This window comes from Stegostoma tigrinum, chromosome 24 (genome assembly GCF_030684315.1).
Source record: "Stegostoma tigrinum isolate sSteTig4 chromosome 24, sSteTig4.hap1, whole genome shotgun sequence".
Classification (NCBI taxonomy): domain Eukaryota; kingdom Metazoa; phylum Chordata; class Chondrichthyes; order Orectolobiformes; family Stegostomatidae; genus Stegostoma; species Stegostoma tigrinum.
Window position 1 is genome coordinate 34,152,856 of NC_081377.1, and position 72,089 is coordinate 34,224,944.

Below are 72,089 nucleotides of genomic sequence, written 5' to 3' on the forward strand. Positions count from 1 at the left end.
TCAGGGGTTGGACTACAGAAAGAAGCAACAAGGTTACTGTTTGATGGACGAAGGCAGACTTTTTTTTCTCAAACAGCAAGGAGGTTTTTTTCTCAAACAGCAAGGAGGACTAGATGAAATAAAGGTGAAAGAGATTTGTGGTGAATGTTGAATCTGTGTTATCTCGGAAAGCAGGTGGTGTGAAGTGAGCTGTTCGTTGTAAACTGGCTTGTTTCTTTTTTAAACTCCATGAAGGAATGTGTTTAGTTTGTTGAGGTCTCCCAGACGTAAGCCTTCTGACATTATGGTGTACCCAGCTTAGGCTGCAGGTTTTACACGGTACCTGTTGCTTCTCTCACAGTTCTCACCCACAGTGGTGCAGGCACCTGTCTACAAATGCAGTTTGTGAAATCTCCAACCACCTCCTCCCCCTGAATAGTGATGGAGCGAGGGCCAGAGGGTCCCAACGCAGGCATGTCCCACCCTTGGGGAACAAGGAGCAGGACCAGGCAATTCAACTCCTGCTCCACCTTTCAATATGACCAATGGCTCATCTCATCTCGACCTCAACTCCATTTCCCTGCATGCTCTCCAAAGCCCTTTAATCTACTAATAATTAAAAATCTATCTATATTCTCCTTAAATTTACTCAATATTCCAGCATTCTGAGGTAGTGAATTCCACAGATTCAAGATCCTTTGAGAGAAGGAATTTCTCCTCAGCTCAGATTTTAAGTTGACCACCCCTTAGCCTAAAACTATGATGTAGATTGCCCCATGGAGAAAACATCCTCTCAATGTCTGCTTTGTCAATTTCCTCTAGCTTCTTGTATACTTCAATTAGATCTTCTCCCATCCTGCTGAACTCTCTCAAATAGAGGCCAAAACTGCTCAATCTCTCCTCATGAGACAAGCCTTTCATCTCTAGAATTAATTTAGTCAACCTTTTCTGAACTTCCCCTAATGCAATACATTTTTCCTCAAATATAGGGACCAAAACAGTACACAGTGCTAGGGGTGTCTCACCAATGCCTTGCAACAATATATCTTTACTTTCATGTCTATTCCAATAACTACCAACCTTCCATTTGCCCTTCTTATTACCTTTGGTCCCTGGATACTAGTTTTCTGTGATTCATGCACAAGGACACCCAGATCCCTCTGCACTGAATCAGTTTCTATTCATTTAGATAAGTTGCCTTTTTATGTACTTCTTACCAAATTTATGCAAAGAGTAAGGATTCAACTGTCAATTGTCTGGCCATTTTATGGCAAGTTTAGGGCCAAGTACTGGAAAACACTGGGAAATCTGGTTGTTGGAAAATTGGGATGCCGCTGCTGTTAAGCTATTTCATAGAACATGGAAACATAGAAAGCCAGAGCAGGTTGAGGCCATTCGGCCCTTTGAGTCTGCTCCACCATTCAATACAATCATGGCTGATCATCCAACTCAGTCCCCTGTTCCAACACTCTCCCCTCCTCTCCCTACCATTTGATCCCTTTAGCCCTAAGAACTGTATTTAGCTCTTCTCGAAAACATTAAATGTTTTGGCTGCAACTGCCTAATGGTTGCAGAGCATTTCACAGACTCCCCATTCTCTGACTGAAGACTTTTCTCTTCATCTCAGTCCTCAATGGCCTACCATGCATCCTTAGACTCTGACCCTTGGTTCTAGACTCCCTGGTCATCAGAAACAATCCATCCTGCATTTACCCTGTCTAGTCCTGTTAGAATTTTTATAGGTCTGTATGAGATTACCCATTCCCACCCCTCATGCTTCTGTAAATACAGTCGTAACTGATCAAGTGCCTCTTCATAGATCAATCCTGCCATCCCAAGAATCAGACTGGTTAAACCTTCATTGCAATCCATCCATGGCCCGAGCATCCTTCCCCAGCTGAAGAGAACAATATATCACACAATGCTCTAGGTGTGATCTCACCAAGGCCATATGCAGTTACTTGCTGTCATACTTAATCCTCTCATTATGAAGCCAACATACCATTTGCCTCTTTCACTGCCTGCTGCACCCGCATGCTTACTTTCAGCAACTGGAACATAGAACATAGAATGCTACATCGCAGTACAGGCCCTTCAGCCCTCAATGTTGCGCCGACCTGTGAAACCAAACTGAAGCCCATCTAACCTACACTATTCCATTATCCTCCATATGTTTATCCAATGACCATTTAAATGCCCTTAAAGTTGGTGAGTCTACTACAGTTGCAGGCAGGGCATTCCACGTCCTTACTACTCTCTGAGTAAAGAACCTACCTCTGACATCTGTCCGATATCTATCACCCATCAATTGAAAGCTATGTCCCCTCGTGCTAGCCATCACCATCCGGGGAATACAACGTCACCCAAGTCTAATTGCACCTCCCCAATTCTGAATCTGTTGGAATTCAGGTAATAATCTGCCTTTCCAGTTTTTGCTACCAATGTGGATAGTCTTGCATTTATCCATATTATACTATATCTGCCATGCATTTTCCCCACTCAATCAGCTTGTCCTACTCACACTGAGGCATCTGTGCTACTCCTCATAACTCAACCTACCATTTGGAAAATGACCCACTTTTTCCTACCTTTTGTTTCTTGCCCACTGACCAATTCTCTATCCATGTCAGTACACTACCTCTGAGGAGCTGACAGACATATTATTGGGTAATGAACAAGTTCCTCCCAACCAGTTTTAAAATTAGAAATTGTTTCAGAGATGTTGAGATGTTGAGGCGATTTTTAAATACATTTATAATCTCCTTAATGGCAATAGTTCTTTTTTTAAGGGTGTCACTTGATTTTTGTTTTAAATCAATTTCAAATTTGGCATTCCATGACAGAATTTGAACCTGCAGTCTCCAGGTTATTAGCCCATACTTACCTAATCCCTGTTATCGAGTTATTGAAGGAAGAAACCAAACCCAATTAATACCTGGAATAGATTTAATCATAGAGTAAATTATTACAGGCATATATCTCCTGACTCCTAAATAAGTGGGTCTCCATATTTGTACAAGATGTTTTCCAATCAGCCTATTATTATACACTTCTGGAGAAGGCAGGACTTGAACCTGGGTCTTTGGGTCCAGAGGTAGGGACAGTACACTGCACCATAAGAACCCAACTCTATAATTGCTCAAGTAACGATGCAATGGCAGTCAATCAAGTAGGATCAAAGTTTAATTATTCAAAGTAAAAAGTGACTAGTTCAGTTTAGGGAACCTGGTCAGCACAGATGAGTTGGGCTGAAGGGCCTGTTTCCATACGGTATACCCCTATGACTCTGTGATTCAATGAATTCTTTGACTTGTGTACTTAATCTCAATTGATACAAGAGAACAGATATGTTCGAGCCTGGCTGAAACAGTGGGTGTACCTTGGAATTGTTTGTCTTATTGAAGTTTTCCATGTTACTGGAAAGGTTCGTAACCTCTAGAGTACAGCATTCAAAGATTTATCAATGACCTTGTATGAGTCCGCTGAACTTTTCATGAAATGGCGTCCAAGTCCTCGAAACTTGGCTCATGCCTTTGGCTGTCACAGCTAGCTACTCCCATTGTCTATTGAACATGTCTTAGGTGGGAGCAGGGGGTGGTGGTGGTGGGCTTCCTGATCTCTGTGGATACAGGAAGCATCTCCTACTTCCTAAGTGTAACACCAGAAAATCCTGAAGGTTTCTCTGATGTTGTGCTACTTCTTCATTGCTTCAGATTGAAGGTCAGTTTCCAGTTTGCCTGTTCAGTCACACTCTCCTCCCTTGGGTTACCAGTTAATACTTGCTTTAATAATGCTGACCTGTTATAAGTTCACCGAAACTTTTTGCTTTGATGTTGCGAACAGCTGTTATGTGATGTTTTACAAAACATCTTTTGAAAGTCCCTACAGGCAACATCAACTGCATTACTGTCCTTAATCCTCTCTTTTATTTTTCTTCAAAGAACTCAGTTGATTTGTAACTCACTCAGAGGTAGTAAGAACTGCTGATGCTGGAGTCAGAGATAACTCAGGGTGGAGCTGGATGCACACAGCAGGCCAGGCAGCATCAGAGGAGCAGGAAAGTTGACGTTTCGGGTCGGGACCCTTCTTCAATGGATCTTTTTTAAAGTTTCTGTCCTTTTTCTGAAATTCACTCCAGGAACCTTAAAAAAAAGACCGATTTCTGAAGAAGGGTCCCGAACTGAAACATCAACTTTTCTGCTCCTCTGATGCTGCCTGGCCTGGCGTGTTCACGCAGCTCTATGCTGAGTTATCTCAGTTGTTTTGAGGGCTGGCTTCTGCATCGCTGCGTGTGAAAAACCTGTGCTCTGCCAACACAGCAGCTGTTGGAAGGCAGCAGAAGCAGGCTGAATCTTAACGCCCACAGCCTAGGTCAGCAAAATCCTATCTAAGGCACACTGAAACCAGGAAGTTTATTGTCTAGGGTGTCTGAGAGTCACTCCCATTGTTGTCATTTCACTTCAATGGAAATAAACAAAACTGACCCGTATAAAATGAGCAGCCAATTCCCCACCACTGCTTAAAATTAACAGCGGCCCCCATCTCTCTTCCTTCTTATTTTTAACCACACAAGCGTGTTTTCTTGCTCACTATCTGGAGTTTGCACATTCTCCCTGTGTCTGCGTGGGTTTCCTCCTGGTGCTCCAGTTTCCTCCCACAGCCCAAAGATGTGCAGGCTAGGTGGAACGGCCAGGCTAAATTGCCCCATAGTGTTCACAAGTGTTTGGGTTATAGGGGGATGGGTCCGGGTGGGATGCTTCAAGGGGCTGTGTGGACTTGTTGGGCCAAAGGGCCTGTTTCAACACTGTAGGGAATCTAATCTAATCTAAACAATTACTTTGAGGGCAGCGTTTCATTTGCTGGCCATCATTTGCAAGTGCTTTCTTAGCTGGGCCTCCCCAATCTCTGTATTCACCTCCAAACCCACAACCTCCGAGATACTTGCACTCCTCTAATTCTGACCTCTGGTGCACTCACAATTAGAATCTCTCCATCATTGCTGGCAGTGTATTCAGTTGCCCAACCCCTAAACACTAGAATTCTCTAGCTAAACCACTCAGTTCTCAACCTCACTTGACACTCTCTGAAGCCTATGCCTTTGAACAATGCTTTGGTCATTTGACCTAAATCTCCTTCAGTCTGTTTTTCAGGTGAGCTTTGAACCCAGGCCTTCGGGCCTAGAGTAGGGACACTACCATCAGACATCACAAGATCCGCATACACTTTGTGTTATAAATGCAGCTGTAAAATGTCTTGGGATGTTTCATTACATCAAATGTGCTGCAGAAATGTAAGTTGTTGTTGTCTGTGGGATACCAAAACATTCCTCTTGAGGGCACTGCAGATTGCAAAGCCTATTGGGGCTGCTGTACTGTAAAAAGGAGACAGAAACATTGAGACCGAAGACTTGAGCTGCAAAAGTAAAAGCAAAACATTGTGGATGCTGGAAACGGGAAATAAAATCATAGAAAGATATTATTAAGCTAGAGAGGGTTCAGAAGAGATTTACCAGGATGCTGCTGGGTACAGACAGTTTAAGTTATAAAGAAAGGCTGGATAGGCAGGGACGTTTTACACTGGAGCGTTAAGAGGTTGAGGGGTGACCTTACAGAGGTTTATAAAATCATGGAGGGGCATTTTTAGGATAAATGGTGGGTGTCTTTTCCCTAGAATGGGTCTTTCAAGGCAAGGGGGCATATTTTTAAGGTGAGAGGAGAAAAAAAAGACACAACAAGCAAATTTTTTTTACAGTTCGTGGTTCGTGTGTAGAATGAATTTCCGTGGAGCTGGTGGATATGGGTACAATTTCAAAGTTTAAAAGGCATTTGGGTAAGTACATGAATAGGAAAGGTTTGAAGGGATATGCAGGTGGGACTAATTTAGTTTGGGATTCAGTTTGGCATGGACTGGTTAGGCCTGCTTCTGTGCTGCATGACTCTATGATTCTGTTAATGCTGGAAATAATCAATCTGCAACACCTGTGAATACAGAAACAGAATTAATATTGAGATTTATATATCCCCTTATTTTATGAACTTCCTCCCTCTCTCTCTGCAAACGAAACCAGGCGGGGTTGAGTTTCTCCAGCACTTTCTGAGCTGCAGCAGGTCCTGTTGAAACATCACCCAGGACGTACTCTAGGGGGCACCATACACAAGGGAAAGAAAGGATGGAAAATTCAAACTGCAGTGTAATTTGATTTTTGGAATTCTTTCAGAAGATCAAAGATTGCTACCTTCACAATGAAGTAGAATTTCTTTTACATCATCTGCCAGTTTCCCAAAATAAGACAAAAAACTGTGAATGCTGGAAATCTGAAGCAAAAACACAAAGTGACTGGAGCAACTCAGCAGCTGAATCTGTGGGGAGAATAAAGTGCCACTGATCTTTAAATGTTAGTTGTTTCTACAGAAGAAGCTGAACTCCAGAGGTGAGGTGAGAATGACAGCCCTTGACATCAACGCCTTGGAATTAGAGGGATTTAGAACGGAAGTGAGGAGACATTTCTTCAGCCAGAGTGTGGTGGGCTTGTGGAATTCATTGCCACGGTGTGCAGTGGAGGCCGGGATGTTAAATGTCTTCAAGGCAGAGATTGATAAATTCTTGATCTCGCAAGGAATTAAGGGCTACGGGGAGAGTGCAGGGAAGTGGAGTTGAAATGCCCATCAGCCATGATTAAATGGCAGAGTGGACTCGATGGGCCGAATGGCCTGACTTCCACTTCTATGTCTTATAGTCTTATGGTCTGAACACTGCATTTGACTGAGTGTGGCATCAAAGAGCCCTAGGAAAACTGGAATCGATGAGTACTGGGGGCAAAATCTCTGCTGGTTGGATTCGTACCTGATACACAGGAAGACGGTCATCGTTGAGTCATCTCAGCTCCAGGATTACAACCCTATCCTATATCTGGATCTTGTTGTGTTCAAACATGGACTACCCTGTGATACCTGTAACTAGAGGGCATATTTTTAAGGTGAGAGGAGAAAGATTTAAAAGGGACTTGAGGGGCAACTTTTTCATGCAGTTAGTTCATTTGTATGTGGAATGAACTGCCAGAGGAGGTAGTTATAACATTTAAAAGACATTTGGACAGGTATGTGAATAAGAAAGACTTAAAGGGATATGGGCCAAATGCAGGCAGATGGGACCAGTTTAGTTTGAGAAACTTGGTCAGCACGGACAAGTTAAAATGAAGGGTCGATTTCCATGCTGTATAACTCTGAGATCAGTAGGCACTACAAGGGTTGGTGTGCATCATCAGACAGATTTACTAAGTTGCTTTTCACCTTATATAAGTTTCCGTTAACTGTTACTTTGTGGTTTTGTTACAGTGCTTTGTTTAATTTTCAATATGTTTTAGAAGACCAGGAAGGAGGCATAGCTTTAGAGACTGGTAGGCACTGCAAGGGCTGGAATATGAAATGGTTGTAATCACTTGGAGGTTGCAGCATTGAAAGCCATACAAGAATTTCCAAATTGTTCACCAAATCTGAGACATTGCATACTCCATGATTCAACAAATTCACGAGCTCCAACTCACATATTGTTATGGATCCACTGGGTGAAAGAAATGGGCTATCTTTTCCTCTCACTGTGAAACAATGAAGTCAGACAATTTCACAGATAACATGGTCATGTAGTTGGGCTGTTAAGCTGGGGGTTGGGGAAGTGGGAAGAGAATTGATTTTTCAAGCAAAATACCCAATAAATCAGATAAATTAAAATGTCTGAGGTGGATGTGAGATCCCTCTTTGCTGATGCTAGCATCAAATCAATCGAAATTCATTACAAGATTGATTGCTATTGATTTTTAAATAGCTTTCTGACTTTATTATTTACTTTTAAATTTAATTCGACCAGATTCTTATTTCTCCCAATGGTGTCACCTTGTTGCTTTATCTTTAAAGAATCAGGGAATCCCTCTGGTACCACTGACTGCTTGCATATCTATAGCAGATGCTCAGCCAAGTAGTGCAGCATCAATAACAGCAGCTTATATTTCATTCAGTCCTGCAACATCCACAGAATTGGGAAAGAAACATGTAATTAAAGCTCATATATTAAGTTCAGCTTCTGGAAGTAGATGGGATTGATCGGATAGTGAAAAATCTTTGCATGTGGTGGTCAAATTGAATTTCTTTGAAATGTGACAATGACTGCTCCCTTCTGAACTCCCTTTATCGTTACCAGTTCACAATATCTCAATCATGAACAGTGGTGAAGAGTATTTCATTACGGCAAGAAATTTGAATCATTCTGACTAAACTATTGGTAATCAGAATTTGCCATGAGCCACTTCCTCAGGTTTTAAAAAGTTTTTTGTGTCTAAGAATAGAAAACATAATAATATCTAACCCCAATGAGCTAGTCATATGTAAGATATGCACAATTCACATTGCCGTGATGTAGTTAAATTGGATGAAATGTCACAAAAGAAAGATTCCAATTAACATTTTAAATAAGCAATACGATGTCATTTCATGAGAGGAACAAAAAAGTAATTCTGTTGGAGATCAAGTATTATTTGGGTCCAATTCTTTTTCTCACTGTGTATGCATAACACAAACACCTATGTATGTCATAAAACCAAACAGCACAGATTTCATAACAAGTACACTGTACAACAAAATAGCTAAAGTACCCATTACTACATATTCTTTCAGTCAGTTCTATGAATAAGGAAATTGACGTCAATAAGTACTGTGCAGAGCCCTTGGCAGTGATGTTCTATAATTGGCCTCTAATATCTTTTAATCTCAGGGTTTACATCATCTTCCAGTTATTGATTCAGTAAAACATCTTGTCCAAATTTTTATAAAGTGAATCCAAATTCAGTGCTGTTAGCCTTGTCCATTAGCTTCTTAGCATTAAGTTCAGGATTTTAAAAGTTCATGCCAGTTTATTTACCAAGAAAATGCTAAACCACATTTATTTTCAATGATGGTTACTGCACTAAGGTTATACTTATTTTGATGGTTTCACAAGATGATACATGTATAGTGGATGGTGCTGTGCTGGGACAGAGCACTAAGGGTGGATCAATTGAGTGATTCTGATAAACTCCAGCAAAATTCTACAATTGAATGCAGCATTATGTCCGGTATTGGTAGTAACACTCCATATGGGTCAGCTGGCAATTAGGAATGAGAGAGGTACTGAGATAGATGGCAACGGTCTCAGGGGACCTCTTGTGGTATAGTGCTAGTGTCCTTACCCTTGCACCAGGAGGCCTGGTTTCAAGTCTCACCTGCTCTAGAGGTGTGTAATATCATCTCTGAACAGGTTGATTGGAAGGCTAAATATAAGAAGTAAAAAAAATGTGGTGGTAATGTCTATACCTGTGAGGCAGGGATCCAGATACAAGTCCCACCTGCTCCAGAAGTGTACCATTACACATCTGAACAGTTGATAGTAAGAATTCTAAAAACAAAATAAAGGGCTCTTGTGTCTGTCCCTCTGAGCGAGGAGACCGGAGTTGAAGCCCTGCCTGTTCCAGAGGTGGATAATAGCTTCCCTTAAATCATTAGAAAATAGTTTTGGCTCCCTCTTGTGGTGCCGTGGTAGTATCCCTATGCCTAGACCGAGAGACCCCCACGTTCTAGTCCACCTGTTGCTGAGGTGTGTAATTACATCTCTGAACAGGATGATTAGTAAAAACAAAAGGTCTCAGCTAGTACTGTTGATTAATGTTATCTCAGTAAAAGCATGTAATTTATGTAAAGTTCATGGATCTTTAATGCTGCAACAAGGGCATAATAATTAACCCCGGAACCTGTTCCACTATCAGATAACAGCACGGTAAATCTAGCTAGTTCCAGGAAACACATTCTATCTTTCAGTCCTGGGTAGTTAACATTGAATTGTTTTACAAGTGGAAAAGTCTTGACCTACTGTTGTTTCTGTCTGCACTCAATATGTGTAATGAATATAATGTCAAGAGGACCATTGGAGTTGTTGGCCCACTTCATTATCTAAATAGTTCCTTTCCCAGGTGTCAGTCTTTGCTCCGTTGAAATGGTCACTTCTGAGGTAATTGGGTTCCTGTCCTACTCAGTGACTTGAGCACATAATAAACAGACTTGCATTCGCATAACAAACTCAATGTCCCATAGTAGTTTAGAACCTATTAAATATTTTTTAATATGTACTCAATACTATAATATTGGAACCACAGCATTCAATCAGGGTGACACTTCAGTGCAGTGGCAAGGATTTGAGACAGAGTGGGAGAGTATACCATCATGAAGTCCTGCTTAAAATTTCAGGTTGAAATATTCTATGGCATCTTTTTCCAAAGAACAGAAGGTAGATGTCCTGCTGTACTATTTAGCCTTCAATCATCAATAAGACAGATTATCTAATTATTACGTCACAGCTGTATGACCTTTCAGTGTGTTTTTTCTTACAATAGTAAATGCACTTCAAAACATACTTCATCCTAAAGATTTTAAAGCATGCCTGTTTAACAGTTGCAGATCATACAAGATAACACCTCAAATTTAAACAGAGGGCTGGTGAATATATCAAATAGAGAGTTTTGAGAAGATTTGTAGCTCAGGTTGAGGTTCTGGATGTGAGTTTGCTCACTGAGCTAGAAGGTTCGTTTTCAGACGTTTCGTCACCATTCTAGGTAACATCAACAGCGAGCCTCCGACAAAACACCAGCGCTTTGTCCCGCTTTCTATTTATCTGGTTAGATTTCCTTGGGTTGGTGATGTCATTTCCTGTTCTTTTTCTCAGGGGATGGTAGTTTGGCTCCAAGTCAATGTGTTTGTTGATGGAGTTCCGGTTGGAATGCCATGCTTCTAGGAATTCTCGTGCATGTCTCTGTTTGGCTTGTCCTAGGATGGATGTGTTGTCCCAATCAAAGTGGTGTCCTTCCTTATCTGTATGTACACTTTGATTGGGACAACACATCCATCCTAGGACAAGCCAAACAGAGACATGCACGAGAATTCCTAGAAGCATGGCATTCCAACCGGAACTCCATCAACAAACACATTGACTTGGAGCCAATCTACCATCCCCTGAGAAAAAGAACAGGAAATGACATCACCAACCCAAGGAAACCTAACCAGATAAATAGAAAGCCGGACATAACACCAGCGCTTTGTCAGAGGCTCACTGATGATGTTACCTAGAATGGTGACAAAATGTCTGAAAACTAACCTTCCAGCTCAGCGAGCAAACTCACATCCAGAATATCAAATAGAACATGTCATCAGGATTTGTTTATACATGTTTTCTTTTCAACATAGCCTGAGCTTTTACACAACACTTTTCCCCCCCCACCCCGCCAGAATTTATTGGAAGGGATCAATGGCATTGACCAATTCCCATTTTCTTCTAATATAGCACAATGCAGGCCAAATAGCATTCCACTTAAAGATTGTGGAAATGTTGTGTATAATGACTACAAGTAGAATTAAATCTCCTTTAAGCCTACTTCTCTGAGGAAAGCAGTCCCAACTTCTTCAATCCATCTTCATAACTGAAGTTTCTCACAGCGAGTTTTGAGAAGGTTTCTCATTCCTGGAACACCATTCTTGTAAATCGATTTTGCAACCTGCAATGCATTCACACCTGTTCTTTAATGTGGTGCTCACACTAGCTAAGGTCTAGCAGGTGCTTTTCTCAAGTTCATCATCTTCCTGTTCTTGTACTCTATCCATCTATTAGTAAAGGGAGGGGTGTCACTTAGCTGGTTTGCAATGCAGTGTGTTACCAACAGTATGACTTCAATTTCTAAGATCTGATCAAGGTGGTGTTCCTGCCTGTAGAAGGAATGAGAACAAGTAGGCCTAGAGATAAAGTGATATGAAAATGAAGCAAGGGTGATATGTGAAATAAAAATTCATGCAAGAAGTTTAGATGTGGAATGCACTACCTGGCAGCGTGGTGGATGCAAGTTCCACTGAGACATTCAAAGTTACCATGAAGGATTCTCCTTCTCAATCTCTTCTCTTGTTGAGACATTGTGATCCTTATGTTAACCTAGCAGCAGTCATCTCTCTCTGATGAGAGCATGACCCAATGGTCCTCTGGGATCATGGTGACATACCTTGTTTTATTACATGCTCTCTCCACTTGCTTTGACACCTTCGATGATCTGTGTACCACCTGATACATCTCTGCATTGAACGCCACTCTGCCATCCACCTGCTCATTCCACCAACTTGTCAATGTCCTTTTGGAGTTGTACACTGTCCTCAGTTTACAATCCTTCCAACTTTCCTATCATCTGCAAACTTTGAAACTATCCTCTTCACACCAAGATCCAGATTAAATCACAATAGGAAAAGCAAGTGTCCCACTAAGGAACTCCACAACAACCTTCCTCCAGCCTGAAAAATATTCATTGGCCATTACTTTGACTCTTACCATTCAGTGAATTTAAGACCATACAACGTTCCTCAAGTTCACAGAGTGGCACCGTATCAGACACCTGAAAATCTATGTGTACCATATTAACAGCATTACCCTGATCGAGCCTGTTACCTCTTCAAAATAAAACTCCAGGAGATTAGTAAAATCATGAGTTCCCCTTTAGAAATCCACACCAACCCTTTCTATCAACCCAACTTTTCCCGTCTGACTACAAACTCTAACCTGGACACTGAAGACCAGGCCTAAATCATTTCTCTCTGAAATAAATGTGCATGCTTTACTAAGCACATCATCAGCCTGGAAAATCATGAAAATGTCATGCCAAATATGAACTTGTCACATCAAAAGTAATTTTATACACAAGCACCTACGTCAGCTTGGAGATTCCATAATAACAGAATCGATCAAACCATGGCATATTTGTAATAAAGTGCACTGGTAAAGTTGATAATATCATTTCCACAAGTGGATGCAACAACATACATTTATCATAAGCTGATCTTCTGTGCATTTCAATATGATTGGAGGACAATTATATTGCTTAACGTGGTCATGATCCAAGTCATAGAATACGACATAGCACACAAGTGCACAGAATTTTTCAACAAATACCATTAAACCTGAACAGATGGTTATGTTAAGCTTGAACCAAAATCACCATGGTCATAAATGTGATCAGCTTATACCGTCTGAAGATGCGCAAAGTTGCAACACTTATTAGTTACTGTTCAGAATACTCCATAAGAACTCAAAAATGGCCTGCTCAAGGATAACTAGGGACGGGCAACAAGTGATTGCTCAGTAAATGACATCCACATCTGTGAATGGTCAGCACAATTGTTCAGTTGTACAGGATTTTTAATGTTTACTTCAACCAAAACATCAATGGGCATTCAAAGTAACTACTCCTTACTACAGGACACGAGCATTTTTTTTGTGGAATTTTGTTGTACCCAAAACTGCTCTCCTCCTTAACTACCCAACAAGAGTGTTCCTCACTAATTCTCCAGATTCCTGAAGTTCTTCATAAAAGGAAAGTCCTCTGACAGCTATTAACAGGAAAAGACGAGGCAGGTAAGTTATTTAAACATATATTGCTGGAGAAATTCAAAAGATCTGGCAATTTCTATGGAGAGAAAGCAGAGTTAACATTTTGAGTCCAGTGACCCTATTTCACAGCAGCTTCTGAAGGTGGGTCACCACAATTGAAACATTAACTTCATTTATCGCCACAGTGGGCCAAAGACGAGTACAATAGGTCACAGATCAGCCATGATCACTGACTGTAGGAACAGGCTTGATAGTGTGAATGGTCTGCTCCTGTTCATATGCTTCTAGCTACATGCAACCAGGTTTGATTTGCAAATTGATTGCTGCACAAAAGTATCTTGCATTCTACTCTTCTATTTGGTTTATTTGAAAAGATCCTTAGTTTCCTTTAACATCCATAAAATCAACACACAGGGGACCCTGCACAACATTACCGAAAGCAATCGGCAACTCACAACATTGTTGCATCTTTTCTAGCAAAGGGTTGCGGGTAATGTCAAGTATAACGTAAGCAGCACTGTTGACATGAAAGAGGTGGTAGCAACTCAAAAATGCCAGTAGTCTTGAATAGCAACTTATCAGCTAGCTCCTATGTCAGATGACTTTTGATAATCGACAAAAGTGTTTGCAAGAATGAATATAGCTATCGTAGCTTGGATACCCCAGAATTCTGCAAAACTCTTGCAAAAGACTGGGAAACTAACCAAGACTTGGATGTGTCAAGTCCCAACATGTACTACCAGTAGCAGCTGGGCTCACGTGAAAGGCTTCCAGCATACCGCAAAGGACCTGGCTGAGAACTTCACAACGGGCACTCCTGTGATTCTAACCTCTCTCGCCTTGACCGGGCAGTCAGAGTGCTCAAGAATAGACAGTACCCTGGCTGACGTGGTGCCCTACTAGATATCAAGTTGCCGGTACTGCAGAAGATTCCCAAAAAAAAGCCAAACCCACTATCAGTCTAAGTGGAATAATCAATTTTTTTCCTTTTCTTGTACAATGTAGGGTTGACCACTCAGGCCCTCAAGACTGTTCCAGTATTTAATGAGATCTTGGCTGAACCATGACCTAACGCCACATTCTTTTCCTTGGCCCATATTCCTTAACACTTTTGCTTAACAAAAACAAAAAAGTTACCTGGAATTTATGGCTATTGTAGCTATCAGTATGCATGTCTTGATGCCTTGGGGGAGAAAAACACTCCCAATGGAGGTCAATTTAAACAAGTAAAGTAGTATGTGGGTAATCACCATGTATCTACTTCTGATACAAAATGTGGCTTGTCTTAAACTACCACACATTTTTGTAACAGCGCCTGTATCATTGGCTTGATCCTTAGCATCTGGTTAGAAGGTATCCATTAGGTAAAACAGTCATTTGTAGGGAGAAAATCTGAAACTATTACTGAACATTTAGCATATTATGACTAAGAAAGGGATCAACTTCTGTAAGGGCTGAGAATGGGGTCACCAGCATATTCAAGGTATATTCAAGTTAGTTGTATCAAACTAGCAATTAGTTAAAGATCCAAAAATGTAAAAACTGGAGTGTCATAACACCATATTAATCTAATTGTTTACTACTCAGAGGACTGAAGACAAAACAGGAATTACAGGTTGAACGATTACAAAGCTGTGGAGGTGTTTCAAACATACTCCTGTCACATCCATATCTAGGAACAGTTGTAGCAAAAGTGGTGTGAATTTATTTCTTTTGACTATTACAAAACAGATTATAGTTTAAAAAAAAACCTGTCTGTCCAGCCACGATACAAAATTGAGTGCAGGCCAGTTTTTATAGCTGCAGACTGCCTAGATTCAGATTCTGCATTCAAATCAGTCTCCACAGGAAGTGTACAAACTGGGGAAATAGCCCGGTTCATTTGCCAAGCAGTGAAACAGGGTGGTTCACCTGTCAAGAATCTATATATTTTTCTTTCCACCAGCATGACATTTTTGTCTGGAATTTGGACATTTTCTGTGTAATTGTTAGTTGATGGCCGACGAGTCCTTCTACGCAAACTCTTCCTTTTCACTGTATCTCTCCAATGTACAGTCTTTTGTCACTGGATGCGGAAAGAACTGTTGGAAATAAAAAATGTAGATTTCAGTTAATTTAAAAAATTTACCTCATGTTACAAGCAGTTAATGGTTAAATTAGAAACCTACACCTACCCATCCTTATTCTGAAATACCCAACGCATTTGGCTCACTAATGCCTATTACAGCAGTAGACAATAATAAGGCCGCAAGACTAATACGCCAAGTTCACTAATCAATAACCCATAGTCACTAGTGAAGTTCATGATTCCAGCAGAAAAGCTGGTTAAGAAATGTCACTGATAAAATACAACAAACACCAAGCTGAAACAACTCTACTTTTTCAACAAATTTGCTAACATGTTCATGTTCACGAGCTGGTACAGAGGAAAGAGAGAGGGAGACAGTGTGAGAGCAAACAAAAGAGAATCAGAAAAATCTGTGTAGTGTAAACCATGATGCCAATTTATGCAATGCTTGTAAGCTCTTGCAAAAGGTCAGACTGAAGATTTGGTCAAATGTGACTCATGGGCATAGCCAGGAATTCAGAGGCTTTCAGCCTCTCTATTCTGAAAGCACAAATGTGTCATGAATTAGCTATCTCAACTACGTTTATTAGTAACTTGAGCAGCATCTGGGAATTTTAACTGACGTTTTGTCAACAAATTCCAATCTTGATTTACAAACATGGAAAGAGAAAACCCCTAAGAGAAAGCAGGCACTTATATAGCATTTCTCATGCTGAACTTTACCAAAACAGTTCATAGCTAATAAATGCTGCAAGTTCCCAAGGGTAAAAACTATCTAGATAGTTGATAATGGAAGCCATGACACCAGAGGAATTCTGTTCTTGTTTGAATACTGCCATGCAATATGCATAAGCATGATTTAATGTGTCTGAAAGATGGCACCTGCCACAAAGCAGTATTCTCTCAAAACTGCACTAACGTGCCAGCCTAGATAATGTACTCAAGTTGGTAATGGTGATTGTCGATATTTTTAATCAACTTGTTCAGACGTGTTAGCAACACACCACCAAAGCAGGTAGGACTTGAACCCTGGTCTTCTGGCTCAGAGGACATTTCAACCTCCTCCTGTGGAGGCGCAGACAATCAATTACGTCAAGCGAATAGAAACTAGATAAATATGTGGTGTTGGGGGGTGGGGGGAGTGGAGATGGTACAGGGGAAAGAGAGAGAGGGAGACAATGTGAGAGCAAACAAAAGGGAATCAGAAAAATCTGTGTAGTGTAAACCATGATGCCAATTTATGCAATGCTTGTAAGCTCTTGCAAAAGGTCAGACTGAAGATTTGGTCAAACGTGACTCATGGGCATAGCCAGGAATTCAGAGGTTTTCAGCCTCTCTGGAATTGAGCTGGTAGCCAGTATCCTCGAGGGGAGATATTCCTGTTGTTATTCCGGCTGAAGCAAAATGCCAGCCAGTCTGGAGAACACATACTAGTAACAAATAAATTGGTTAAATTGTAATCACAATATAATTAATTTTGTAACTTGACATTAGAAAAAGACAACTGCAATTTAAAATTTATTCTTTGAACAGCCACTAGTATTAAGTTTTTAAAAATATTAGGAAAACAGGAGACAGTGTCAGTATACAAGAAGGTTGAGAGTTTGAACCTCATATCTGATTTTATAGGACAACGTAGATTTGAGATCCAGAGCTTTTACTTCAGTTCATTTCAACAACCTGCGCTCCTACCTCCATACGTGTTGCTCTATAAGCAGATACTACTCAGCAATTACATCTCCTGGAGTATTTTTCTGTAACCTTCCTGCATTTCTAACACCATCTTTATTGTTATAGGTTTGGTTTTTCAACTATACACTTTTCTCCATCTATTAATACATTTCCTATTTTTTGCTCTGCTGGTGATTTACTTGCCCCTTCTGTATCCCAAAGGACATGGGTAGTTCTATCTGCGTACAAAGAATATTACTGAAATGTACAAAAATCAAAAGTGTTCTGGAAATTCATTATCAAATAAATCCATTTCTTTTAAGTGAAAATTAGAGTTTAATATTTTGGATATTCTTTATATGCTAAACCATGTGAACGTCGAACATCAAAAGGTCTTAGTTAGCTTTCCCTTCATTAATTTCAAGTTATGTAATTCCAACCATTTTTTTCCCCTAACACATTAAAATTACATACCTATGCTGGGTTTTACACTGTTAGCCACAATGAGACACTTACTAATTGGTTCTTCTGGATGAAATGATACCTCATTCACTGAGCCTGCATGCCCTGGTAATTTATATAGTATTCTTCGTGATGTTGTATCCCAGACATAAACGAATCTGAAAGAAATTATGCAATCGCTTAGCGCTGATTTCTGTTATGTTTTTTCAAATAACCTTCAACAATTTCAATACCTGAAGTCCCTTTAACATAGTAATACCTCCAAGGCACTTTTGCAACATAATACAATCCACTGATATGCATATAGCTGACAAAACTTATTCATTTTGGCTACATTATGTAGAGTGCATTCTCCACCGCCTGCCATGTTCCTACCTTCTTTTAAAGTGACCAGTTTTAGAATGTTAAGATTGTTGGCACAACACATACTGTCAGTTTATTAACAGTTCTGACAGCAGGTTAAGTTGTTATGGCTTAAGTTCACACCATCTTGCAATGATTAAATTTAAACGTTCCATAGAATTGGAGTTTAAACAATAACCTGATATTTAATAAAGGTGGTGGATTCAAATACAATTAAACTACACTCACTCCTGGTCATCTCCAGAATTGTTACCCGTGAATTTGAGAGATTAACGCCAGACCCCATTTTTCTCCCCCCTCAGTCTGATTACACAGTCCTTTGTAGCAGATTAGGAGAGTTATGCAATAGTGGTATCTGAATTTTCTGTTATTCACAGGATATCTGTGCCCCTAACCCCTGAAGAAAACAAGGATTTGATGTATTAAATTGGAAGGTGTCCTAGAGGGTCTGTGTTCAAAGATACACAGCATGCAGAGATAACAAGGTGTAGAGCTGGACGAACACAGCAGGCCCAGCAGCAGCCTTCCTGCTCATGGGATGCTGCCTGGCCTGCTGTTTTCATCCAGCTCTCCACCTTGCTACCTCAGATTCTCCAGCATCTACAAGTTCCTACTATCTCTGAAACAGCATGCAGATCCTAGTTTGTCCCAAAATTCACTCAGCCCAGCAAAGTACACAACAATAACACTTACCTGTCAGCAGATCCAGCAGCTATCTTGCTTCCATCAGTCGACCATGAACATCTCAAGAGGTTCTGCAAGAAGTTGTATAATGTCAAGGGAACAGTACTTTAATATTGAGGTGATGTGACACTGGTTCCCAACATCTCACCAAAGGCTCACAAGCTGTAGAACCAACACAACACTGCTCACATCAAATTATTCAAGTGAATCTATAAACTCAGACAAATAACGTTAAGTGATTTGAAAGATTCCACTACGGGCTTTCTGCATTTATCAGTGGCATAGAAATTTCTCGTTGTTAAACTTTTAAAAACTATTTTAACCATTTGATAAAATAAACTGTAATAAACCCTTTTGCCACCATTTAGCGCAACTTAATGTTATGCATTCGAGACATTTCATTCCTGCCTCATAATGAATCAGTATTTACAAAAATCCAAGAGCCCACAGACTTTAATATAAAAAGATGTCCCAGCGTTATTTTTTGTTTTACTAATACCTACCTTTTCAAAATTATGCACATTACCCTGGAATATTTTTACACATCTCTCTTTTGGAGCAAATGGACGGATGTCCCAGACTCGTACTGTAAATCCAAACCAAAAAACATTAAATTTCAGCAAATAAACTTTTTTTCTGATTTAGAAATATGCTATTATGTTTCTAAAAAGACGAAACTAACACTAATCAGAAAACATCAGCCTTCTATACTATGGTATGTGGCTTGCATGGACCTTCACTCCAGCAACAATAATCAACTCAAGCCATTTAATGCACATTAATCTCAACAATTTAAAAATAAAACCAGAAGTGCTAAAATCAACAGTTCAGCTCATTAGAGGCAAACCAGACAGACTTCAAACTTAAGAGGTGCAATCTCTGACCCGTGGTGGGTTAGCCAGTCTCAGCTAGGACACTGTGTGTGGAGCTATCGTCCACCTTAAAGGACATACCTTCGGAAGGAGAAGTCCAACAACGTTCCCATTCCTCCTCACCACTTATAAAGCCTAAGTGAGTCAGTAGGTTGACCCAGACAGGAACAACCTAGAGTGCTTCCACTAAAATCTGTAGCAGTCAAATCGCAATGTGTATGTCACAAATGAGCTATTACACAAGACACTGCAGAGGAACTAACATCAGTGACACATACTCGAAAGACAAGACACTGACTTCCATGAGGAAGATAAAGTAAATTGGTGGGGTAAGTTATACGAGAAACAAACGCTAAACACTAAAAGAAGAATGTATGAAGTGTGAAAAATATAGTATAGTGTACAACTTGTTTGATGTTGCGAGTAGCTAAGACACACTGTTTAATAAGGTCAGAGGTTTAACTTTCAAACTGCTGAGTCCACTTTCAGCTGATGCAGCAATTGGCCACACAAAGTAACCCCAGAAAACGCGGTGAATATGAGAGAGCCTTTGTGCGTTTGTTCTTTCACTCAAACATCTAAACAAAATGCTTCTTAGTCCTGCCAACTGGCAAAATTGTCATCTGAAAATCAGAAGGCTTTTGATTGAAGCTTTGCCCTAGGATCAAAGCATGTAATGTCGATTGAAATGCCAGTGCTGTACTTGCTGTAACCAGCATCAAATCTGTCAGTCTTCATAGGTGATTCAAGCAGCAGTAGGGGACTGTAAAAGTCTGACTAGCTATGATCAGAAATACATTGTTTCAAAGGGTAGTAAAAGCAGTTTCAACTGTAAAAAAAACAAGGGAATTACAAGGACTCAAATACATTAAAAATCTTCAAAAAGCATCCACCATCTCTGGAGAAAACGAATGCTCCTTTTTGGTGCTGTAATTTACTCTTTTAGGAGCCTGTCTGCCAATCAGTTGAAAAGAGTCTCACTTTAAAAACAGTGACTGCATCTTAAAGGTAATCCAATAGAAATTAAGTGAATTTGGGACATCCAAACGACATAGGCTTCAGATAGATATAAGCTTTCACAATGTCACTCTTTCAGAAGAATACATGCATGTTCCCAACTGTCTTGCTTTATTATTTCATTGTTAGGTTCTTCAATAAAACAGCAGTCAGCCACCTCTGCCCTGCTTTAGAGAAAGTAGTTACACTTTTATTACCTGTATTGTCCATTGAATTAGAAAGGAGGTAAGAGCCATCTCCACTCAGAGCCAAGCCAGTCACAGAATCTGTATGACCACGCATAGTATAAATTAACTTGTTTTGTCGGAGGTCCCAAACCTAACAGGAAAAAAAAAACAAGGTAACTTTAATCCAAAACAGTTACTTTCCACAAATAATATTTTTAAGCACAAACATTGTTTTTCCAAATCTAAAATTAGACAGCACACAGTCAAAGTTCACTTATTCTTTTTGCAGTCTGCAAAGTGAATTCAGTACATTATACTTTATAAGATGTGCTTCTCTGTGCAATTGGCAGCTTGTGCCAGAATGTATAAGTGCCCCTAAATTTTACAAACCTACACAGGCGTTTGATAGCCAAGGAGTAATCCTATCTCAAATATCCAGAATACTAATTCCCTTATCCAGTTTAAAGTTACTCTACCAATACCTGGAAAAACACGGGCAGGTGCCACAGCCAAATCCCAACAATGTGCTATTGGATAATGAATGGCAGCCAACTTCACTGTAAAGTATAGACAAATGAGTTCAATTCTTCTCACAAAGAATACACACACACTCACTCACTCTACTGGATTGTTGTTTAATGACCGAGGGAAGACCAAGTTTAACTTTTGCCCCCACTTCTGAAAGCTAGTGAAGCACAAAACTGCAGAGTAAAATTAAATAATTCAGCACATTTTAAAGGACAGAAGTAGAGAATTTCATGATCTGTTTGGCTAAACAGGTTATGCCATCAAGAATGCCAATAGGAAATTATTACATTATTCCCAAAAATACAGGTGAGAGTTCAAATGTTAGCTCTCAGTGACCATTAAAGACTGATATACCGGAGAAACAGATCATTGTTTGTGAATATCTCCTGAACAGTATCAGTTCAAGATTGAGAATCTTTTGACAATATTACAAATCAGGTCAATTGCAGCCCTTAAATGCCTGCCAAGTGACACCATATGACTGGATTAAAGCCAATCTGCTACAAAGCAATCCATGTCCCAAGACTATTCAGCAATGGACTGGACTAGTGTTTCTACTATTTGAACAAAGAAAAAACCCTAATGAAAGAAACTTTGCTTATTTGAACAAAGAACTAAAGTGGACAGTGTTCCATTTTTAAGGCTTGTAACCATACATATTTTTCTTAGGTTCAGCATTAATTGTCATTCTTATCAATGTTCTTCATGCTGCCAATGAAACAAAGATGCGGTCACTTGCCTAATATCTAGGTTAATGCAGCATAAACTAGAGATCCTAAAAAATAAAAACAAAAAGACGTTGTTCATGCGCTTCCTGGATATATATCCTGCCATCATAGTGCTCTCAAAGGTGGCAAAGGCTTAGTGATATTATTGCTAGACTATTAATCCAGAAACTCAGTTATTGTTCTGGGGGTGCGGGTTCAAATTCTGCCAGATGGTGCAGTTTGACTTTTTAACATACAACCTGGAATTAAGGGTCTAATGATGACCACAAAACCATTATCAATTATCAGAAAAACTCAAATGGTTCACTAATGTCCATTAGGAAAAGAAATCTGTCATCCTTACCTGGTCTGGCTGACATGTGACTCCAGACCCACAGCAATGTGGATGAATCTTAAATGAACTCTGGGCAAACGGGATGGACAATAAATGTTCACCTAGCCAAAGATGCCCACATCTCGTGAGTGAATAATAAAAAGAGGCACAGACTGTAAACCCCACTAGGCACATCAACTAAACTAAAAAAACCATGCATTACTAATTATGTTTTTCTTGTCTTTTTGAATGCCAAAGACATTTTTCCCGTATTAAGATTCAAAATATAATTGTCTACTTCTTACATGGTTGCTACAGAATCTTCTGACTAGACCTTCGTGATCAACAGCTTCAGACTGGCTAGTTAGCTTATTATCGAACCAAATGTAAACCCACAACTCGACTTTACAGTGTGCAAGGGGACAAAGGCGAATAGTAGTTATGCTCCAAAAACAGAACTCACCTTCATTTCAGAAGTAGTTGCCAATAAAACATCCCTTTAAAAATCTCCTAGGATATCATACAGTGTGTTTCAATTAAACGGATTGATTGGAGAAATGCAATATTCAGTTCCAACCACTGAGATCAATTTGTGACTGCGGAAAATACTGCTCCAGCAACTGTCAGAGAAGCAGCTTTAGACAGGATATGCTTAATGCTCTGCACTTAACAGTTATTGACATATTTAATCACTCTATCACCAAACTATCTTTCATACAGCAGGCCCTATGGTATATATTCTACACTTTACAGCAATATCTCACACTATCCAATGTTAACTTTGTATGTTTTGCTGGACACAAAGAAAGGATACAATAAATAAGAATCATCAGGTAACATGATTCTAACAAATTATGCACCTGAGGAAGTGCTGGCTTCAAGCAAACCTTTCCAGGCTTTTCATTTTCCAGATTGTGTGGCTTGAAATTGGTTTAGTCAAAGTCAGAAGTGAGATAAAATCAAGTAAAGGTACACAAAGTCCTTCAAGAATAAAGAATGCACCAGTTAATGATGCCCAATCTCCACGGCAATGCTTCCAAACATAGTGACTTGCCAACCAATCAGCGTTTACCTCTCATAAGGTATAAATGTTTGTTTTCCTCCCAAATTGCTATTCTTGAGGATTGTCCTGATGAGGGTAAGACGAAAAGCTTCAACAAAACTGATATTTTCTCAACAATGTTTAATGTCAGGTGCTATGTACTGTGGGTCCATAAACAGCGAGATATGCATTTCCACCCATGGCAGCAGTGCTTACAAACTGACTCGATATAAACCATCCCCTTCAGGACCACCAGATCAAGTTATATAATTGGGTATAGCTAAAACTTATCTTCTACAACCCAGGTTGAGAACTACAGTGTTCAGCATTCACAACAGAAATGTCCTTTCTGAAATGCACCTCAGGAACAAGGAAAGAAACTTTAAAAAAAGACCCATTTCTGAAGAAGGGTTCCAACCCGAGACATCAACTTTCCTGTTCCTTGGTGCTGACTGGCCTTCTGTGTTCCTCCAGCTCCACACCGCTATCTCTTAAAAAAAAGTGTATTTTATCAAAAGAACTGCAGACATAAATTTAAATGGATTCCAAGCTCAGCACTGCCTTTTTGTTAATTAATTTACATTTTACACTTTCATGCAGTTCACAAACCACACTGAGTACCGTACCTTTATGTCATTATCAATACCACCAGAGATAATCTGGTCACTTGTGTCATTAAACGTTGCCGCCAGTACTTGATATGTGTTCTGAAATGTGTGGATAGCAGCTTTCTTCCGGATGTCCCAAAGCTAAGGTACAAAAATAAGTTCAAATTAGATCGATATTTACATTAAAGAAAATAAAGATGTGACATAAACAATGGGTGTGAAAGAAGAGTCATACTGTATATAATTTGCACATTGCCATGAAAAACACAACATCTCTTTGCACGGGCTTTTCAAATTTTATCAATTATACCAGTCCAGGTTTTACTTCTATTATTTGTGCTGACAATTTGACCAATGTACTTGATAAATTTGTGGTCCTTTTCTAAAGGCACTGATCTTTGTTGGGGTTTAGCTGAACAATTGTCACCAACCTTTTTGTACATTTTTCAAAATGGCCATTCTTGATGTACAAGGTTAGAGAGTAGTTTTCACTGGGCTGAAGGTGACAGCAAGCCAGATCATATAACTAAATGGCAAATCAGCAAAAATCCTGCTGACATTTCACTTCCTTACCTTGCAATGCTGATCGAGCAACTGCAGCCCTTTCTCAAATTAGCAGATTCAGCACAGATGCAATGTTAAACCAGGAGCATTTCTGGTCTGTCTGATGTTGCTGTTCACCCGTTAAACATGCTGAGCTATTGACTGAGCCCCAAATCCTGAAAAACACTTATCCCAAGGAAAGAGTGACACATTAATCTACCCAGTCCTTGCCAGGATAGTTTCATCCTTATTAGCTTCTGCAATAGAATTTATGACTGTTCAATTTTTGCCTCATGAACCTCTCAGTGAAACATAATACACCCCAACATTAATTGCAATCACCTTTACTGTTCCATCATCACTTCCTGTGCAGACTAACTGTGGTCCTCGTCTTGCTGGGTAACATGAATTCACAAAGGAAGTGTGCCCTTTCAATCTCTTGATTCTTTCACCTGTTTCACTGTCCCACACTGCGACAGTTTTATCTGTTGATGCTGAAAAAAGCATGCTGAAGAAAAAGCAGAAAATTAACTCAAAAGGCAAGACAGCTTCAAAATAGTAGTTCGACAAATTCACAAACATTAAACCAGCATTTAAACTGGGATAAACCAAGGTGAGGGATGGGGGCTGTGAAAAAAGTATAAGTTTGGTGATTTTAAAAAGGCTTATAAGCTCAGCTTATTTTAATTCAATGAAATTTATTTATTGCTGCTTCCTTTTCATCTGCTTGATTTGCCACAGGTTATCAACTACTGGCCAAAACCAAAGATCATAGGTCAAGATTCTAAAGATGCTGAGGGAACCATTTTGTTTAGATGTAAGTTTGCTCGCTGAGCTGGAAGGTTCGCTTTCAGACGTTTCGTCACCATTCTTGGTAACATCATCAGTGAGCCTCCGGTGAAATGTCCCGCTTTCTATTTGTGTGCTTAGGTTTCCTTGGGTTGGTGATTTCATTTCCTGTGTTGGTGATGTCATTTCTTGTTCTTTTTCTCAGGGGGTGGTAGATGGGCTCCAAATCCATGCGCTTGTTGATGGAGTTCCGGTTGGAATGCCATGCTTCTAGGAATTCTCGTGCGTGTCTGTGTTTGGCTTGTCCTAGGATGGATGTGTTGTCCCAATCAAAGTGGTGTCCTTCCTCATCTATATGTAAAGATACTAGTGATAGTGGGTCATGTCTTTTTGTGGCTAGTTGATGTTCATGTATCCTGGTGGCTAGCTTTCTGCCTGTTTGTCCAATGTAGTGTTTGTCACAGTTCTTGCAAGGTATTTTTTAAAATAACGTTCGTTTTGCTTGTTGTCTGTATAGGGTCTTTTAAGTTCATTAGCTGCTGTTTTAGTGTGTTGGTGGATTTGTGGGCTATGATGCCAAGAGGTCTTTCTATTTGTGTGTTTAGGTCCATTTGGAGCTCATCTACTACCCCCTGAGGAAAAAAAGGACAGGAAATGACATCAACACAGGAAATGATATCACCAACCCAAGGAAACCTAAACAGATAAATAGAAAACGGGACATAACACCAGCGCTTCACCGGTGGCTCACTGATGATATTACCTAGAATGGTGACGAAACGTCTGAAAACGAACCTTCCAGCTCAGCGAGCAAACTTACATCCAGAACCTCAACCTGAGCTACAAATCTTCTCAAAATTTTGTTTAGACTTGCAAAGATGAAAATAGATAGCTTGGGTTTGATATATAGTTTAAAAAAATGCAAGAGCCATAGAAATAACTTAGAACAACTAAGTGATGCATAATTTTGGTTTTATAGATTACTAGATTGTGGGAAGAAAGAAATACATTTCACAGTATCCCTACAGTGTGGAAACAGGCCATTTGGCCCATCAAGTCTACACCGACCCTCTGAGGGACAACCCACCCAGATCAAACTAACCCACCCCCATTATTCTATCCCTGTAACCCTGCATTTTCCATGTCTAGTCCACATAGTGTCCAGGGTTGTGCAGACTATGGGCAATTTAGCACGACTGATCCATTTAATTCGCATATCTTTGGACTGTGGGAGGAAACCGGAGCACCGAGAAGAAACCCACAGACACAGGGAGAATGTGCAAACTCCACACAGACAGTCGCCTGAGGGTAGAATCAAATCCAAGTCCCTGGCACTGTGAGATAGCAGTGCTAACCAACTGAACTACCATGCCACCTTTGTTAGACAGAGGTCACTAATTCTATAGTTTTCTGATCCATTGACAGAATGAGCTAGGATAGTTATTGGTAAAATCAAAACACTAAGGACAAGTAGGGGATAGTGCAGGATGGTGTATGCAGCTTATTAGTTCAAAAGGAGCACTCAACTGTTCTATGTACTAGATAATTAGGAAAGTACTAGGTTAAGCCAGGTGTGCCTGAGTTATAGTATCCCTGCTGCCTGAATCACCAGACTTTGGATTCATTTACCACTTTAGATCTTGAGCATAAAAATCAAGGCAGACTTCTCAGGAGACATAAAGGTTTCATGATTCTATTTTGAAAGACAGCCTGAGTGTTTTTCAGGGTCCCAGCCAATTTTTATCACTCAATCAACATCACAAAAATACAAGATAGTCTACCCATTGTCAAACCACTGTACAAAATTGGAGTCGATTGCTGAGCCCATACTTCTAAAAAGCCTCTGACTATAGTGTGTTTGGTGGTCACAAAGACTTACATGAATGCAGGTCTTTCTTTCTTCTAATGGCACAACATCAAGTCACTCTAAAACTAAAGACCTTTCTCACAAAGAACACAAGATTGTGCTGGATTGGAAAAGATGACTATAACTCAACTAATTAGTCCCAAATTTCAAGAAGATTTCTATGATGTATCATGATACAATGAAAATATCAGCTAAATTTTGGTAATAAAGATACAAAATACAGTACCTGCCATCTGTGTTATAATGCAATTCCATTACTGCTCCACTGTGGCCTTTTAATGTAGCATAATTTTCACAGTCTCCGTACACATTCCATAACACTGAAGGCAGAAAAACATGAAGGACCTTAAACCCGACATAGCTTTTGAGGACTTTATGAGATGAAGATGACTGAATTTTGCAAGCTCTTGCATGAGAATACTAGAAATACATTCATAGAAGGGTAGTGACTCATGTGCAAAATTTTTTTTGAATCAACTAGAGGGACTAGCATAAGGCAAGCTAAGACATTAACAAATGGCTACATTAAATCTGAACAAAACCTGGTAATTCAGTAAATAGCTGCTGTGGAGGGAAGTTCATGTTTGAAAGCCTCATGTGGAACATAACGCCATGAATCTGCTGGGCTGAAAGCCCTTTTTTGTGTTGTAAATATGAACACTTGATGAATGGCCCACACCTACAGAAACAGCATCTCTGCTGTTTCTAAGATCTTGGTTAATCTGCTATTTTCAAACTCCAACTGCCTGCAGCTACAGTTGTTAGCTTTTTCTCTCTTTCAAAATCATCAGGGATGGCACCAACTGACAATATTTTTACACATTTTAACAACTCAAAAATATTACATTTCCGTACTGAAATTGAGAATATCCTTGCACTGTTCCCCATTAGCAGTATCTCTTGTACTGTACACTTAATATACTTAGATCTAATTAGCCACACTTCTAGTGGGTCAGGAAGATTGTAAAAATATTCAATTGGCTTCAGTATAGAAATGTTACTGAAACTGGATTAATGCCTTAAAAATTTTTATTGTGTTTCAATATCTTACAAACCAGTTCAGGATCAATGTTCAACTCAAAGCCTTATACAATACAAATACAATTCTACGGCCACCTGAGATATTTAATACTTTCAGATTCACATTAGGATAAATTGTATTCTAGCTTAGATCTTGCTTGCTACACAACTGATTACATCAAACCAGATCCAAAATGATCATTGGTGACGCATAGTTCAGGCGAGGGTTTTAGAGCTCAAAATACTCATTCCAGAGATAATACAAGTTGGAAAAAGTAAAGTGCTGGGTATTTTTGAAGCTTGAGATGAACGGAACATGGACCTATTACACATTATAGGAACACAGAAAACAGGAAGCAAGCCAATCAGCCCTTTGAGCCTATACTGCCAGTTGGCCCATAACTGACCTGTATTTAAAACAGCATCTACCTATCTTTGCTAAATATTCCTTGATACCTTTACATAACAGAAATTCAATCATGGATCTAAAACTTCAATTTGATCGACTATCCACAACTTTTACTGGTGGGTGAGGAAAGAGTCAGGAGGGTCAGATTCACACAATAGTTGAAAAAGCACTCATTATTTTCACTACTGAAAGGTTCGGTTCTAATTTTGGCATCATGTCCCCTTATAGAGGATTCCTTCAGAGGAAATAGTTTCTATGTGTACCCCACTGAATCTCTAGCATTTTAAGAAACTCAATTAGAAACCTGTCTAGTGTTAAAACTCCAATGAATACAAGACAAGCTTATACACTACATCCTCATATTTTAACCCTTTAAACTGTGGTATCATACTGACGATACTGTGACACACCCTGCCGAATGTTAATGTATTCTTCAAAGATGATACCTAAAACCAAATATAATACTGCAGGTGGGCATTGTACAAGTTGGCGCATCATCACCCCAATCTAATTCTTGAGAGAAAAGGGCAACATTGGATTAGCTTTTCCTATTGCGTCTGTGCAGGGAGTTTTTGTAGTTTGTGGACATGGATAGTGAATTCCCTTAGCTCTAGCACAAACCAGCTCATTTACCATCAATAACATATTCAAATTTGTTTTTTTTTGTATCCAGAATGGGTGACCTCACACTTCTACTATCACGGTTTACAGTGCCGTCATATCTGATATTGCCATTAAAATATTAGGGCAAAGAAATGTACCAGTATTAACAAAATGATCAGGGCCTTACATAACAATTCCAAAATAATTAAAGTTTAGTTATATTTAGAAACTTAACAAGCTTGCAGGAGTGCAGGCAGAACAAAGATGAAATAGTCTATCACTTACGTACGAGTCGGTCAAATCCCGAAGATGCCAGCGTTGATCCATTTGGGTGGAACTTACAACAGTAAACTTCTCCCTCATGACCTGTTAGAAGCATTATAGGAGCTTGAAGACTTGATGTTCTCGGGGGACCCTAAATGATTGGCAGTAGAACAAAAGAGAAAATTTGATCTAGGTGGCAGTCCAAACACCTTTCCTCTCCACCACATTACATGTTGGATGGCCTACATAGACCATGTGAATTGGAAAGGTCCTCAAATCCAAACGCCCCAATGAAATTGCTGTACACATTAGACAAACTTGAGCCAATACACGTACGTTGCTGATCTAATTCACATTAGGGTGTCAAATTTCAAAACCAGAGTTTACCCTGCAGAACCCAGCAATCATTACGTTACAGCCTTGACTGGGACTCATACTTGTCTGGCATCCCAAATTAAGCCGCTTCAGCTAGAGCGCAAGTTAGAGCATTAGGACAAAGTTGTTCCAGTTTGTTGTTCTCATGTGCCACACTGATGCACCAGGAGTCTTCGGGCCAGTTGCAGTTTTGAGGTGCAGCCACTGCTATATTGTAGGGACAGATGGCAGGAAACTTACGTGAAGCAAGTTTCCCAATAGTAACTAGTTAATAATCTGATAACATGGGTTTGAGGTCAAGGGGTTAAAAAAAATCCACCAGGAACTCTCTGACTCATCTTCAAAACATTCACCTACATGGACATATGGGACCTGATTTAATGTATCATCGAAAAAGATAAACCGCTGATGAACGCAGAATCTGCTTAGTGCTGCACTGAAGCATTATTTAGATAATAAGTTCAGGTTTCTGGAGTGGAACTTAAACCCAAGACTTCCAGATGTCAGAGTGCTTCCTCTACATTGGGGAAACCAAGCAGAGGCTTGGGGACCGCTTTGCAGAACACCTACGCTCAGTTCGCAATAAACGAATGCACCTCCCAGTCACGAACCATTTTAACTCCCCCCTCCCATTCCTTAGATGACATGTCCATCCTGGGCCTCCTGCATTGCCATAATGATGCCACCTGAAGGTTTCAGGAACAGCAACTCATTCCCGCTGGGGAACCTTGCAGCCCAATGGCATCAATGTGGATTTCACAAGTTTCAAAATCTCCCTTTCCCCTCCCCCACTGTATCCCAAAACCAGCCCAGCTCGTCCCTGCCTCCCTAACCTGTTCTTCCTCTTACCCATCCCCTCCTCCCACCTCAAGATGCACCTCCATTTTCGACCTACTAACCTCATTCTACCCCCTTGACCTGTCTGTTCTCCCCGGACTGACCTATCCCCTCCCTACTTCCCCACCTATACTCTCCTCTCCACTTATCTTCTCCACCATCCATCTTCGGTCTGCCTCCCCCACTCTCCCTATTTATTTCAGAATCCTCTCCCCACCCCCCTTTTCTGATGAAGGGTCTAGGCCCGAAACGTCAGCTTTTGTGCTCCTAAGATGCTGCTTGGCCTGCTGTGTTCATCCAGCTCCACACTTTGTTATCTTGGATTCTCCAGCATCGGCAGTTCCCATTATCTCTTTTGACTATTCATTTCAAATCTGCTGGTAACCAAATAACCAGTTCTTCACAAGTCGGCTTCAAACAATGATCCTAAAACTCCTTCGCTCATCAAATCCCAAGTTAATGGAAGTACTCTGTCTAGCAGTACTCTGGCAAAGCAATCTTCGCCCAGCTTATCCTGGACATAAGCAAAATCCACTGCATTTATACCAGCTGCAATTCCAAAAACCTGAGACAGGAACTGTTAACTAGTTATACGGCCATGGAGTCATACAGTACAGAAACAGACTGTTCAGTCCAACTCGTCTGTGCCGATTGTGTGTCCTAAGCTAATCTAGTCCATTGGCCAGCAGTTGTCTCATATCACTCTAAGCTTCTCCTAATTGTGCATCCATCTTGATGATTTTTAAATGTTGTAATTGCACCCACCTCCACCACTTCATCTGGCAGTTTGTTGCATACATGCACCACTCTCTGCATGAAAAGGTGCCCCTTAGATCTCTTAAATCCTTCCCCTCTCACCTTAAACCTAAGTTCTCTAGGTGTGGACTCCCCTTCCCTAGGAAAAAGGCCTTGTCAATTCACCCTATGCCTCATGATTGTACAAACCTCTCTAAGGCCACCCTTCAGCATCTGATGCCCTCGGGAGAAAAGCCCCAGGCTCTTCCTATCCTGACATCTTTGTTAACCTCTTCTGAACGCTTTCAAACTTAACATATTTCCTACAGCAGGGAGACCAGAATTTAATGCAGTATTCTAAAAGTGGCCTCATCAATGTCCTGTACAGCTGCAACGTGACGTTCCAACACCTATATTCAACGCACTGACCAATGAAGGAAAAATGTGCCAAACGCCTTCTTCACCACCCTGTCTACTGGTGACTCCATTTTCAAAGGAAATATGCACCAACACCTCTACGTCTTTTTGTTTGCCGTCACTCCCGAGGGCCCTATCATTAACTCTACAAGTTCTGTTCAGATTTGCCTTCCCAAAATGCAACACGTCATATTTATCTAAACTAAACTCCTCCTGTGACTCCTCTGCCCATTGGCCTATCTAATCAAGGTCCCATTGTATTCTGAGATAACCTTCTTCATTGCCCACTACACCTCCAATGTTAGTGGGATCTGCACATTTACTAACAATATCTCCGATATTTACATCCAAATCGTTTATGTAAGTATCAAAAAGCAGTGGACCCAGCACCATTCCTTACGGCACAGCACTGGTCACAGGCCTCCAGTTGGATAAACAACCCTGCAACACTACTCTCTGTCTGCTATCTTCAAGCCAATTTTGTATCCAATTGGTAAGCTCCCTCTGGATTCCACGTGATTTAACCTTGCTAACCAGTCTGCCTGTGGGACTTTGTTGAAGTCTATGTAGGCAAGGTCCCCCACTCTGTCTTCAATCTTCTTTGTCACTTCTTCAAAAAAACCCATCAAATTATGAAACACCATTTCCCATGCACAAAGCCATGTTGACCGTCCCTAATTAGTCCTTGCTTTTCCAAATGCATGTAAACCCTTTCCCACAGAATCCCCTCTAACAAGTTGCCCACCACTGATATCAGGCTCACTGGTCTATAGTTCTCTGGCTTCACTATCGCATCCTTCTTAAATAATGGCACCACATTAGCCAGCCTCCAGTATTCTGGCACCTCACTTGTGGCTATCAGTGATACAAATATCTCAGTAAGGATCCCAGCAATCTCTTCCCCAGGTTCCTAATGTTCTAGAATACACCTGATCAGGATTTATTCACATTTGTGTGTTTTAGGACATCCAACACCACCTCTATGATATGGACACTTTAAAATATCACTATTTATTTCCCCAACTTCTCTAGCTTTTATGTCCTTCTCCACAGTGAATACTGATGCAAAATACTCTGAGTATCTCATTCATCTCCTGTGGTTCCACATATAGATGGACACATTGATCTTTAAAATGCCTGATTCTCTCCCTAGTTACCCTTTTGCCCTTAATACATTTTTAGAACCTCTTTGGATTCTCCTTAACCCTATTTGCCAAAGCTCATTCCTGTTCCCTTTTTGCCTTCCTGACTTCCCTCTTAGGTATACTCCTACAGCCCTTAAACTCCCCTCGGGATTCACTCAATCCCTGCTGTCTATACCTGACATATCTCTCTTTAGTTTTCTTGACCAAAAACTCAATTTCTCTAGTCAGCCAGCATTCCCTACATTTACCAGCTTTGCCCTTCGCACTAACAGGAACATACTGTCTTTAAACTCGTTATCACATTTTGAAAGACTCCCATTTTCCAACTATCCTTTACTTATGGCTCGCCTTTCCCTATCAACTTTTGAAAGTTCCTGGCTAATACCTAATAATTGGCCTACTCTAGTTTAGAATTTTAACTTTAAGATCATGCCTATTCTTTTCCATAATTATTTTAAAACTAACCGAATTATGATCACTGGAACCTCAGTCACCGATCCTACTTCCCAAGAGAAGATGAGGTGTTACTGCTTGTCAAGCAGGTACATCCACATACGGAATAAGAAAATTTACTTGTACACACAAAGTTCCTCTCCAAGTTCTTAACACCATGGCAGTCCCAGTCTATGTTTGGAAAGTTAAAAGCTCCTACCATGACAACATTATTATTCTTACAGATGTCTGAGAACTCTTTTTTTTCCAGTTTCCCACTGACTATTGGGGGAACCTATAGTACTTCTAAATATATTTTAATCAACCGCTCAGACATGTCATATCACACCTCTGGAGCAGGTAAGATCTGAACCTGGGGCATCTAGCCCAGAGGCAGGGACACTACAAATCTACCATGGTGTACTCAACTGACAAATTCATTGGGTCTGACAGCATTTACTAAGTTAAAAAAATCAGAGTTAATCAGTTCTGAGGAAGGGTCACTGGACCCAAAATGTTAACTCTGATTTTTACTTCACAGATGCTGCTGGACCTGCAGAGCTTTTCCAACAACTTTGTTTTTGTTCCCGATTTACAGCATCTGCAGTTCTTTTGTTTTTAAGACCAATTCATTGATTGGGTGTCAATTACAGGCATCCTGTTTATCACTGACTGACTAGTTATTTTCAGTTTTGTTATTAAAGTTAAATGGGATAAATGAGGGAGTACACCACTCTGGGAAGTGCGGGTAAAAATATTAAACCAAAACCTCATCTCCCTGCTCAGGTGGATGTAAAAGATCCCTTCACAATGTTTTAAAAATGAACAGGAGGGTCTAGGCCCGAAACGGCAGCTGTCCTGCTCGGCTTGCTATGTTCATCCAGCTCCACACCTCACTATCTCGGGTTATCCTCAGTGCCCTGGTTGAGGTTTATCCCTCAGTCTACATCAGGGCTATGGGGAGACGTTGAAGGGAATGGCTCTCCTCCAGAGAGCCAGCACTGACAGAATGGGCCGAACAGCCTTCTCTGATCGCTAGTGGGAGTGAGTGTGAGTGGCCTGCCTGCTTTTTTTTTTCCCTTTCTCTCTCTCCCTCCGTCCCGGGCCTCACCGCCTGCTGCGGAACCCCTGGGACCGCCTCGTTCCTCGGCCGCTTGGTCGGAATCAGCGCCATTTCCTGCGCCTTGCGTTTCTGATCGATCATCGTCCTCGTCGATGTCTCCGAACTCCCGACGGCAAGTCCCTCTCCCAAACTGAGCGCCTTCAGCTAAACGATCTGACCCCCCCCCCTCGCACCCACCTCTCAATAACACGGCCCCTCATTACTCAGCCGTCCGGCTTAGCCCCTCCTTATCGCGTCTTCTATTCGCTACCCCCGGTGTCCATTACCACTGAGGGGGCGCGACCCATGGAGATCCGCTAACCGATTTGCTCAGGGCGATGTCACTCAGTCCAGGCTGAGTAAGGCTCCTCGCAATTGGCTACCTGTCGAAGCTCCAAGATGGCATGGCTTCTGAGGTGTGGGGTTTATTCATTTGCTTCATTATTTTGATTTTCGGTATGACTTATCCAATGGTTTAATGTGAGAATTAGTTTGTAAATGGTATCTATAAAGTGTGATATGTAGGTACAGGACACGAGTTGGCTGAAACAGAAACAAATTGCTGGAGGAACTCAGCGGGTCTGGCTGTTTCTGAGGAGAGAGAAAGCAGAGTTGGCGCTTCGGGCCCACTGACACTTCATCAGCACCTCTTCCCCATAGAAGCTTTCAGGCGTGTGGAGTTACTCCGGCAGTTTATGTTTTTGTTCCAGATTTCCAGTATCCGCAGTCCTTTTCATTTTTACGTACTGCAGGCTCATCAGCAACTCCGGCAGGAGCCCCCACCCCACTGCTTTGAAAATATCAGTGCACCGAGACTGCAGCTCCACCACAGCGTGTGTTCGGTCGAGGGCGAAAGGGCTCTGTCTCTCCGCCTGGTCTTCCAATGCAACGTGGCGGTGTCCTTGCACATTTATAGCCTAGAAATATAGCCCCCACACAGTGTAACTGCCTGTGTTCGCAGAGAAACCTGCTTGTGTACACAGGCGTCATTGATAGTTTCTGTATTCAGAGGCATTCTCTTTCTTCTCTTCAGCTGCTGTGCCCTAAGAGGACTGGAGAACACGTTAATGTATATTTTGATTTATGTTGGCCCATGATGATGCTTGTCGGAGTACCGCAATTGTCTGCTGTCACTTTCTACAGTTTTGCTGATCAGGAGCTAACTCTTTGCTGTCAGGCATATTGAAAAATATTCACAAGTTTGTACTCAACAGATATGACTACACTGAAACTGAGGGCAATTTCTGGAGTCGTTGTGTGCAGAATTTCACAGAAATCTGTAAATTATTGTTGTAATTCTTAATTTCCCCATCGGGTGTGCTGCTGGGTTACCACTTCTGCTGAAATTACTGCTATCAGTTTGAAATGTTATGAACTAATGAGGACACAAACTCATATACTTTCAGTCTCATTGTAAACTAAACCCTATTAAAGATATCAGCCTTTGTTTCATTGAGACATGCCTGGTTTGAATGTTCTTTCTCCCCACCCCCTTGTTAAACTGTTTTTGGATGCTTAAGGCTAAAATGGAGCCAAATTTTTTTGGAGCATTTTGATTTGGTTAACAGAAGAAGGGCTGAATCTTCTCATTCCAAACATATAAGATTGTCAGGCTGCAGAAATAATCCTGAGTGAGGGTTTTGGCTTAGATGGTTCCAATTAAGGATTACCAAAATTTAGAACAACCTGAGAATTAGTTTATATGCTCATTGCAATTTTAAAATAAACATGATTTTTAGCAGCTGGGGGACACCACCATTGCAAATTCTCCCCTGGGCTGCACACCATCATAACTTGGAAGTATACGTGCCACTACTTCATTGTTGCTGGATCAAAATCCCGGAACTCCCTTCCTATGTACCTAAATCACATGGACTGCAGTTGTTCAAGAATGTGCAAACTCCATACAGGCAGTTGCCCGAGACTGGAATTGAACTTGGGTCCATGTTGCTGTAAGGCAGCAGTGCTAAACACTGAGTCAGTGTGCCCCCACACATAGTATGCATTTGTTTCCCTTACGGTTACCACTAGTAAATGGTGGCACAGCGGTTAGTACTGCTGCCTTGCAGCTCTAGGGACCTTGGTTCAATTCCATCCTCAGGCAACTGTCTGTGTGGAGTTTGCACGTTCTACCTGTGTTAGCATCCTCTGGGTGCGCTGGTTTCCTCCCACAGTCCAAAGATGTGCAGGCTAGGTGGATTGGTCATGCTAAATTGTCCATAATGTTCAGGGGTTTGTACATTAGGAGGGGGATGGCTTTGGATGGGTGCTCTGACGGTCAGCATGGACCGTTGTTGGGCCAAAGAGCCTGTTTCCACACTGTAGGGATTCTAATATGAAGCACTCATTCTGCTGATGACGTGATTTGCAGATGCAACACTTTTTTTCTTCATGTACATTGTACAATATTCATGCACATTCACAATATAGCCTCAACTAATGGGCTGCACACCTTTCATTGCTCATTTTCAAAATATACATATATAAAGGAATACCATCTGTTCACTTGAAAGTTTCTTCCATGTAGACTGGAACTGCATTTTTAAAGATATGTACTTTGAGGACTTTTTCAGCAATTTTAGCCTCCACCTTTATACCACTATTGGAAGGTATAGTCTAGATTAACAGTGTGAACAAACATGGTAATAGTTATTCAGATTTCCCTGTAATTTCTAATGATTGGTTAACCGGTAGTTTTACTGCATTGGTGTAACAGTTTTATTTCCAGATCAGAGTTTGCAATTTGGCATAACTGTCAGTCTGCAGTGTCCCTCCTGGGCAATTCTGTCTGCCGACAACCATGCTATTAGCTCTCAGGTAGCTGAACAGCCTGTGGGGGGCCTATACTCTTCAGTGCTGGGCTTACTATCCTTCACACTGGGCCTATATTCTACCCCGCTGGGCTTACTATCCTTCACACTGGGCCTATACTCTTCAGTGCTGGGCTTACTGTCCGTCACACTGGGCCTATATTCTACCCCGCTGGGCTTACAGTCCTTCACACTGGGCCTATACTCTTCAGTGCTGGGCTTACTGTCTGTCACACTGGGCCTATATTCTTCCCTGCTGGGCTTACTATCCCTCGCACTGGGCTCATACTCTTCCCTGCTGGGCTTACTGTCCATCACACAGGGCCTATACTCTTTCCCACTGGGCTTACTATCCTTCACACTGGGCCTATACTGTTCGGTGCTGGGCTTACAGTCCATCACACTGGGCCTATATTCTTCCCTGCTGGGCTTACAGTCCATCACACTGGGCCTATGTTCTTCCCCGCTGGGCTTGCTGTCCTTCATGCTGGGCCTACATTCTTCCCTGCTGGGCTTACTATCCTTCATGCTGGGCCTACACTCTTCCCTACTGGGCTTTTTCGAGGTTCACAAGGTCTACTGCTGATGCCATCCGAGCTTAAGAGGTAAGTAAGGAAAATGTAAGATAGAGAAAGAAACAGGAGAAGAGAAAAGAAAAGAGGACGGTCTAAAAGACAGATAAATTAGGGTTTTTTGCCTATTTTTATAAAATCTCTAGCTTTTGTGACAACTCTGGGAATAATGGGTCTTAATTTTTGGCACCTTTGTCAAGGGATATAACAATTTCTAAAGGTTGAACATTTGTGATCAATTATTTCAGTTATCACAACATGCTTTCAGCAAAGAGGTAGGGTACAGTGGACTATGCGGAAGCAGAGAATTACTGAGCAACTTCTGGATTTCCGTGTTCAGCTGCACATGTGCAATTACCACAGATGGACATTGCATTTACAAAAGTAATGAGTTTGAAAGCTGATGCATTTTCTGTGGTAACATTCGTATGCTGTCGCCCAATGTCTCTCTCACTAGTTTGGCATTTTCCCCCGCATTGTGTAACTGTGAAACACCTTTGGTGGGGGTTGGGGGGGGTTGTAGTTATACTAGAGACACTACATAAATATGGAAATTGCTGGAAAGACTCAGTAGGTCTGGCAGCATATGTGGAAAGAGAAAGAGATTTAATGTTTCAGGTCAAAGATCTTTCATGAATTAGTGATGCAACATCTCTACACAAATTCTACCAAATCAGTTGTAAATTTCTCGCATTTATTTTGATTTCCAGCATCTGTTGTACTTTGCTTTTGTATTTAAACGTACATTGTTGTTGATTCAAAATAATGGCGGGCATTATTTGCAAATGTCATACATTGTTACTTTAAAGTCACAGATCTGAGACTGTAGCGTTGTATAGTTATGTTCCTTCATGCCTGAGAATGATATGTGAACCGTTACAGTTTACTCTCCCATTTTCCAGTCACCTACAAACACATCAAGAATTGACACAAAGAGGATCATGCTGGTAAATTATAAACATACAGACATTCACATTGTCAGCAAGCACAATTCTTTTTCCCTCAGAAATGCTGATTCCAACCGGCTGAAGTAACTGTTTGATCTATAGTACTGTTCTGCCAACCATGAGTGGTGTTAAGCTGAACTGTTACATTCACACCATCAGTTGGGATGCAGGACGATTAATAATGAATGCCTTTTGTTTCAGGGAACGATTTGCCAGAAATTGGTGGCAGTTAGCTTATAGTAATCCTTATAAATAAACTATTATTTTCAATAGAACTGTAATTTTTGAAGTTAATAATATGTAGCCTAATGAATCACTCATAACTTACATTCCATGATTTTACTGGATACATAACAACGTGCAGGAGAATGGCCTGGATTTTTCAGGAAGAAGGAACTTCTTTAAAAACACCAAAACATTTGACACAATGTACGTACTTAATACACAAATTAACTGTTTCACGACAAAGGCTTTGCTAAATCAGATTTGTACTGTGGTGCCAGACTCTTAGAGATTCCTTAGGAGGTGCCTTAATTATTATCACGCAAAGTGAGGTGGAATTCAGCTGGTAGCAGACCAATAGGTGAGGTAAACTCCAATTTTTCAATCCTAATTTTAAAACTCCATCTGGTACCTTAATATCGCTTAAGGAAGGAAATCTGCTTTTCTTACCTGGTCTCGCCTAGATATGACTCGAGGGCTACAACAATATGGTTGATTGAGGGTCTTTCAGCTATACCCAGCTTCTGCAGAAAAATCAAAAAAAGTTGTCATTGAGTGATGACATTTCTAAGAGAAGCCTTATTTGGGGTTGGGAAAGTGAAATGTAAAGAAGACTCTTTCCAGCTGTGAAGCAGACTGTTTGTTTCCCTTTTTTGATGCAGATGCCTGTCTTCCTTGACTCAAGTTTAAGGATTAATCATGTCATGCACTTACTCATTGCTTATCCAGCGTGTTTCTTCACAAAATCCAGAAATAGGAGATCACGTTAATAAAAACTGGTATATTCCTGTTTTTTGTTAAGTGTTTAATCCCTGCGTATCATACCTGAAATAGAAATGTGCACATTTTAACTTTTCTTCTGAAGAAGGGTCACTAGACTCGAAATGTTACCTCTGAGGTCTTTTCACAATGCTACCAGACATGTTGAGATTTTCTAGCAAGTTCTGTTTTTGTTTCTGATTTCCAGCATGTGCAGTTCTTTCAGATTTTTAACCTCCTTTCTCAATTTTCAAAAATGTAGCTGGTTAAAAATTGAGGTGGGATTGGATGATGGTTGGACAGTTTAAGAAAGTTTTCTTCAGATTTCAGCAACAGAAAGGAGTGGTTGTTTGTCAGTGAGAGATGTTAAGGACTGCCGATGCTGGAGACAGAGATAACACAATGCAGAGTTGGAGAAACACAGCAGGCCAGACAGCATCAGAGGAACAGGAAAGTTGATGTTTCGGGTCAGGACCGTTCTTCAGAAGGGTCATTTTCTGAAGGGTCTTGACCCGAAGCATCAACTTCCCTGCTCCTCTGATGATGCCTGGCCTGCTGTGTTCCTCCAGCTCCACAATGTCTTAACATTATTTATCGTTTGTCAGTTCGGTTCTGTACAATAGCATATGAAGAAAACAAGTAAACATTAGAGTTTGACTCAATCCAACAAACAAATCAAAGGCGTCTCTTACTTGTACAAGACTATATTTACATGCATTTGATCTCAAGTGCTGCAGAATCACTTGTAATTCACCTGTATGTCCCTAGACTCCCTGGAAGGGGGAAGGAAACAGCATCCTGCTCATGGTGACTGTATTGTGAAGCCTGTGGAAATTGCACCTACAAATGTTGGTGGAGGACAGAATGGGGCTCAGGTGTGTCTTATGACTCTCACTGTGAAGGTACTAAACGAAGAATAAACACTTAGGGAGTGCCACAGGGTTGCAAGCTTCTCTGGAACATTGAGCAGCGTGTGATTTTTGTGGACATGGTGTGCAGAATGAAAGAAAAAAATCATTGCAATATCTTTCTCGAAAAGCAATTGTGAACAGCTCAATCTAAATTTTATTTATAATGAATTCACATCTTGCCACAAACAGGATTATATTTTTGCTGAAATTAAAACCCACTTCATGTCAGACCAATCACTCGGCATTAGGTTGCTCCGGTTAATCTATAATTGCTGCCAGAATCAAAGAAGACAGCCTGCAGTGATGATGAGGGACGACTGCTGCGAGTGTAGCTTGGGGAATCATTAGCTTTAGCTGATGGTGCAATACATTATTAAACCTGAATGCAATTCTTCCCAGTGGCCACTTATAGAGGGCTTATTAGTGGCAATAATTAGTTTTATTTTCAGATTCAAACTGTGTGCAAGATAATGGTTATTTTTCTCCCCAACAAAGAATAGTTGCCAGAGTCATGGTGACTTTTATGTAGGTTCCTCGTACTCAATGTGCAGGGTAGGATACCAGCCAATCAACACTACTTGATACCATTTCTAATTATTGGAAAACCTGCATTTTAATTGAGGGGAATCTGCTGAAAGATCACAAAATTTGTAACTGGTGAGTGTGCTGTTTTAACTCATGATGATTCAAATGATCCAAGTCGATGTCTTTTTTCATCAGAGGCCCTGAAGGGGATACTGAATTATTTTATTATCCATATTACAATTGGCTGAATTGTAACCAATTGTCCTATTTACCATGTAGAACTTAAAATATTTCAGAATAAAGTCAGCACCAAAATATTAATGATGAGAGATGAAAAATTGATTAAAGGATCATCCTTCACCTTAAATCTTTGCAATACTGCCTGAAGTTCTCATGTTGGATCTGTACATCATTATAGTATATACAAGCATTTTCTAGGTCCTATACTTTGAAAATATTAATAAATCCTATACGTTTGTTGTTCAGCTATCTATGTACCATTACATCAAAAGTATAGATCATAAAGAGGTGAGAGTGGGAGGTGGTTGGAACAGCGGTCCGTGCTACAGGAGTTTTTGTCGTGCTTTTAATTCAGTGCCAAGACACATTTTGAAAGGATGGCAGGAAGGAAAGGATGATTCGAGTAGCATTGTTGGTGTGGGATGAAGTAAGGATGAGAGCAAGAAATGATCTTATATTGAAAGATGAGAAAGTGTCAAATTGAAAAAAATGTAACAAAGTTTAGTGGTAAGCTAGAGTTGGGGAAGTTTTACAAGTCACCAAAAGATGACCAAACAATAATTGAGAGTAGGAAGAAAGCCTTTGAGGGTAAACTTAAAAGTAATAACAAGAAAAAACAGCAAGGGATTCTTTAAATGTGCAAAAATAAATGGAGAGGCCAAAGTTAACATAGGTCCCTGAGAAAATGGGATTGAAGAAGTAATGTGGATCTAGGAAATAAGGTTGTAGGTTTGTTTGCTGAGCTGGTGTGTTTGATTGCAGGGTATTTTGTCACCCTGCTAGGTACCATCATCAGTGTGCCTCTGGTCAGGTGTTGGTGTTCCGTCCCGCATGTTACATACATGTGTTGGTTTGCTTGGGTGGTGGGCATCACTTCTGGTTCTGTTCTTCAGTGCTTTGTTATATTGGGTCCAGTTCAATGTGTTTTTGATGGAGTTCTGGTTGGAATGTCACACCTCGAGGAATTCCCTGGCATGTCTCTGTTTGGCTTATGCTATTATGGATGTGTTGTCCCAGTCAAAATTTGTGTCCTTCCTTGTCCGTGTGTACTGAGACCAGTGAAAATTGGTTGTATCTCTTGGTAGCTAGTTGGTATTTATGTATCCTTATTGTCAGTTTTCTTCCAGTTTGGCCTGTGCAATGTTTCTCACAAACTTTGCATAGTCGGTTATTGTACTTTTCTTCTATTGTGAATTTTAGTCTGGTGAGGATGCTGTTTTGTATATTTTGTTGGTTGTGGCTATAGGATCCTTTACGTTTGTCAGTGGCTGTGTAGGGTGTTTGATGGTTTGTGGGCTACTCTAATACTTAGGGGTCTGAGTTGTCTTGTGGTCATCTCTCATATGTATCTGTGTGGTAGGATGACTAGTGTGTCTGGCAGTGTTGTGTCTTCTTGTTGTGGACTGTCACAGAGGTAACAGCGAATTGTGCTTCTTGGGTATCCGTTCCTTTTAAAAACTCTGTTTTAGTGCTCCTTTCTGCTTTGTGCAGTTCGGGGTTGCTGCAGTGTGTTGTGGCTCATTTGAATAATATCTTGGTACAGCTCTGTTTATTTGTGTTGTGGTTGCTGGTGTAATTGAGTGTCTGGTCCATATGGGTGGTCTTTCTGCATACGATAGTGTGGAGTTCTCCGTTGTTTTTACATTCCACCATTACGTCTCGGAAGAGTAGTTGGTTATTGTTCTCTTCTTCTTTTGTGAATTTTATTCTGGTGAGGATGTTGTTTATGTGTCAGTGTGTTTCTTCTATTCTTGTGTGCCTGATAATCACCAAGATGTCGTCTACATAGCAGACCCAGAGTTTGGGTTGGATCGTGAGGAACGCTGTCCATTCTAACCTTTGCATTACAGCTTCTGCTATCAGTCCTGATATCAGCAATCCCATTGGTGTTACATTGATTTGTTTGAAAATAAGATCATTGAAGGTGAAGTGGGTTGTGAGGCACAGCTTTAGCAGTTTCAGTGTGCTGACCTTGTTGATGCTGTTGTTCTTATGGGGTGTTGCCTTTCTGATTCATCCAGCAGTGTGGCAATAGGGTCTTTTTGGCTAGGTCAATGTTTGTGGATGTAAATAGTGCTGTTACATCATGCAATGTCATTAGCTCATCCTCTTCTATTCTGGTGTCCTTGATGATGTTAAGGAATTCTTGGGAGGAGTGGGTAGAGCAGGTAGAGTTGACTACTAAGTATTTCAGTTTCAGTTGTAGTTCTAGTACTGGAATTCCATCAACAAGCACATTGAACTGGACCTGATATACAATCCACTGACAAACAGAACCAGAAATGATGCCAACCACACAAGCATGCTGAAGCATATAAATAACAAGTGGCTCTAAACACCGACGCTTCATCAGAGGTGCATGAATGATGTTACCTAGCAGGGTGACGAAACTGCGATCAAACACACTAGCTTGGTGAACAAGTCTACAACCTCATCCACAACCCGAGCTACAAATCTTCTCGAAAACTTTGAAACAGGAAATGGCAGGCAAGTTGTATAAATGCTTTACATCAGCCTTTGTAGTAGAGGACATTGATAGCACCCCAAAAAATGCCAAGTTATCAAGGGGCAAAGTAATGAGAGGAAATAGGTGGAAAAACTATGCTAGAGAAAATGTGCTAGGGAAACGATTGAAGCTAAAAACCAATATGTTGCCTGAACTTAATGGAATACATTGTAGAATATTAAAAGAAGTAGTTGCAAAGATATTGATGCACCGACGGTAAGCTTATAGAAATTCTTAGATTCTGGAAAAGTCCCAGACAATTTGAAAACAACAAATCAACAACAAAACAACAAAAAGTGAAGGACGCAAAAACAAACATGTTAATCAGGGACAGTTTTAAAGTCTATTATAAAGGATGTAATGGCAGAGCACTAAGAAATGCATAATGTGATCAAGCAGAGCCAACATGGCACACAAAGGAGAAATCATATCTCACACATTTATTGGGATTCTTTGTGAAGGTAACAAGCAGAATAGATAAAGGGAGAGTAATGAATAATATATTTGGATTTTTGGAAGCTGGTGGAGAGTACACCACATTAGCTTACTTAAGATAAGAACCCATGTTGTTAGAGGTGATATATCAGCATAGATAGAAGATCGGCTGACTAATAGAAGACAAACGGTTGGGATAAAGTGGTAACTTCAGGATTGCAACCTGTAACTAGTGGAGTGCCAGTGGGATCAGCAGGCAGCATGGTGGCTCAGTGGTTAACAATGCCGTCTCACAGCACCAGGGACCTGGATTAGAATCCAGCCTCGGGTGACTGTCTGTGTGGAGTTTGCACATTCTCCCCGTGTTTGTGTGAGTTTCTTCTGGGTGCTCTGGTTTCCTCCTACAGTCCAAAGATGTGCAGGTTAGGTGGATTGACCATACTAAGTTGTCCATAGGGTCCAGGGATGTGTAAGTTAGATGGATTGGCCATGGGAAATGTGGGGCTATGGGGATAGGGTCGATGGCTGGGTCTGGGTGGGATGCTCATTGGTGGGTTGCGCAGACTCAATGGGCCAAATGGCCTCTTCCTGCACTGTTGGGAATCTCTGATTGTAAAATCACAGCTGGGGATACAAGTATTTCTAACATTTAATATGACTTGGATGAGGAAAGTGAATGTACAATAGAAAGATTTACAAATGATGCAAAAAGGGGTGGGGGGTGGGGGGCAGGGTGCGGAGATGGCAAGTGATATGGATGTCACAGAGTCTGCGGAGGGATAGAGAAAGGTTAAGCCTGTGGGCAAAAACTTTCCAGATGGAATGTAATGTGAGGTCGTGCACATTGGTATAATAGAGAGTTGAATATGATTTAAAAAAGAGAAAGACTGCAGAAATCTACAGCACCGAGGGATTTTAGAATTAGATTAGAATTAGGTTTCATTGTCACATGTAGTCAAGTGCAGGGATACATGAATACAGTGTAAAGTGTACAAAGTCACCCTTTCAGGTGCCACATTGGGTACAAAGGTGCCTGGGTTCAAAATCTTACATATAAATTAGAAAAGAAAAAGTTAAGCATTCAGCATTACAGTCATTCTAATGCACAGAAAGGGAAAAAAAAATACAAGCAGACAGAGCAGACAAGTCCCTGCTGGGCTTCATCTTGAGAAGGGTTCTGAGGAAGGCTCACTGGACCCGAAACGTTCATTCTGTTTTCTGCTCCACAGATGCTGCCAGACCTGCCGAGCTTTTCCAACAACTTTGTTTTTGTTCCTGATTTACAGCATCCGCAGTTCTTTTGGTTTTTATTCACCTTGAGAAATGTTTGTAGGAGATTTGGGAGTCCTTGTGCACAAACGACGAAAAGCTGGTGTCCCAGTTCAGCAGATAATAGGGAAGACAGTTGGAATATTAGCCTTCATTTCAAAGGGAACAGTATACAAATGTGGAGCTTTTGCTAAAATTATGTGAGGCACTCGTCAGATCACACTTGCACTATTCTCATTTTCTGTGGAAAGATATGTAGGCAATAGAGGCAGTGCAGAGGAGCTTCGTTTGGCTGACATTGGGTATTGAGGCACTGTCTTATAAGCAGAGTTTGAATAAGTTGGGCCTGTTCTCATTGGAGCTTAGAAGAATGAGAGAAGATCTGCTTGAATCATACAAGATGCTGAGGAGATTTGACAGGAGAGTCTCATACCAGAGGCACAATCTCAGAATAAGGGCTTGCCCATTTAATGGAGAGATGAGGAAAATATTTTCTCTCTGAGATTAGTGAATTTGTGGAATACTTTACTGCACTGGGTTGGGTGATAGAGAAAGGTCTGGAAAGTGGAGTTGAAGATTATCAGATGAGCCATGATCTGATTGAATGAGGGAGCAGATTCAATGGGCTGCTCTTAGATCACATGGTCTTCAAATAAATACTAGCATATGCAAGCTAGTACAATCCACATACAGTTTCTATGTTTCTAAATTGCACAATTTGGATAAACCAGCCTCCCCAGTAAAAGCATTACCAATGAAGAGGCTGTGATTCTAAGAAGTGTTCCGAGATAATAATATTTGTATAATATGTCAATGTCAAACCTATTCTGAGGACACAGTCATGAATTTGCCTGTTTAAAAGGTTTGATTTTGAAGCAATCAGATAAGGGAAAAGGCTTTGCCATCAATTCACAGCTTTAATGTGGAGTGTCCAAAGTGTAAAGAAAAACAAGGGCTCACATGTTTATCCACACATGCATAATTCTTTGGGACAAGCCCTTATTCTGAGATTGTGCCTCTGGTATGAGACTCTCCTGTCAAATCTCCTCAGCATCTTGTATGATTCAAGCAGATCTTCTCTCATTCTTCTAAGCTCCAATGAGAACAGGCCCAACTTATTCAAACTCTGCTTATAAGACAGTGCCTCAATACCCAATGTCAGCCAAACAAAGCTTCCTCCGACACTTCCGCCATCTACAATCCGACCCCACCACCCAAGACATTTTTCCATCCCCACCCTTGTCTGCTTTCTGGAGAGACCACTCTCTCCGTGACTCCCTTGTTTGCTCCACACTGCCCTCCAACCCCACCACACCCGGCACCTTCCCCTGCAACCGCAGGAAATGCTACACTTGCCCCCACACCTCCTCCCTCACCCCGATCCCAGGTCCCAAGATGACTTTCCATATTAAGCAGAGGTTCGCCTGCACATGTGCCAATGTGGTATACTGTATCCATTGTACCCGGTGTGGCTTCCTCTACATTGGGGAGACCAAACGGAAGCTTGGGGACCGCTTTGCAGAACACCTCCGCTCGGTTCGCAATAAACAACTGCACCTCCCAGTCGCAAACCATTTCCACTCCCCCTCCCATTCTTTAGATGACATGTCCATCATGGGCCTCCTGCAGTGCCACAATGATGCCACCCGAAGGTTGCAGGAACAGCAACTCATATTCCGCTTGGGAACCCTGCAGCCCAATGGTATCAATGTGGACTTCACCAGCTTCAAAATCTCCCCTTCCCCCATCGCATCCCAAAACCAGTCCAGTTCATCCCCTCCCCCCACTGCACCACACAACCAGCCCAGCTCTTCCCCTCCCCCCACTGCATCCCAAAACCAGTCCAGCCTGTCTCTGCCTCCCTAACCTGTTCTTCCTCTCACCCATCCCTTCCTCCCATCCCAAGCCGCACCTCCATCTCCTACCTACTAACCTCATCCCACCTCCTTGACCTGTCCGTCTTCCCTGGACTGACCTATTCCCTCCCTACCTCCCCACCTATACTCTCCTCTTCACCTATCTTCTTTTCTCTCCATCTTTGGTCCGCCTCCCCCTCTCTCCCTATTTATCCCAGAACCCTCACCCCATCCCCCTCTCTGATGAAGGGTCTAGGCCTGAAACGTCAGCTTTTGTGCTCCTGAGATGCTGCTTGGCCTGCTGTGTTCATCCAGCCTCACATTTTATTATCATAATTCTTCTTTCATGTTTTTACAAGGTATGTGTGTTACTGACTAGGCTAGCAATTTTTACCCAAGAACATTGGCCTTGTGAATATGGTAGTGAGCAATCTCTTGAACCATAGCAGTCCATTAGTGTAGGTACACCCTGCAATGCTTTTGGTTGTGTTCCAGGATTTTGACCTCGGAGTGATTATCTCCAAGTCAAGATGGTGTGTGGCTTAAAGAGGTATGTGCAGCTGGTAATGTTTTCATGTAGCTGCTGCCTTTGTCTTTCTAAATGGTAGAGGTGTGCATATTGAAAGTGTTGTCAATGGAACTTAATAAGTTGGTACAGTGCATCTTATCACACACTGTAGTACATGCTATGCATTGGTGGTACAGGGAATGGATATTTAAGGTGGTGGATGGGATGCCAGTCGTGTGGGTTGCACTATTCTTTATGGCGTTGGGCTCTTTGAGTGTTGCTAGAGCCACACTCATTCAGGCAAGTGGGGAAAAGCACTCAAAATACACAGAAGATGAAGGGGGGGCATCCACCTCCAAAATACCCAAAACATCTGTGAAAATTCATTTGTAGGGGTCATCAATTGAGCAGTCTCCTTATAAACTGAATGGAACAAAATGATGATTGGGGAGCTGCTCCTTTAATCATAGGCTGGCTATGTTATAGGCTCTTATAGGGGAGGTGATGGACTAGTGGTATTATTGCTTGACTGTTAATCCAGCCACCCAGGTAATGTTCTGGGGCCCTGGGTCCAAATCCCATCACAGTAGGTGGTGGAATTTTAATTCAATAAATATCTGGAATTAAGAGCCTAATGATGACCATGAATCTCCCGTTGATTGTTGGAAAAACCCATCTAGTTCACTAATGTCCTTTAGGGAAGGAAACTGCTATCCCTACCTGGTCTGGCCTATACATGACTCCAAACTTGTAACTGCTCTCAAGACAATTCAGGATGGTAAATAAATGCTGGTCTAGCCAGTAATGCCCTCATCCTGGTGACTGAATTAAAAAAAAGCTTGCTGCTGATAGGTTCACTACTGAGCCAATTAGCAACAAATACAGTAGAGAAGCAACCTGTGATTGGAGCAACAGGTAAACTAAGGGAGGCCCTGGGTATTTGTCTGCCCCAGGCTGGGACCAGAGGACATCGGAGGGACGGTTGGTCGGTCAGAAGGTCATAGAAGCGCAAGGGCTAATGTCCAGGAGTTAGAGGGAAGGAAGGAGGCCAGGTAAATCCGAGAGAGAATAGAGCTGTGAGCCGTGAACAGTGGGGAATGATGAGTGACAAGGAGAGGGAGAATTTGAGAGCTTGAGATTGGATGTGTGTTGTGTGGGGAAACTGGGAGTCAGTCACTTTTTACCAAGCCTGGAATAGGAGACCCACATAGGAGCCTGCCAGTTCTATGGAAGGGTTGTGGTGTGTCTTGGCTAAAACTGGGTGGGAAATTAGTGGGTGCACGGTGGTTGATGGGGGAGACAGTAAGGCTGCAAGGAAGTAGGATGGGGGAGACTGTGATGGTTGGTGAGCAAGAGAGAAGCTATCTTAAGGCTGTTTTATGTTCAGGAATAAAACTAATGGATATGGGGAAAACTAATGAATATTATTGTATTGAACGGTATGGCAATTGTTAAGTTCAAGTCGGATTGAGATCTGAGATGCAGTGAAAGTAGCTGCCTGGTTAAAGTATTTCCTTTTTTTGAATATGTGACAAAAATGCATTGGCTGTGACCTCACCAATTTAGAGAGTATGTTTAGGTGGATGGCTTTTTTGTGTGTAGATATGTGTGTCATCTAGTTTGTAAAACAACTTATGTTGCTAACTTATGGTTATGGTCTTGTGCCAGTTCAAACATTGTTGCGCCAAGACAGCTCCCCTCTCCCACTAATGATTCTAATTGACTCCAGCTTTGTTTGGACTCCTTGATACTACACTAGATCTAATGCTGCCTTTTGTAAACATCCCAAAACCAGCCCAACTTGTGCCCGCCTCCCTAACCTATCCTCCCACCTATTCACTCCTCCCACCTCAAGCCCCACCCCCATCTCCAACCTACTAGCCTCATCCCGCCTCCTTGACCTGTCTGTCCTCCCTGGACTGACCTATCTCCTCCCTACCTCCCCACCTACACTCACCTTTACTGGCTCCAATCCCACTCCTTGACCTGTCTGTCTCCACTCCATCTATCTTTTCCTTTATCCAACTCCTATCCACCTCCTCCTCTTTCGCTATTCATTTCAGAATCCCCTTCCCCACCCCCATTTCTGAAGAGGGTCTAGACCAAAACATCATCTTTCCTGTTCCTCTGATGCTGCTTGGTCTGCAGTGTTCATCCAGCTGTACACCTTGCTATCTCAGATTGTAGTTTATTGGAATGTTTTTGCTATGGGTGCTGCTGGTTATAAAGTAGAGGTCTTCAGTACTACTGCCAGAGTCTTGTCAGGACCCATGGTCTTTGCAGTATCCAATGCCTTCAGTCGTTCCTTGATATCACGTGGAGTGAATCAAATTGGCATCTATGATATGGGGGACTTCAGGAAGCAGCTGGAATAGACTTGGCAACTCTAGCAGAAGATTGTTGTAAATACTTCAGTCTTGTTTAAATGCTGAACACAACATTTTCACATTAATCCATCTTGAACAAGCACCTGCGAAATAATACATTTTTCCTGGTTTCCATGTACCACATAAAATGGGAAACATGCTAACAGATTATACACTAGATGGCAGCAGCATATCACCTTAGAGCAGTCTAGTTTCTGTTTCCTTTTAGATGTTGTGAGAATGTCTCCGAAGTTACAGATCATTTTGCAAGAAGCTGAGGGAAACGATACTAATGGTGCGCATGAGACATTAAATTGTGCTCACCTATGAAGGTTTGAACTCATTCCAAACAGCATGACTAACAATAGCGTGGGCAAAAAGTTAAAATAACATTTTAACAGAAGGTACAGGATTGAAATTCATCTTCAGTAGTATTGCAGAATGGGTGATCACAAATTAAGTAACTGCCTTAAACTCCACCCAGTTCTCTTTTCCCACTTAAGGCAAGAAAATTAGATGTGCATAATATGCTGACAATTCATTAGTACATATTTATGGTTACCATTCAAGGTAAGATCTAAACATTGATTCTGCCTCAACCAATTCTCTCATGATGTCTGAAATCCCTTTTGAATACTGTACCAACAGCATATTGTAAATAGTTATTGGCATTTGTATTTGAGTTCCCACTATACTGAATAGCTCATCTTCATTCTGGCCTCTACACTACTGAGGTAACCAAAATTCACCATTATTACTGGGTCAAACTTAAACCATGGGTAGTGTTATGACTGAGGTCGCAAAAATGCATTTATTTGCCCTAGACATAGGACACAACAAATACTTAAATGTTTACCCAGTTACCATTAGAGCCAAATTATACACCTCTCTCTGTTGTAAATTAGATTCAAAATAAAATGAACCATCAACCAGGTTTCTGTAATAACCACAAAGTTACTGGTTGATTACAAAAACATGACTTATTTGACAAAGGTGCACAGTTTGAAAAATGAAAGTATAAATCTTTATCCTTCTAAGCAACCCAACACAAGTCCAGAAATTAAAAGAAAGTAAAGAAATTTTCTTAACAGATTAATTTTGGAAAAAAAAACACACTTAGTCTGATTATGTGTTAACACATCGATAAACGAAGAATAAGATCTGAAATTTTCCACATGAATTTTTTTTCCCCCCAGAATGTGCTGCCTGATAGGGTGGTGAAGGCAGATACACACTCAACATTTAAGAAACATCTGGATGAGCACTTAAAATGCCAGGGCATAGTAGGCTGTGGACCAGCTGCAGGTAAATGGGCTTAGTACAGTTTGGTGCTTGTCGCCTGGCCCAGACATGGTGGGCTGAAGGGCCCTTTTCTTTGCTGTATGACTCTATGACTTTCAGTCTGACATTCTGGCACACATTGCTGGGTTACTCGACACAAGCAGCTGTCACTGGGATTTTTTTTGATGCTGTACATTCAGGTAATGTCAAGAGGAAGGCTTTCAAAAGTCTCTTAGTGAGAAAAGCTTAACTGATTTTTAGTATCTAATTCTATAATAGGATGATAATTACCTGGGACTCAAAGGTAACAAGATGAGCAAGTGCTGCAGAGTAATTAGCTGATTGTATGCAAAGGTATCAAGGTCTTGTGGCCAGCATCTCCTCTAAATTTCTTCCTGGCTGAAAAGGCTTTTGAGGTCCATTCATGGCAGCGACTTCTGGAATTGGAAGTCAATGTTGTGACTGATGTTCATATCTCTGCGTGTAGAGCCTTGGAACATTACACACATGTAGCTGTGCAGCTTGAACAGAATGTGCTTTTGACACAGTGGTAGCGTCTGTACCTTTGGGCTAGAAAGTCTGTATTCAAGCCCCACTTTCTCTGATGTTATATCATCATGTATCTGAACAAATTGATTTAAAAAATAAAAAACAAATTGATTTAAAAAATCAAAGGTATTTAAAGAGTCAGCCAGAAAATGCTGGATTTTGTGATGGGTTGAGAGAAAACCCCAGCTAGAAAGTGTACGGTTGGACTTTCGTCGAAAAGTATTTAACTTCTGGAGAACAACATTGTCCCATGGAAACCTTCTCAGAAAGGCAGTGGAGGCTGAGCTGGTGTTGTATCTCTTCAAAGGCAATAGCACAACTGTACTCCAAACAACCCCTGACAGCCATAGACTCAGACATGCAACTTTCAGTGAGTCTTAATAAGTAACAGTTTATCAACTGAAGCAAAATACCGTGGGTGCTGGAAATCTGAAACAAGCATGGAAAGTGGCGGAGAAACTCAGTAGGTCTGGCAGCATCTGTAGATGCCAACTGTAAAAGCCAGATGTAAAAGCCAACTTTTGAGCCCAGAATGACTCTTCCGGGCAGTTATGAAAAAGGATCATGTTGAACTTGAAATGTTAACTCTTCTTTCTCCACAGATGTTGCCCAACCTGCTGAGTTTCTCCAGCATTCTCTGTATTTGCCACAGTCTTGGTTGTTCACTTTGTTTAAAGCATGTGACTGCCAGTAAAAAAAAGGTCCCACATTGCCCTTTCAGTGATCTTAGAAGTACTATTCTAGGGATCCTCTCTGGACTTCAAACTCATCGCCTTACACAATCCTTTAGAAGTGAGTCTTAAAAAATACAGTAATAATGGATACATCTTCCTAATAACTATTGAAAACAATCCCAAAAGGTATTGCTGAGATATCCTGAACTTCCACAGTGTATATTGCTGTAGCAATTTGTGAGCAAGTATTTAACACCATGGTAGGTGACAATTGTGGCTGAGCAACTTCTCTAGTCCAGAAAGTAATAACTTTACAAGTAGCTGTCTCAATGCTGCATGCTGCTGATTTAAAAAGAAAGAAGAGGTAACATGGAGCAAAAGAAAACTTTTGTACTTTTCCTGTAGACCTTTTCTTAAAATCTTTCTCTGTTAATCATATTTGTATTTCCCAATTTTCATGCTTAGGATTTATTTTATATTTTACATTTATATGTCTTGTATTTTTACTTCCTTGTTTAGACTCAATGTGGGGGTAGCGTGGGCAGGTGGGTAGTTTTAACCCTCCCAAAACAACAGGAAGGTTTGGGGAAGGTGGTGGGAAATGGTTAATATGGTTAAAAATCTGAATCAACCTGTTCCCAAGCCACACATTTTTACTTTTGTTGTAGTTGGGGCATAGGCTCAGGGAAGTGACTTACCCACTGCTAAGAGATAAGTTGACATTTTAATTATTATAATGAGATGGCATGCCTTATTTATATTAATGCTGGACAGCTCGAGAGACCTGACAACCAAGGCATGTGATAGTTGGATCAGGAGGTATGTACCTTTCCATTTATTTAATTAATTGAAAGTGAGTTTGGCTAATTGTTGCTGAGTGTACTAAGATACTGTGTTGTATTGTGTGCTATACAGGCAGATCACACCATACAAAGTGCATCAGGGTAGCAGAACAGAGTGCAGAATACAGTGTTACAATCACAGAGAAGGTGCAGAGAGAGAGAGATCAGACTTCACATTTGTTCTTACTTGCTGGGTCCAAAGTCTAATTAGCCTGGATTGAAACCTCCCCGACATATCTAATCTCCCCCTGAACATCTCTAAGACGCCTTTGATCTCTCTCCCTTCACTGAGATTTCCAATATGTCCAATAGACCCTTCTACCCTCCTCCCTATATCCTCTTGCATGACCTGTTGAAGCTCAGATTGGTCCTGTTCTCCCACAACTGACCCTGTAGATCTCTCCAACCCTTCATAATAACAGCAATCACCCAATTCTGGCCTCCTGCTCCCCTCTGATTGTAATTGCTCCATCATTGGTAACGATGCTTTGAGCTGCCAAGGCCCCATGATCTGGAATTCCTTTCTTAAATCTTAAAATGATTTTGCTCTCTCCTTTATCTTTAAGACCTTACGTAAAATTTGACCAAGCTTTTGGCTATCTACCCAACATCACTTAAATAAAAGTCGCTGTTGGTTGTTGAGTCATTTGAAGATTTCTCTCATTGTGTCCCTTTCACTTTGGGATTTTATCTGTATTGAGGTGGACATGCCTGCAAACTCTTTTATACAAAGCTATGCCTAATGCTTCCATTCAGTTAGGCTGATCGTATTTGAACAAGAGAGGTGTTTGCTTTTGATCTCATTGTTTATATGATGTCAGATTCAAAAACACCTTATTAGTAGTCCAACACTTGGTCAATTTGCATCCTATCATGAAACTCCTTATAGCTTCATTAAAAAAGCAAAATGAATCCTACAGAGACTTAGGATCATGAATGAAATGAGCATCTTGAAAGTAAGAATTGAATATCGCAAAGCTATAATTGATAAAATTGCACAAAGACTGTCAAGAGGAAATAGGTGTATCAACTCAGGCCTAGAAATCAAATGTCATCTCTAAAGCAGTGATTGTTAAGAGGAGGAGTGGAAGACTTCTTAATGAATCTAAATTGAGCGCACCATCCTATTTGGGTAAACATATCACCAATACTGCCTTTGAAAGGTTCCTTTCAGCAGCTTTGCTTTGAGTGTTATTTAGAACAGATTTTCCCCTGACATCCAATTAATGCAGAAAGTTAATATTTGTTAGTGTAATTAGCCACCAGCTATTTTTGCTTGTTTTTTAAATCTTTAAATAGCACCTGTTTGCTGCTTAGTTATTTCTTGTCTAATGAGTCTGTCAAATCCACCAAGTGTTGGGACACAGCATTTCTTTCAGGGATATCTAGTGCTCCGGTTACAGATTGTGCAGTTTAGATTTACGAAAGGTGTACTGTTGTCAAGGCAGTAAATTCTGCGAACTAATATCTGTGCCATTTTTAAAAAAATCACTCAATAGAAATTCAATATTATTTATATTTTCATTCTGCAGCTTGGTGCATGTATTAAATCAACATAGTTTGTTCCTAGCACTATGAGGCTAATCACTGAGTACAAATGTGATGTTTTATAATGGTGATGTGAGGTGTGTGATTCGTAAGTATTAATGGCATTTATTTTAGAGCTTGGATTTTTAACGAGTGGCATATGACTTTTGGTCTGTATTCAGAAGGGGTTTTTATAATTAAGTTGTTAGTATTTACAGAATCACTGTTTTCTAAAACTAGTACGAGTGAGGGAGTCTCTAGAATGATAATGAGAATTTGTATTTAGATAGATTTTGGAGTGCTCCGAGTAAACATTGAGGAGGATTAACTTGCTTTCAATTCAGATAGATCAGGATTCTTTTCTCAGGAAAAACAATAGCTTGGAAAGCTTTTGTTTCAGTTCACAGAAATCCTTGTTGAAGCATGGTATGTGAAACAGTTTCTCCTAAAGAAAGCAGTTAGTTCAGAAACATTAGAAAATAGGTTACCCAAGTATAATGGTTTTATTTGAAAGCTCGGGTCTGGAAGAGTTTGGTTAGAATCTTGAAGGAGTTATTTGAAGTTGACAAAGTTTATGCTCAGTTTTGTGACTACTTAAGGAAGGGACTATCAAACTCTCAAGACTGGGAACTGAGATAAACAGTGAAGACAAACCTACAGATATCCTAGGGAAATTAATTCTCTCCAGTTTGAGGTATGTAAAGTGATGATGTTGAGATCAATAGGATTGCATTTTTATTGTGTGTTTTTTGAAATGTTTCAAAATGTATTTTATATAAATAGCTATAAACACCTCGGCCTCGTCCAGTGGTCCCCAGCATTACAGATCCCAGTCTTCAGTCAATTTGATTCACACTATGTAATATCAAGCAACGGTTGGGGACACTGGATACTGCAAAGGCTATGGGTCCTGCCAATATTCTGGCAATAGTACTGAAGACTTGTGCTCCAGAATTTGCCATGATCCTTGCTAAGCTGTTCCAGTACAGTTGCAACAGTGACATCCACAGTACAATGTGGAAAATTGCACAATTATGTCATGTACATAAAGAAAAGCAGAACAAATCCAATCTGGTCAATTATGGCACCATTAATCTACTCTCGATTATCAATAAAGTGATGGAAGGTTTCATTAACAGTGCTCTCAAGTAGCACCTGCTCAGCATTAACCAGCTCAGTGATGCCCAGTTTGCGTTCCACCAGGACCACTCAGCTCCTGACTTCATCACAGCATTGGTCCAAACAAGGACAAAAGAGCTGAATTTCAGAGCTGAGGTGAGGTGAGGTGATAGTGACAGCCCTTGACATCAAGACTGCATTTGACCAGGTGTGACATCAAAGAGCCCTAGCAAAACTGCTATCAATACGTATCAGGGGGAAAACTCTCTGGTGGCTAGAGTCATACCTGACACATGGTAAGATGGTCGTGGTTGCTGTAGATCAGTCATCTTAGCTCCAGGGCATCTCTGTAGGATTTCCTCAAGGCCGTGTCCTAAGTCCAACCATCTTCAGCTGCTTCATCAATGAGCTTCCCTCTATCATAAGGTCAGAAGTGGAGATGTTTGCTGATAATTGTACAATATTCAGCACCATTTGCAACTTCTCAGATATTGAAACAGTCTGTGTCCAAATGCAACAAGATCTGGACAATATCCAGGTTTGCTCTGACAAGTAGCAAGTAACACCTTACAAATGCCAGGCTATGACCATCTCCAAGTAGAGACAATCTAACCACTGCCCCTTGACATTCAATGAAATTACCATCACTCAATGTCCCGCCAGCAACATCCTGGGACTAATCTGGGACCAGAAACTCAACTAGACTCACCACATTAATACAGTGGCTACCAGAGCAGGTCAGAAGCTGGGGATACTGCGGCAAGTAGACTCCCCAAAGACTGTCTACTATCTACAAGGCACAAGTCAGGAGTATGATAGAATACTCCCCACATGCCTGGATAGCACAGCCTCAACAACACTCAAGAAGCTTGACGCCATCCAGGACAAAGCAGCCCGCTTGATTGGCACTTCATCCACAAGCATCCACTCGTTGAGTTCGAGCACAAAGATCAGTGTTGATTCCCCAGTACACTACTCAAAGGGTGTTAGATTGTTGGAGGTCTTGTTCTTGGGTGAGATCCATTTCTGCCCTCCCAGATAGATCTATGTCACAGGCCCTACCACCTTCAGCTGCTTCTCCACTGACCTTCTCTCCATCACAAGGTCAGAGGTAGGGATGTTCGGTGATGATTGCACCATGTTCAGCACCGTTTGTAACTCCTTGGATACTAAACAGCCTGCCTCCAAATACACAGAGCCTGGGCAACATTTAGGCTTTGGCTGATGAATGAAAGGTATTAGGACTTCCCATGGCTGAAAGCAGCACAAGATGACCGGAAGTAATTTCCAGTTGACTTAAAATTATACCTTGTTTGGTGTAGTTTGTGTAAGTTAAAACAATGGTAGCTCTGTAGACCAAGCATATGTCCAAGGTAACAATTTTAAGATAGCCCACAAAAGGGGCTTACAACTGTTTTACAAAGAGTTCAGAAACAGATATGCAGCTGCTGTTGTTTACGCAGGGAGCAACTGGATAAGAGCACCGTGTTTGCTGACAGAAAAATTTCATACTTCATTGATTTGGAGTCTGGGATATGTCACAAATACTAGACTTTAGATTTCCAGATAATCAAAGTTACAGATTTTGAATTAGTTATGGATTTCACATATATAACAGAAAAACACCATAAGCATCAAAGAAATTTCACTGAAAATCCTATGAACAAGAGGGTCACAGTCAGAAAAGAAAGTGCCCCTCCCCCTGATAAACCCCCACCCCCAACCCCCAGCTGCTTACAGGGAGAATTGAATTGCAGATGCAGAAATCTGCAGGCATTGGAATGTGATTGAACAGAACGCTTTGTGAAAGGCCCTAAGGAGGGAGATAAGGTTGTCTGGGACAAAACATCATGAGATCATGGAAGACCGAGAGTTGTCCATAAAGCCGCTCAGCACTGACCATACAATCACATAATTAACCTAACTGGATGTGTATATGATTAATTTATGATATGATTGGTCTGTAATTGCTAAAGCTGGGTTGAAACAAATATATGCAAGTATGTGTCTTTCCTTTGCTATCGAAGAAGCTTCAGGAACCCCAGAGGTTTCTTCTTACTGGTGTAATTTTCAATAAACTCTTTGATGCCAGAAGTGGACTCTGGGTGTTGAGTGTTTTGTTTGATCATTTCACGCAGACATAAGTAACATTTGTACCACTTGAGTGCCAGGCAATTATTATTTCTAACAAGTGAGAATCCACCCATCTCCACCTGACATTCAACAGGATTACAATAATTGAATCTCCCATTCTCAACATTCAGGGAGTTACCATTAAGTAGAAATTGAACTGGACTAGCCAAACTGTAGCTACAAAATTAGACCAGAGGCTAAGATTTCTGTGGGCAGTCATCCACTTCCTGTCTCTTAAAAGCCTGCGCACCATCCTGAGGGCCCAGTGTGATGAAATACTGTCCACCTGCTTGAATGAATGAAGTTTGAACAACACTCAAGAAACACAACATCATCTGGGACAAAACAACATTTTGTTGTTACTCCATCTAACACCTTGAACATTCACTCCCTTCACCACCAACACATAATGCCACCAATGTGTATCATCTACTGATACAAAGCAACAACACACCAAGGTTCCTACGTCACCATCTTCCAAACCCATTACCTCTGCCACCTGGAAGGACAAGGGGGCAGATACATAGGATCATCACCCCTACAAGTTCCTTTTCGAGACATGAATCACCTGGAATTGGAACTATCTTGCTGTTTGTCTACTGCTGCTGAGTTAAAATCCCAGAACTCCCTTCCTGTCAGCTACTGACTTCACATGGACTGTAGCAATTCAAGGGGAAAACGTGTCACCATCTTCTGATAAGGGGAATTAAGGATGGGCAATAAATATTGGTCTAGCCAGCAATGTCAATATCCAAGGTTTGATTTCTGACCCATGAAGTAAGCTTTGTTACACGAGCAAGAGATCTTTTTACAAAAGATGAATTTTGTCACATGTCAATGTGCACAAGAAGCAACTAAGATGTGAGATGGATTTACCATTAAGTTGGGAAACATTTACAGGAGGAACTTAAACTGATCAAAAACTTCATATTACTGCACTAAAGAAGAATTAGCCTCATCATATTTGCAAAATCCCTGAATGGTTTTCCTTGGATCAATGAATGATGGACAATCCTTCCCTGAAGTACTGGATGTGTAGGTTCAAAAAAGTCAAAACAATGAAAATTATGACTTGTAATTATATAAAACTTTTCACAACCACTGGACATTTCAAAGTGTTTACAGCCAATGGTGTAGCTTTATTGATCATTGTAGTGACTGTTACCTGTAGCAAATCTGGGAACTAATTTCTGCAAACTCCCAGAAACTGCAAAGTAATAATGACAAGATAATCTGTTTATTTTTTATTGATGTTAATAAGGAATGAATATTGTTTGCCAAAATAGTGAATGGGATATCTTACAGCCTCCCAAAGCGGCACCTCAGTTTAACATCTCATCTGAAAGTCAGCACAGTGTGTGTGTCGTTCTCCCTCGGTGCTATAGTGAGGAACCAGCATTGATTTGTGCATTTAAGCTTTGAAGTGGGACTTGAAGCTGCAACATTATGACTCAGGGACAAGAATATTGCCAATGAAATCATCGATAATCCAGAGAAAAACATAGCAAAAAGACAGTAAAACTGTTAAGGTAATGGTCATAGTAAACTGCAGTTCGAAGTATTCAAAGCAAGCAAAAGATTTCCCAGACTCTGAATGACATGGGAGGCAGTGGTAAAATTAAAGAATGAGATTCTCAACACTGAGAGAAATAGTCTGATTTTCCCCTTTAGGTTTTAACAGCTATGTCAGAATCTTGCTAGGGAATTGCGAAGGGCCTATTGCATGAATTAACATCTCATTTTTACCTAATCTCATCTCATTTCTATGCAGGTTTCGAGGCAGCAGAGAGAGTCTGGATGGTGCCAATTCCTGACTCAAATTCCAGAGCCATTACTTGGTGGCTGCAGCTCACTGGCCTCTTCTCTGGGCATTCATTTGGCCAATATTCCCCAACACCTCATGGCACGCTCCATGGACAACGACGGACAGTACCCTCCATTCACAGAAGTCAGCACTGGCAGAGCACTAACCTCATCACATCATTATTGGCATGTCTCGGGCTCACTTGCAGTACTGTTCAGCATTTCAGCTCTGCACTTTGGAGCTCTGTGATACCTCACATTACAACTTAGCTGCTAGGTGACTTTACAGGAGGGACATATACCTATCCTTTGCATGGAAATGGGGTGAATCTCTGGAGTCTTACCTTGCTTTCTTAGTGTTCATAGTGCTCACACTCCTGACTTGTGCCTTAGAGATGGTGCACAGGCTTTGGGGAGTCATGAGGTGAGTTACTCACTGCAGAACTTCAGGCATCTGACCTGCTGTTGTATTTATGTGGCTACTCCAATTCTGTTTCTGGTAAATGGTAACACCCAGGATGTTGATAGTTAGGCATTCAGCGATAGTAATGCCATTAGATGTTAAGGCATGATAGTTAGATTCACTCTCGTTGGAAATAGTCATTGCCTGGTATTTGTGTGAAGGGAATGTTACATGCTACTTGTCAGCCCAAGCCTAAATGTTGTCCAGACGTTGCTGCATTTGCACACAGACTGCTTCAATATCTGAGGAGCTGCGAATGGTGCTGAACATTGTGTAGTCATTGGCGAACATCCCTACTTCTGACCTTATGATGGAGGGAAGGTCATTGATGAAGCAGTTGGAGATGGTTGGGCCTAGGACACTACCCTGAGGAACTCTTGCAGAGATGTCTGGGAGTTGAGATGACCAAAGTCCAACAATCACAACTGTCTTCCTACGTGTCGGGTGCGACTCCAACCAGTGGGATGTTTTCCTTATTTTTCTAAGGACTCCAGTTTTGGTGATTAACTTCATTGTCTGAATGGAACCCTTTCTTACTAATGTCCAAATAATCTGTGATCATTGTTGTAACTACTCTGAGGTCTGTACCATTTGAAAGCTACCACGGTGTCTATGTCTTTGATAACATTCATGTTTATACTTCATTCCAAGGGTCTCATGTCTCCTAAGGATAGATGCTGGGAGCCATTGGCAACTCTCTTTAACCATGGCTGATGGACTCCATTATACAACACAGTGACTGAGGCAGAGCATCAAGATAGTACAGCCCCTTCTCCCACCAGGACCAACACAGGATACACAACAGGCCTCCATAAGGTGAGGTCACCTTCTTCATATGGGTCTGCATGACCTTGCTGTACACCTTGGTGTGTCGCACGATTCTGGAGCAGGCAAAGCAGGGATGTAATGGCTGTAGGAGAGCTGAGGATATAAAGGAAGATGTCAAGTGGGAGAAACATTACTTTCACTATGCTACGGCAGAGCAGTGTCGAGTGCACAAAACAGATAGGGCGCCGTTGAAACCTGGTTGCAGCGGAGCTACATCAGATGAAGTCATTGACTGTAGAAATAAACACCAAGAACTGCAGGTGGTGGAGATCGTAACAAAAACAGAAATTGCTGCAAAAACTCAGCAGGCCTAGCAGCGTCTGTGGAAAGAAAGCAGAACTAGCATTTCCAGTTCAATGACTCTTCTTCAGAACTGATAATAGCTAAATGGTATAAATGCTGATGACAGATGTTGGAGAGGTAATGGGATGGGGTAATGGCAGAGGGGGTGGGGGTGGGGATGGGGAGAATGGCGAGAGGGAAAGGGTGAATGTATAGGTGGAGATTGAGCCCAGTTATAGAAAAAGATAGCTCTGCAGACAATGGGATGGATAATTGTAACTGAGGGAGAAAAAAAAAGAAGGTAATGCGGACCATAATGAGGTTAAAATGGGTTGAGGATCCCCCTTCCAGCTGGTTACTTACTGGCATCACCCTGTCTCCTTTTGAGGAAGGGCTACCTGGAGTAAGATTAAGGTCCCTCATCCCCTCTGTGCTTCTGCCACTGATGGTAACCACCAATTTCTAAAGCAATGGAGTACAGGTCTGTGCCCATATCCAACAGCCAATGAACATTCTGCAGGACCTGGAGCTCCATGGTAACTACCAATCTGTCCATGGAGACTGGCAGATGGTTGAAAACTAGAGAGAGCATGGTACAGATGGTGTTGGCGTACTCCTTCAACCTTCCATCCAGTTTCCTGAGTGTCTCCAACAAACCTGCCTTCTCCTCTCCTTCTGCCTGTGTGTGTTAATGAGAGCATTTTTTTTAGATTAGATTCCCTACAGTGTGGAAACAGGCCCTTTGGCCCAATAAGTCCACCCTACCCCTTGAAGCATCCCACCCAGACCCATCCCCCTATAACCCACACACCCCCAGAACACTACGGGCAATTTAGCATGGCCAATCCACCTAGCCTGCATGTATTTGGACTGTGGGAGGAAACCGGAGCACCCAGAGGAAACCACGCAGACACAGGGAGAATGTGCAAACTCCGCACGGACAGTTACCTGAATCTGGATCGAACCTGGGTCCCTGGCGCTGTGAGGCTGCAGTGCTAACCACTGAGCCACCGTGCCACCCTCAAGATGGAGGAGGAGCTGGTGTTTGGAGGGATTGTTGTCTTGTAGGAGGAGGCTGTGTTGGTGCTGCTCGTGCCTTTAGAAGACGAGAGGCAATGAGATGAGTGATGGGAGAAGGAGCTTGAGCATGTTAAGGTACGTTCATAGCAGTGGGAATGGATGAGCACCACACAATGATTGTTCCTTGGTTTTTGGGATATATAGGTCTTAGCATCCTAGTATGAGCAGTCTGTACGCCCTCCCATGGGCTCAAGAACCCTTTCCTCATACAAGGGGAAGACATGAATGTTGAGCATTCCTTCAACTGTCTTAGCCCTTTCAGCCCTATTGTGTGCTGTTTGTCTTGCAATGAGATAGAGGGTTTGAGTGAAATAACACTGTCTGGCATGGCTGTTAGTGTTGGAGCAGATGGAGAAAAGCTGGTGAGGTGTCCCGAGTGAGTGATTAGGAAGCACAGAGGTCAGGAAGTGTTAGTACTTGTGGAGAGAGGTTGGGTGAGAGCCTTTAGAGATGGTGCTGCATCTAGTAGTGAAAGTGTAGTAGACCATGAGTATTAGTGGCCAGTGGACACAGTGGCAGTGTTAGAGTGACTGTGAGGTAGCAGAAAGGAGATGGTGACACTAATCCTCAGGAAGCACAGAAGGTCATTAACTTGCTTCCTGTATTGGTGAGCATTCCCCCAGACTATGGCAATGGCACTGATCTAGCAGCAACTTCAGACCAGGTTGGTAGGTGGTGTGGTCTCCTCTGACCATTGTGAGGAAAGAGGACAGCCCTCCTCTCCATGACCCAACCCACCAAGACCTCCAGCTCCTAGAACACATGAATTGAAGGCCACTATGAAACTGCCCAAAATTTACACTTGGCAAATTTTGGGGTAATTCAGCCCAGTGAGTTGAATCACCACGTGACTTTTTTTTAACAGGCTTGTTTCTTTAGGAGACATCTCTAAATCTCCTATCCTTATGGTAAGGAAGTACTGGACAACAGATAACTAGATAACTCTGGTGCTGATTTGTAACTGTGGTCAAGGCCACGGCGAGGCAGTATGTTAAATAATTTCAATTTACACTGGCATTTCTGCTGCTGATAGCTTGGGCTTTTAGATGGACAGCGCAAATACCTGCCCATTGCAGAAAGAAGCATTCTTTTAATATAGAGCCAGGTCTTTAAGCTACACATGAAACCCAGCACAATTCTGAGGTACAGATGTACAGAATCTGCACTGTCTGTTCCATGTGTTTGCACCAATTTTGTGCACACTAACAAAGAGTTTAATCTATGTACATTTTATGATAACTTACTGACATTTCCCTGATTAAGACACAAGAGTAACTTGATGAATGGCCTATATAGCCTCCTTGCCTTGGGGAGATAATGGAGAAATGAACTAGACTTTTACCAACACCATGGAATTAAATTTTCTTGAAAAGCCGTTAATAAAAGATGAATTATGTAAGTACAGTTTGTGATATCACTTTAAGAGATCATATGCTAATATACCAGAAACCAGGATGTGGAATATGTGACAAGCAGCCATTACTCAGTTAAGCTTGCACCATGTAGTGTGACGACACTGCAGCTGTGTTTGCCTCTGGTAATAGTTGCTGAAGCTTTACAGTGAATTTGTCTGCTGAGTAATCTTGTTCCATGTGTTTTCAAATGAACAGAATGTATGTTTGGTTCACCAATCCTGGTGCAAGGTCGGTAAATTCATATTTAACAAACTTATGACCATGGCAAATTCCATTATTTTTAAGACAAATGAAGTGTTGCTCAGACTCACAGCTGGTCTAACCTTTGGCTAGGATAAAATATACTGATATGAATGGTATCTATAACTGCTGGAACATTCTTCCCATTCAAAGTTCTAAGTAGCAATATCTCTTTACATTTTATTTGCAGCTCTGTAATTGCCTCATGTGCTCTCAGTTTTTAACTATCCCTCTATTCTTTCATGAGTTCCCCACAGTGCCTTAATATGGACCTGAATTTGATGGAATATGTCATTTTGCCTAATTCTTGGAAAATCCCTGTAGTGCAGCAACACTGGAAAAGAATGAAAGTCGTCATATATTTGTAGTTTTTGTGATTATTACATTACACAACATATAATAATTTATTTCCTATAATCACCAATATAAAATCTTCTAATCCATGTCAAAAGGGCACTCCCTAAACCCAAACAATCTTACTGAAAGGAACTTCAGAAAACGTACTTAAAATACTGAACAATTTTTCAAGATGAAACATTTCTTACCAATTCTTTTCCCATTATTTCAGCTGCCTGGAGAGGGATTCCAGTGTAAGTAATTTTCAATTATCTGATGGCAGCTATAACTTGCTGTGCAGAAATTTTCAGAAACCGATTGTCTGAATCAGAATATCACAAAGCAATTGAACAGATTGAAAATTGAGTCCTATTTTTAAATTATTTTAGGATATGGCATAACAAGAACAAATATTTTAACTCAATGATTAGGAAATTCTTTTGAGGAAAACTAGTCAAGCGTTTCTTAAAAAAAACTTTTTTATTATTTAATTACTTCTCTTGATTATAACAACCTTTTTCAGTTTTCTCTTTTATATTCATCAGCATTCGTAAGCAGATTAATTCTAACATCAACAGTAACATGGACCATCGCAATCTTCTCTTGAAAGCATTTATTGAATGACCTCAGTAAGTGGTAAACATCTATTTTTAAAGTTCCTCTTGCGCAAATGGAAGGATGGAAAGTAGTTGATTCCAGGTATGTGATAATGAAAGAGTCTCCTAAAATTGTGGTCATCATTAGACTCTTAATTCCAGATGTGTTTTTTAATTGACTTCAAATTCCACCATCTGCAATAGCAGGATTTGAACCTGAGTACCCAGAACATTACCTGGGATTCTTGAGAAACGGCCCAGCGATAATACCACTCGGTCACACTGAAGCTGATGTTTTTTGACATGTAGAGGATGTAGAGTTATTAAAGCATGAGAAAAAGAGAAAGAAATAAAATCATAAATTGCTGGAAAAACGTAGCAGTTCAGGCAGAAACAACGATTGATATTTTGGGTCCGGTTCTGAAGAAGGCAGACTGGACCCGAAATCTGAACTGTGCTTTCTCTCCATGGATGCTGCCTGATCTGCTGAGTTTTTCCAGCAATTTATGATTTTGTTTCTGATTTCTCGCATCAGCAATTCTTTGCTTTTTCGAAAAATGAAAAGACTGGCAAGCTTATCACTTTTGATAGATCAAACTATTGCTTGATTTCCATATACTTTGTCACTCCAGATACATGCCTTTCTGTCTGTTGAATACATTGTACTTACTGCTAAAATTATCATCCCCGATGCCGTACTGCATTAGTACTTTGTGATGAAGTGTTCCAGTTCGCCTTCATCCTTATTGCTAACTTTAAATTATTTTCCAGGCCATCACTTGCATTCCACCACACCACACCTCCTTTCCATTTGGTGCAGTTAAATGCCTTCAGCCACCTAACATTTACTCCCTAAAAACCTTCCACATCTCCATTTTAACGTTTTCCTTTCAGACCTCGATTGAAACCACCCTGTCCCTCCCCACATTTTCATTCTTGGTTTGGCATCAGCGTTCATTTGTACATTTGTACTTGTTCAAAAGTACTTTCTCCCATATTTGTTTCTAAACGCAAGCTGCTCTGGTTCACTATTTGACTTCTTTCAGGAGAATTTACCTGCTACAACTTTGCTTTAAGAGCCTGGAATATTTCAATCAAACGGCACCAAATTCTCCTATTGTCTAAAGTAGGAAAATCCAATTGTCATTTCGTTACAGTTTGAGTGTTTTTACTTGTAACTCTTTCAATCTCTCTGGGCCAATGGTATCCTTCCTGCCACTGAATGACAAGAACTATGTACAGTAGTTCACCGATTTGTACAGTAGCATCAGTTTAGCAACATAGAATCAGCATAAGTACAAGACTCTGAAGAACAAAAATCTTCACCAAATTTAAAACACCACCTTTAGGGTAGAAATCTCCAAAAAAACCAAATAAAGGGAACTGTTACATTTTTCCTGCTTAATCTGATCTTTCTCCCATGTACTGGAGGTGCTGGTGTTAGACTGAGGTGGCCAAAGCTAGAATCACGTGACACCAGATTACAGTCCAATAGGTTTATGTAAAATCACAAGCCTTCGGAGGGCAGCCCCTTTGTCAGGTGACATCACTGTGCTCCGAAAGCTTGTGATTTTAAATAAACCTATTGGACTGTAATCTGGTGTAGTGTATCTTCTGACTTTCTCCAATGATCAAAGGCTTGCCTGAAAACAAATTTTCATCAATGCTTGCTTACTTTTCCAATTTGTAGGAATCTTCAACCATGTCTTCTAAATAATTTTTTTGCTCTTCCTTCGCTTCACCTCACTGTGATAATTACTTACATAATTCAAGAAGCTATTCTCTGATTTCACTCATATAGAACTGAACTGAAGTTAAGGCTACCAGCCCCATGTTCTGGACTTCCCCCCAGCACAGAAAATAGATCTCTGTATATATCCCATTAAATCCCTTTAACAAATTGATAATGTCAAAGCGAACCTCCTTAATGGAAAAGAATACAAGCAAAAATATGTAACTTGCTGTCATAATTTAGGTCCTGGCATCATTTAAATGAATCTGCATGGTATTCCCACCTAAGTCAATGTATCTATCCTGATGTTTTATGTCAAAGTTGAGCACAGAGTCTCTGTACAGGGGTCCATGTAAGTGGAACATAACTTCCTCATTTTTATCTATCATAGTCTTACCTACTGTCAGCATTAATGGTGCCACACACCTCCCATGCCCTTACCACCCTGTCCTCTTTCTCTTTATATATTGTATATTTAAAGAAAACATCGGAACTTTTATAGAATGTGGAGCTGCATGAACACAGCAGGCCAATCAGAAACTTAGGTGCTCCTAAGATGCTGCTTGGCCTGCTGCGTTCATCAGGTCCACACTTTGTTATCTTGGATTGTCCAACATCTGCAGTTCCCATTATCCCTTGGAACTTTAATGTTGTTCTGGAAGGTTAATGTTGGAAACTGCATTGAGCTCCATCCAACTTGAAAATGGCTTGGATGGAGATAAGGCAGACACCTTATCAACTCTTGGAGGCTTCTACAGGTCTCCTTATGGAGCTGAATCTTACCAGAAACTAGTAGTGTCAATTTTCTTTTCCGTGAATTTTTTTTGTGCAATTCTCCTAAACTGGCCTCATCAACCATGCTTCGTGCTCCCTATGCTGCCCGCTTGTCTGATGCTCTCACTTGCTGTAGGCAGGAGTGCTCGCCCTTGCCAGGATCTCTGACATAGTCCTGAACTTTAAATACTGATGTGTACTTGATCAAGTGGTCCATCTTGGGCTGCCCTGAACAATGTGATCTATTTACCCCCCGACATGCCATATAAGGGACACTGCTTGGCAGACAGACGTCTGGAGGTTGTGGTGGATGGGCTGGTGCAGGACAATTACCATCCACTTGCCCCAAGACTAGCAGAGAATTCCCAACAGCGGACCCTGCCAACATGGCAAGAGGTTGTCACCTGGATCAGTGCAGTCTCCACGGTCCAAAAGAATGCCCAGCAATGTAGGAAAAAGATCAGTGACCTTCTCCACTCTGCCAGGGGAAGTGTGAGTATCTTCTCTTTGATACCTCACATTCACTGTATCACTGCTACTGCAACAGCCTGCCTCAATGACTCAGGTTCCACCGAGTGCTGTCTATACACCCTCTGTGCTCACTGGCTTAGACTGGCTCCCAGGTAAGCTTTGGCTCTATTTCAAAACTCTCATCTTCTATGGCCCCAGCCCTCCTTTTTGCTGTGGCTTTCAATAGGCCACACAAGCACATTGTAAGATGGATGATCATGTCACACATAACTCTCAACTGCTCAATTCTAAAATGGATGTTTGATCCCTCTTAAGCAATTTATTCAGCCTTAGACTTGTTTTAGACCCAAATACATGAAAACTATCCACGGACCTAATGTTGGGTGATGTTCTCTGGTTTGGGGGAACAGGATATGGCTGTGGGAAATTACACTGTTTTGTCTCTGTTTTCTGCACACTGTTTTCTAATCCCAGGTGCTGTAATTTTGGAAATTGACGCCAGCTTCACCCAGTAACGGTTTTTGAAACTGCATGAGAACAAAATACTTAGGGTCATAGAGACATACAGCATGGAAACCGGCCCTTTGGTCCAACCAGCTCATGCTAAACACAATCCCAAACTAAACCAGTCCCACCCGCCTGCACTTGGCCCATATTGTCAAACATTTCCGCTTCATGTACTTATCCAAATGCCCTTTAAACCTTATAGCTGTGGCTGCATCCACTGCTTCCCCTTTTGTAAAGTTTAAGGTGGGACCTTACACAGGGCAGCACAGGGCTTAATTGAAAGCTTATATTGCTTATAAGCTTATATAAATCTGTTCATCTTTTCCTGTGTTTGTGAGTGTTTAATTTTTTATCCATTAAAAGGAACTGAAGGAAAACTTTGAACAGTGCATTCCTCATCCTCCCATTACAGAGAGCCAAAAAGGGGAAGCTTCCTGGTGGCAATGGGAATCAGGGAAATCACAGCTATGTTATGTACATAGTCTCAATTTTAGAAACCGAAACCACGGAGTCCCTGTGGATACTCTGACACAGTAATGGTCTTATGGCAGAGAATTTGTATTGGCTCATCACATTATCTTTTCCATTGAAGCTTAAGACATTAGGCAGCACTCAACACTAACTGTCCCATAAAACCCAAAAGACATTACCTAAATTAAGGCATTGGCTGTAAAAAAATTTCTAAATCAACTTTGATTGCTCCAATTAACTTGTTTATTGTGCTGCTGAAAACATGTTATTAAAAGGAAAACATTTATTCAGACTTTGGCCTGGAAGAGAGAAATTGAACCTGCGCCAACAGAGACACCACCGTATTTTTCTTGAGTTGGCCTCTATATGTGTTGCCTCATCATAAAAATGAATTGACTAACACCATTTTTTGAAAGAAATCCTATTCATGGAAAGTGAACAGCTTGACCTTTGTCTCTTCATCCCAGCATGAGTTAGTACACAGAGCAGCACTTTAGATTGCTTTATACCAGCTCTTAGGATCTTATTAAATGCACAAGAATAGATCCAAATACGAGTCATTTTCCAGGAACAGAGAAGCTGGTCTATGTTCGTGAGAATGGAATAGAAATAGATAATCATTCGCATACTGATAAAGTATTAACAATGCAAAAATTGTGTGTGCCGCGAACATTAAACTGTAGCCATTCTTGCAAACCTAAGAGTAAATGGCCATCATTGTATTAACATTAGACTTGCATCTTTTTTTTTGACAAATGGTCCTTTGAAATTCAGCAGAGTGCTAATAAAGAACACAAAGGCCAAATAGAGGGAGGGGGTGCTGCAGTAGTAATCTCATTGGGCTAATAATTAGTGGCCCAAGCTAATGTTTTGGGGCACAGCAGCTGGTGGTATTTAAATTCCATAAACTGAAAAAAAAGGGAATTGAAAGTTAGTTTTGGTAATGGTGGCCGTGGATCTATCATTGATTGTCATAAGAACCCATTAGGTTCCAAACAGTGTCCCTCAGGGCAATTAATCTGTCCTTATCTGGTCTGGCCAACCTCTGGCTCCAGATCAACAGCAGGTAATCTTAAACCTAGTAAACATGCTGGGCAAGTCAAATGGTGGCATTGGAACGGGTTTAGTCCCTCACTTAGCATGCCTTCCTGCATCCTCTTGGTGTACGGTGTGTGCACTTGTTTAGAGAAGCTGGTCATCCTGCCCTTGAAAAAGCTCACCCTTTACTGCAGCTGCCTGCAGCCCATGGTAACGCTAACACTATGTTGAAGTGTGAGGGCCATGGGCTCTGCCCTCTCTCCATTCCTGTGGGTGCACAGCCTGATGCATCTACATGCTGTTGAAATCTCTGAAACAAATAGTGGTCTCTTTAAATGCAATTCCCTTGCCTGAAAAAATAGCAGTTTCATCCCATCCATGGCTCCCCAATTGGTCAGGGAGCTTGGACACAGACTCTCGATTGGTTTCCTTTGGCACAGAGAAGCCAGAAAGGCTCGTTCACAAGTGGACCACTTTCACCATCTGTTAGACACTAAGACGCTCAGAATCTGCCCATGAATTCTGATTCTCTCTCCACTGATGCTCCTCTCTATGAACTTTAATTTGCTTTTATTTATAACGATCCTGTAGTTTCATGGTGCGCACGATCCAGATGCTGGATTTTCAAAGAGTAACAGACTCATGGGACCAAAGTTCACACAATTTCCAACCCGAGGTCACCTTGGGATCCCAATGCCTCTGGGGCACTTTGACATTTTTGATGGGTTTGGTGTGTAATGGATTAGTGCATATAATGGCACACACGCTTACTGATCATTAACAATCCCTTAAGTTCCTGAAGGGACATGTTTATGATCCTGTCCATTCGGGGGCACAATTTTCAACATTTTTTCCAGTGAGCCTGCAGTCTTGTACCTTATTGCTACATTCCCGTTCTGAAGAAGGGTCACTGGACCTGAAACATTAACTCTGTTTTTTTCCTTTACAGATGCTGCCAGACCTGCTGAGCTTTTCCAGCAACTTTGTTTTTGTACCTTATTGCTGTTGGCTTCAGTACTGAGTCCACTAGTTTCTTCATACTTGTTCAGAAGTCAAGTTTGCAGGGACAACAAGCATCAGGATGAGTACTGCACCTTTACTTCTCATCTAAGGCCACTTTGCAATATGTCTGACCTCCTGGTCTTCTGCCTGCTCTCCTTGGCAAGGCAGCAGTGCCCACCATGCTTGCTGGCACAGGACGGCAGCTCCTGCATCCTGGAGAAGCTTGACTCCGGTCGATTTAAAAGTTCTGTCACGAGTGCCCCACAGCTGATGCATGTGTTGTCTTGTCTCTTCTTAAAACAGTTCAGACAACTCCGATCAGAATGTTCTGAATGAATTTGCCAGACGTTCCATGACACCAAAATGGTCAAATCAATATGAATGCAAGCCAGTACCAATGGAAAACAGTCCCAACTTTATTAGGAACAAAGTTACAATAACCTTTAATACTAAACATTCTATCTCAAAACTTATTTTGCTCCTTCGGGTTGTAATACTTCCTGAGTCTCTTGTAGACTTA

At 41.1% G+C, this 72,089-nt stretch overlaps 1 protein-coding gene and 2 long non-coding RNA genes across 3 annotated transcripts; 2 read left to right on the forward strand and 1 right to left on the reverse strand.

Moving 5' to 3' along the window:
* Window positions 1-13,206: 13,206 nt before the first annotated feature.
* Window positions 13,207-34,660, reverse strand: snrnp40 (small nuclear ribonucleoprotein 40 (U5)). Its single transcript, XM_048557663.2, has 10 exons — window positions 34,490-34,660; window positions 29,459-29,588; window positions 27,368-27,461; window positions 24,828-24,993; window positions 23,961-24,083; window positions 20,754-20,874; window positions 19,171-19,253; window positions 18,677-18,738; window positions 17,675-17,778; window positions 13,207-15,500 (listed from the first exon to the last, which is right to left on the reverse strand). Exons 1-10 carry the CDS (start codon window positions 34,580-34,582, stop codon window positions 15,451-15,453), a joined length of 1,026 nt encoding a protein of 341 aa, XP_048413620.2. The 5' UTR covers window positions 34,583-34,660; the 3' UTR covers window positions 13,207-15,450.
* Window positions 34,661-34,793: 133 nt separating this feature from the next.
* Window positions 34,794-35,936, forward strand: LOC125464839 (uncharacterized). Its single transcript, XR_007250105.2, has 2 exons — window positions 34,794-34,896; window positions 35,514-35,936. It is a non-coding gene; the product is annotated as an uncharacterized LOC125464839 (long non-coding RNA).
* Window positions 35,937-64,519: 28,583 nt separating this feature from the next.
* On the forward strand, window positions 64,520-65,671 carry LOC125464840 (uncharacterized). The gene is made up of 3 exons (XR_007250106.2): window positions 64,520-64,630; window positions 65,211-65,232; window positions 65,524-65,671. It is a non-coding gene; the product is annotated as an uncharacterized LOC125464840 (long non-coding RNA).
* The last annotated feature ends 6,418 nt before the right edge of the window (window positions 65,672-72,089 follow it).

Coding starts and splice junctions, on each gene's coding strand:
- snrnp40 (XM_048557663.2), bottom strand. CDS start 34,582: ATGATCGATCAGAAACGCAAGGCGCAGGAAATGGCGCTGATTCCGACC. Junction 29,589..34,489: donor CAGGGGTTCCGCAGCAGGCG/GTGAGGCCCGGG, acceptor CCAATCATTTAG/GGTCCCCCGAGAACATCAAG. Junction 20,875..23,960: donor GTATTGATAATGACATAAAG/GTACGGTACTCA, acceptor TTTTCCTGTTAG/GTTTGGGACCTCCGACAAAA.